The sequence below is a fragment of the Bidens hawaiensis genome, unplaced genomic scaffold (assembly GCF_021521415.1).
Source record: "Bidens hawaiensis isolate Kalapana, Puna unplaced genomic scaffold, B.hawaiensis_p1.1 tig00024469_1, whole genome shotgun sequence".
In the NCBI taxonomy this organism is placed as follows: domain Eukaryota; kingdom Viridiplantae; phylum Streptophyta; class Magnoliopsida; order Asterales; family Asteraceae; genus Bidens; species Bidens hawaiensis.
Window position 1 is genome coordinate 37922 of NW_027493868.1, and position 72089 is coordinate 110010.

At 37.3% G+C, this 72089-nt stretch overlaps 4 protein-coding genes and 2 pseudogenes across 6 annotated transcripts in view; 3 read left to right on the top strand and 3 right to left on the bottom strand.

Moving 5' to 3' along the window:
* The window catches only part of LOC143569404 (uncharacterized), a 7396-nt gene extending 2968 nt beyond the window's left edge, over positions 1 to 4428 (top strand). The window contains exons 3-6 of the mRNA XM_077055329.1: positions 1440 to 1565; positions 2258 to 2562; positions 2677 to 3199; positions 4309 to 4428. Of these exons, the coding sequence (XP_076911444.1) occupies positions 1440 to 1565; positions 2258 to 2562; positions 2677 to 3199; positions 4309 to 4428 (1074 nt within the window). The remainder of the gene's footprint in view (positions 1 to 1439; positions 1566 to 2257; positions 2563 to 2676; positions 3200 to 4308) is intronic.
* A 12879-nt stretch (positions 4429 to 17307) lies between these two features.
* LOC143569399 (2-alkenal reductase (NADP(+)-dependent)-like) lies at positions 17308 to 19228 on the bottom strand (annotated as a pseudogene). Its single transcript, XR_013141731.1, has 4 exons — positions 19006 to 19228; positions 18504 to 18681; positions 17973 to 18222; positions 17308 to 17749 (listed from the first exon to the last, which is right to left on the bottom strand). The product of XR_013141731.1 is annotated as a 2-alkenal reductase (NADP(+)-dependent)-like (transcript).
* A 2059-nt stretch (positions 19229 to 21287) lies between these two features.
* On the top strand, positions 21288 to 31372 carry LOC143569405 (protein transport protein SEC23 E-like). The gene is made up of 13 exons (XM_077055330.1): positions 21288 to 21299; positions 25956 to 26102; positions 26183 to 26356; positions 27014 to 27175; positions 28159 to 28301; positions 28390 to 28465; positions 28546 to 28715; positions 28806 to 28887; positions 29651 to 29728; positions 29798 to 29959; positions 30044 to 30307; positions 30408 to 30512; positions 31218 to 31372. Exons 1-13 carry the CDS (start codon positions 21288 to 21290, stop codon positions 31359 to 31361), a joined length of 1719 nt encoding a protein of 572 aa, XP_076911445.1. The 3' UTR covers positions 31362 to 31372.
* Positions 31373 to 39572: 8200 nt separating this feature from the next.
* Positions 39573 to 40377, top strand: LOC143569397 (pyruvate kinase, cytosolic isozyme-like; annotated as a pseudogene).
* A 3866-nt stretch (positions 40378 to 44243) lies between these two features.
* On the bottom strand, positions 44244 to 45668 carry LOC143569407 (MATH domain and coiled-coil domain-containing protein At3g58270-like). Its single transcript, XM_077055331.1, has 3 exons — positions 45514 to 45668; positions 45321 to 45418; positions 44244 to 44500 (listed from the first exon to the last, which is right to left on the bottom strand). The coding sequence occupies exons 1-3, from the start codon at positions 45666 to 45668 to the stop codon at positions 44244 to 44246; spliced, it is 510 nt and encodes a 169-aa protein (XP_076911446.1).
* A 1208-nt stretch (positions 45669 to 46876) lies between these two features.
* LOC143569392 (pentatricopeptide repeat-containing protein At4g14190, chloroplastic-like) lies at positions 46877 to 48902 on the bottom strand. 2 transcript variants are annotated; one of them, XM_077055321.1, is made up of 2 exons: positions 48564 to 48902; positions 46877 to 48260 (listed from the first exon to the last, which is right to left on the bottom strand). In XM_077055321.1, exons 1-2 carry the CDS (start codon positions 48900 to 48902, stop codon positions 47139 to 47141), a joined length of 1461 nt encoding a protein of 486 aa, XP_076911436.1. In that variant the 3' UTR covers positions 46877 to 47138. The 2 variants fall into 2 exon arrangements, 1 of the variants encoding a protein (XP_076911436.1); XR_013141729.1 differs by lacking the exon at positions 46877 to 48260 and adding an exon at positions 48410 to 48440 and having other exon boundaries at positions 48564 to 48726.
* Positions 48903 to 72089: the final 23187 nt, after the last annotated feature.

Genomic DNA, 72089 nt, shown 5'->3' on the forward strand with positions numbered 1-72089 from the left:
GCTTCGCTTAGCCATGAGAAGCGAAACAGGCATTTCGCTTCGCTCAGCCGTGAGAAACGAAAAAGGTTATGCGAAGCGAAATTCTATGCGAAATTCCTCCCATGCAAAATTGTTTAAGTTGTTATTAAAATGTGACTGATTCATTTTCTGATGCGTTTTTGTTAAAGGACCTATTAACAAAAATAAAATTTTTCCGAGCTGACCTGGCAGCTCAACCCCGGCCAGGGGCTGCCACCCCTAGACCCCGCTACCAGGGGCGCTGCCCCCGGACCCCCGTTAGTTGAGAGTTTCATCAACTTAGATGTAGGAAGTAGTAGTAATGGATAATTGACACGCGCAATGTATTGTACAGTTAGCCGTGCACATATAAGGAAGGGCATTACCATTAACGGCGAGAGAAACCGGCTCCAGGTGAGTTCTAGCCCCATTTCCTTGTTATGTTTTCGGGGCTGTGTGCATACTCCTATGTGGCAGTTAAAAGGCTTATCTTAAGTGATAGGTATATAATACGTGTATGATCGTGCATTGAAAGTTATTGTTATAGGATGGTTATGTGAATGAATGTGTATGTAAATATTATATGCATAAGACATGTAAAGTATGCGCTTATGATAGGGACCAGACCCTCATAATATCTGAGATGATAGGGACCAGACCCTTATAATATCTGAGATGTTAGGGACCAGACCCTTATAATATCTGAGATGTTTAAGATAGAATAGCTTATGGTATACCATAGGGTTTTATGAAAGAAAGTATGTAAGTACGTATGCATGTATATAAAGTATATGTGAAAGAAGTAATAGCAAAGTAAGGTATGAATACGTATCTTCGGACGCGTATGAGTAAGGATAGGAATGTATTGTATGTTAATTGATTAACTAGAACTCACTCAACGTAGCTGACTTTTAGTATGCACGCAGGCAAATAGGTTGAGGCAGCTGGCTTGAGGAAGGACACATGGCACGAGCTAAGGAAACTGGCATCTATGAAGAAGTGTCATGACTATTTTATGTTATGTTATGAAAAGACAATTTGTATGTTAAGACAAAAATGAATGTTTGTAATGTGATGTTTGAAGTTTTAAATTATTCCGCGAAAGTTTAAATCAACTCTGATTTTAGAACTGTGTTTTATGAGTAAATCCAACACCAAAGTAGGGTTACCGGGAACGGGGCCTTACAACAAGAGGGTACTGTGTTGGGGCATGTAGTTTCAAGTCGGGGAATGGAGGTGGATAAAGCAAAAATTAAGGTTATTTCTTCATTGCCACCACCGAAAATGTAAAAGGGGTAAGGTCGTTTTTGGGGCATGCCGGGTTTTACCGGCGGTTTATTAAAGGTTTTAGTGTGATTACTAAACCTTTATGCAATTTGTTGCTAAAAGATGTTGCATTTGATTTTACTAATGATTGTTTGCAAGCATTTGATGTTTTGAAGGAAAAATTCGTGCAAGCACCGATTTTGCAACCGCCGGATTGGACGAAGCCGTTTGAGATTATGTGTGATGCAAGTGATACCACAATTGGAGCAGTTTTGGGTCAAAGAATTGATAAGAAGCCGGTGGTGATTTACTATGCAAGCAAAACATTATCCGAGGCACAATTGAATTACATCACTACTGAAAAAGAATTACTTGCGGTGCTGTACGCCTTGGATAAGTTTCGGTCATACATATGGGGAAGTAAGGTTGTGGTTTATTCGGATCATAGTGCGGTTCGTTACCTCATGGAGAAGAAAGATGCAAAACCCCGTTTGATTCGCTGGGTTTTATTGTTACAAGAGTTCGATTTAGAGGTCCGAGATAAGAAGGGGTGAGAAAATGTGGTGGTGGACCACTTATCGAGGATTCCTTTGGAAGGTGGGGATGATTCACATGAAATCAATGAGAGATTTCCGGATGAACAGTTGTTAGCCGGTCCACTACACCGTGGTATGCCCACTATGTCAACTATTTGGCCACGGGTGAGATGCCGAAACATTGGGCCAAGAAAAGGAGACAACAATTTCTTTCCCAAGTCAAGCAATATATTTGGGATGAGCTCGATTTGTTCAAAATTGGTGCCGATTAAATCATTCGACGGTGTATTCCCGAATCAGAAGTTCAAGAGATTTTGACACATGCTCATTCATCCGCTTGTGGTGGTCATTTTAGTGGGCAAAAGACGGGTTATCGAGTTCTTACAAGTGGGTTTTATTTGCCCACAATCTTTAAAGATGCAAGTGACTATGCACACCATTGTTCGAATTGTCAAAAGATGAGTGGAATTTCAAAACGGGATGAAATGCCTTTGCAACCCATTTTGGTGGTTGACATTTTTGACGTATGGGGAATTGACTTTATGGGCCCGTTTCCAAATTCTTGTGGGTATTTATACAAATTGGTGGCGGTGGATTATGTTTCAAAGTGGGTTGAGGCCATAGCAACAAGGACTAATGATCACACCGTGGTATGTAAGTTTATTCAATCCAATATTTTTGCAAGATTTAGAATTCCGAGAGTGATTTTAAGTGATGGTGGAACGCATTTCAAGAATTTCAATTTCGGGATATTGTTGAAGCGGTATAATGTGAATCATCGAATTGCGACTCCGTATTACCCGCAAACAAGTGGACAAGTTGAAGTGTCCAACCGACAAATAAAAGAAATATTGATGAAGACGGTACGGGTTGATAGGAAGGATTGGTCGGTAAAGTTGGATGATGCATTATGGGCGTATCGAACCGCTTATAAAACGCCCATAGGAACGACTCCTTACCGGTTGGTTTATGGGAAAGGATGTCATTTACCTATGGAGTTGGCTCACCGGGCACTGTGGGCTATTAAGAGTGTGAACATGGATTACAACGAAGCTGGTGGATTGAGAAAGTCGAAGTTGGCGGAATTGGAAGAGATAAGGGATGAAGCATATGAATGTGCATCGGCATACAAAGATAAGTTGAAAAAGGTTCATGATGCTAAGTTGAGAAAGCGGTTTTTTGAAGAAGGGCAAAAGGTTTGGTTATATACTTCACGGCTCAAGCTTTTTCCCGGAAAGTTAAAAAGTAAATGGATGGGCCCGTATGTTATAACAAGAGTGGGCAAGTTTGGTGATGTGGAAATTGAAGACTTGCACAATCAAGCAAGACAAACTGTGAACAGACACCGACTTAAACTATACTTGGAGGGTAAGGATATCAACATGTGTGAAGTGGACAAAGTAGGCTACCTGTTGCGGTCGCCTGAGGAAATAACCAATTAAACAGTCCAGGTTTGTTGTATAATTTAGTTTAGTTTTTGTTCAAATTTGGTCGTAAAAATTACCTTTCTTGTTACAAGGTTGTCCAAATCAAGTGTGGGGAATTCTTGGGAATCTCTTCACCGTGTTGAGGACAACTCGAGTTTTCATGGGGGTAGGGTAATTTTTAGTTTTTAGTGGTTTGTAAATAATTTTAGTTAGTTTTAGTTTGATTATTGATTTCTATATATGTATATATATAAATGTTTGCATCAGGTGCTACCGTAGCTTACGGTGCCCACCATAAGCTACGGTGGACTTGAAAATTTCTACGGTGGCCATTCTCTGTTTACGCTGGGTTTCTTACGCCAAGGACCCACCGTAAGCTACGGTAGCCACCGTAGCTTACGGTGGACTGTGAATGGGCAACGCAGGTACTGCTGCAATATACATAAAATTTTTTTTTAATAAAATACTAAAATTTTCATCCACATAAAACCAATTTTTTTCTTTTTCCCCTTCATTCATCATCTTCATCCATCCATCTCTCTCTATCAAACCCTAATCCCCAATTCATAACTTATTTAAATCTTAACCAAAATCAACGATTTTCGGGTCTAAATTGACTAGATTTTCGCAAGGAATCACATTCTTTGCTTGGTTTTCATCAATCTTAACTTTTTTGGGTTCGATTTTGGACGTTTTTGGTTCGAAAATTTTGAACAACAAGTGGTTTTTACAAGTGATTAGTGATTAGAGTGATTAGAAGGTTTAATTCGGCTTAAAGGTATGTTTCTCTTCACTCGTTTGCTACAAAACTCATTAGTTAAGATTATATGTTGTACATTGCTTACACTTGCTTGTTGAATGTGAGATAGTTTGAAATTGTGTTGTGGTTGTGAATATGGTATGGAAAATTAAAGTTTGACAAAACTTGAAGATGGATTATGTCTATGTTTAAACGAAATGCTGTCAAAATTTTGTAAAAAAAATGGTTTATGACTTTTATATATTCACAACCGTAGAAACAAGCAAGTGTGGGAATGTATATAGAAGTGAATACTAACTTGGTTAATGTTTGTCATTGTTAGATGGGACGTTCTGCTAAGGATAAAGGAAAAGGGATTGCGGGTTCATCTAGCACTTTTGTTGTCGAACAAGCAAAAAAGCGGAGGTTAGAACAACAACAAGAACGGGAAGAAGATGTGTAGTATGTTAAACCGGATTGGACTCATGGACCACTAACAGATCATGATTTGAGATGGAAACCAGAGTTATTTCACGAGAAAATGAATACTTTAACAAAGAAGTACGACGCATTTATTTGTGAGAAAGTGGTCCCGGAGCATGAGTTTGGTCCGTTTGATGTTTTTTATCGATTTAAGGCATTGGGTTGGGAAGCAGCCCTCAAGTGTTATGATAGAAATGAGAAGTATGTTTTCATTGATGAAATTGAAGAATGGATGGCAACGTTGAGATGTCCTTCGTTTAAGAAACCCTCGGGGATGAAGCTTGTTGGAACTGTTAACAACATTGAGGTCACTATGTCATTTGAAACATGAGGCAAATTGCACGATTTGACAGTAAGTCTCAAAGCAACTATGTGTTTCCAGATTTGAATGATTTGTATTATCAACCCGACCGACATCCAACATGGAGAATGATGTTGGAAGCATTGTTTTTACCCGACACTTATGATGGGAAGTTATTGAGGAAGAATTTGAAGATTGAGCTAAAGATGTTGCTCATCATTTGTTTACACAATGTCATGCCAAGAAGAGGGGATGTGCAAGAAGTTCGGTACCCCGATGTCCCGATTTTATACTCTTTGATGCATGGAGGACCACTTGTTTCGTTTCGGTATCTAGTACTTAACAATATTTGGATAAGCCGGAATAATGTGAGTTGGAAGATTATTCCACATTGTCGGTTGATTACCGCGTTGTTGATGTGGTTTGGTGTTATTGGAGATAATGATATTGGAGTTGGGAAGAAACACAAGCTGATGTGTTGTAAAACACACGTATTTTCCGTACGTTTTATCGATGTATTATATTATATTTTATATGTTTTAACTTGTTTTAGATAGGTTTTACGTAAGTTTATTCATATTGTAGGTTATGGGTTACAAGGAAGAAGAAACCGAGCTTTTGGAGTGGTTTACGAGCCTTTTACGCATACGTTTTCAAGTAAAAACTCAAGGCCCGGCCCGTATGCATCATAGAGGCCCAAATCTTACATTATAATATAATATATAAAAAAAATAAAAAACCCTAAGGAGCAGCTAAGCTGTGATCGGACTAGAGCAAAAGAAAAAAAAGAGAAAAAAGTTTTTTGCAAGCTAGGTCTTGGTGTCTTGGCGGCTAGGGAAGGAAGAACAAACAAGAACAAGCCTCGGTGATCGTTTACCATCATTTTACAGCAGCAAACAGCAGCCCGGAACACCCAATATCCTTTCTTTCATAACATTGTTCAATAACTTTAATTCTCTTGTTTAATTGTTAACTAGTTTTGCACTTGATTGAGAGATTGAATTGTTTATGATTAGTATTGATCATTGGATGATTATTATGATGATTGGTATGAGTTTAAGGATGATTTTGTTAAGTGTTTGCTGCTGTCCAAAAAATATGTTCGGCTAAACTTGTTAGTTCTACCTAGGAATGATGATTCTTGTTAGTGTTTGATAGGTTTTATGGATTGTTTAATTGATAGACTTGAATTGTTATTGTAAAGTTTGATTTAGACATGAAATAGGTTGTGTTTAAGGGATGGAAATTTTGGTAATTGATTGCATAAACCCCGTGTGTTGGTTGATTAGTTTTGTGTTAATTGATCGATGCATTGTTTGATTCTAGACTTGGTGTTTAGGGTTTGTTTGCGGTAGGTACCACCGTAGGGTTTTGTTGCGTGATTATTCGGATTAAGTACAGCGGTTAGACACCTTCTTTGAGACCGAGAGGTGATAGGAAGTTAGAGTTGTCTCATTGCCTTTGCATGCTAGAATAAGGATTGCGCGAGAGCGAGTTCGTTTCTTGTCAGGTTTAGGTGTTTTGAGCGACTAGTTGATCTATTTTAGTTTAAGTTGAATTGTTCCTCTATCCTTGGTTGTGTAGTATTCATTTCCATTAGGTTCGAGTGTTGGTGAGACTGAGAGGTGATCTAGCATTAGAACACGTTAGCAATTGTTTCCCGGTTTGGTCGTTTTAGGCGATTTTGAGTAGTTTAGGCTTGTTGAGTGAGACCGAGAGGTGATCTAGTGAGCTCGAGCGATCCTTAGTCGTGTCATCTTTAGGGACCGGTGTCTTGAAGTCATTCAATCCATTAGCTTGTTAGGCCTACAATTTGATTCAGACTTAGGTAGACGTTTTTCTCCACCCTAAGTTAACATAGTTAGTTCCCCGTTATGTTTTCTATTTTTGGTAAGTTTTGTCAGTCAGTCTAGTTAGTTCAGTTAAGTAATTAAAAATCAAAAATCAATTAAATATTATTCAAAGGTAGGTCTTGTCTAGGGTTAGTAATCGTTAGCGTCTTACGTGTCCACGTGTTCGATACTCGGACTTCCTAGGTCTATACTACTTGCGATCGGTACACTTGCCGGTTGTGTGTGGTTTTAGGATTTTCGTTTTAATATTAAAGCTTAGTTGTGAGGGTCATTATTATAGGGTTATTAGATACACATCACAAGCCGTTTGATGTGACAAAGTTGGGGATTGGTTGGGAGTACCGAGCAAGTAACAGGTACCATATGTTGAAAAGCGAGGGACAGAGATGGAGGGCACTGAAGGTTGATGCTCGACCTTTGAAACTGGGAGAACAACATGAAAGTGAGAGTGATGATGAAGAGGGAGAGAGTGGAGAGGATGATTATGATGATGAACCGGATGAGCGGGTTGCGATGGAAAGCGAAGGAGTAGGTGGTAGTTCAAGTGCGCAAGGACGGGGACGGGGAAGTACCTTACCATTTGATTATTCGAGGCAAACATTTGACCCAAATTGGGCACACCATGGCAGCAAGCAGGATGTGATAATCAACAACAGGCCAGCACACTTCTATAATTGGATCGAGACTACTCAGACATTATTTGATCACCAAACTTTCATGGGCACGAGCATGGAACAGGCCTAAAAGAAAATGTATGATTGCCAAGAAGTGTGGAACCGGACCCACGCTTATGCTGAGCAAGGAGAAATTAATCATCGGTATGAGGATGACGGTCAAAGGAGAATGCATGAAGCATGGCATTCTGGTCAACCTGTGGTGGCTGACCCACCGATTGTCGACTACACCACAATGCCACCGTATGAGGGTACGGTGAATTATCCCATACCGCCATTGCATCATTCCGAATGGGTGAACCCGCATCAAGCTCAAGGAGAAGGTCAAGCTGGGGGAGATGATCAAGGGGCGTTTGGTTTTGGCGAATTCACGGACGTGATGACGTCCATTTTTGGACCACCTCAACCACGTTACTACTGAGCTGCGTTGGCAGCAAATCAGGTGTTCCCTTGTACATTTTTGTATCTTATTTTTTTCCGTTTATGTTTGGATTTTGGGAGGTTGGGTGGAGTAATGACAAGTTTGAATTTAAGGGTCATGCTCGTGGTGGTGTTTTTGTTATCCTAAATACCCTACATTGAGGACAATGTATCTCAAGTGTGAGAATGAGGGATGAAAAAAAATAAAATTAAATTAAAAAAAAATTATATATATTTTTGAAAGAAAAACACCGGAAAAGTGGTAAGATTGTTGGGGCAAAGTTTTGGTCCCCTTTCATGGTCATAATTCCCCAAAAATCAAGTTTGCTTAGTTATATTAAAAGTGTGGTCGAGTAGTATTCTAGGCAAGGTTAGCATGCTTTCGGTTTATCCAATCACATAACATGCCACAGTCACTTGGGTATTGGGAAAACGAAGTGCGGTGACGGAATGGTTATTTTCCATTATAACTTGTGCCATCAATGCATTTCAAGACCTTAGCTTGGCATAAATGCAAAAGTGATTGAGGCACTTAGGTTAAAACCTCGTCTCGGATGAGTGTGAGTGTGGGTTTTGGGGGTTGGGCCTCATAAATTACATACATGAGCGTGGATAATGAGAGGGGCAGGGGGTTGGTTCTTTTAGAAAACTTTATTGGACCTATTCTTTTTATTGGATCAAACCCTGATGTAACTGTGAGACGATCCGACTTAGTAGGTTGTTCTTTGTAATTGTAGTTGTTTTGTTAGTAATAAATAGAGAGTAGTAGTTAATTGTTTATGCAAGTTATTATGTCATAAACAAAATGAAAAAATAAAGAGGAAAAGTTGAGGCAATGTTCAAAGCCTTGTGGTTCGAGTTGTTGCGAAAGCTGTTATGTAGATAGTGGTATGTTTTATTGTTTAATTTAGTTTTGATGTAACAAGCCGGGTCGGATCATTTGAGCCACTTTCATTACCCCCATTCCATACCTTTACCCCTAGCCTCATTACAACCTGTTTAAGACCTCTTGATTTGCTTTTATGTTAAAGCACAATTAGGTGGAGATTTGACGGTGGTACAAGCGTATGCGAGGAGAATTGAGTATGATTGTGATATTTGGAACGGTCACTGATAAGTGAGTTAATGACTGACGGTGTGTTATGTGCAAGTAAAGACCGAAAGCATGTTAAGGTTGACTAGAATTCTATGTTTTAAAATATAATATCAAGTAAGCTAGTGCAAGCCTCTGATTAAGTGGGAATAAAGTATGACTCAGGACCTTAACTAAGCTGGGTTTGTGGTTTGTGTGGTAGTGGTGTTCTAAAAACAATTGGTTTGACGAGTTGCTTGAGGACAAGCAACGAGCAAGTGTGGGAATGTGACGGGTGGATGTAGAGCCACCCTTAATTGTAGTAATTCTAAACAAAACATGAGCGTTTACGTGTTATTTCAAGGATTTAGGTTACTACCGTATATGGTGCGTGTTTGCAGGAACAGGTGCTTAAAATGGCGATTCAAATGAACTATAATGGAGAGGAGCAAAGAAATCGAGAGTTGGTAATGGCGGTCAATGAGTCAAAGAAGAACAAGAACTTGGTGCTGAGGCTACCGTAGCTTACGGTAGCCACCGTAAGCTACGGTAGTGTTACAACGTAGCAACCTAGCGTAAACAGAAGATGGCTGGCGTAGTGACTTTCAAAGCTACCGTAAGCTACGGTGGCCACCGTAGCTTACGGTGGACCCTGACGCATAAATTGTAACTGCCATTTAAGTCCGTTTTGGGATGACTTTTGGGTATCTTTTTCATATTTTTTGATTAGAGACACTTAGGGAGGTGATTGGGAGGAGCTATAACTCAATTTTGAGTTGTTTAAACATTGGAGACTTGTTTTTGATTGATATGCACATTGTAATCGAATGGATGATGACCTGAATCATGCTCGGCTAATTTCCTTTGTGTTTTCCCTCGGATTGTAAGGTTTCATATTGTTTGTTGATTGAATGTTTATGCAATTGCTGAGATGGTAATTTAGTATTATTGATTTCATAATTATGATGTCTATGTATTGATAGATAAGTTGTTAGTTTGTTTAATTCGGGTTCTAAACCGTCAGTTCTTGGTGCTATAGGCAATCGGGATTAATTGGGTGGAATTCGGGGTTGGATAATCTAATTGATTTTTGAGTGATAACCTTGCAATTGCTTCCAAGTACTTAGTCCTCAATTATCACAATCATTTGCATATTCATGAATTATGTTTTTACAGTTCGTCTCAGATAAACGTTTACATCAACATTCATTGAAACCTGAAACCGACGGAGAGCATATCCTCTCATCTTTGATTGAAAAACCGTGTTAAGTGTTTTAGTTAATTTTTGTTAAACAACCAAAACTTTGAGATTTTATTTTCTTCATTTAGTTTAAATTTAGTTCATCTATAAAACTACTTGGTAACACATATTCCACAAACTCTTCGTGTTCGACACCCATTTACCACTATCTATTTAGTTGTAGTTGGTTTATTTTTGCGCGAGTCTTCGACCTCGTGTCAGCGGTAAGAGTAGCTTCATGTTTCTCCGTCCACTCGAATTTCTTGTTTTTCCTCAGCATGTCATTAAAATCTTTGCATCTTTCTGAAGATTTCGATATAAACTTGTTAAGTGTTGCCACTCTTCCTGTTAATCTTTGTACCTCTTTTACGTTTGTTGGAGATTTGAGGTTCAAGAAGGCTTGGATTTGCTCTGGACTTGCTTCTATCCCCCTTTTGGTTACCAAATACCCCAGGAACTTTCCGGCTTTGACACCAAATACACATTTAGCAGGATTTAGCTTCATGTTGTATTTGTCAAGGATGTTAAAAGCTACTTCCAAATCCTTAAGATGGTTCTCCGCCTTCTTTGACTTTACCACCATGTCGTCGATGTAGACTTCCATGGTGTCTCCCAACTGTTTCTTGAACATCATGTTGACTAGTCTTTGATATGTAGCACCTGCATTTCTTAGACCAAACGACATAGCAATATAACAATATATGCCCGTAGGGGTTATAAACGTTGTATCCTCTTGATCAGACGGTTCCATCTGGATTTGTTGAAATTCTGAGGAAGCATCCATAAAGGTCAACATTTCATGCCCTGCGGTAGCATCCACCATGGAGTCAATGTGGGGAAGAGGGAAAAGATCCTTGGGACATGCCTTATTAAGTCAGTAAAATTGACACATACCCTCCACTTTCCATTTTTCTTTTGAACTACAACCACATTGGCTAACCATTTTGGATATTTTACTTCTCTAATCATACCTGCCTTTAGTAGTTTCTGTACCTCTTCTCGGATGATCGCATTTCTTTCTGGGCTAAATTTCCTTCTTTTTTGATGAATGTGCCTGAAAGAAGGATCAATTCCAAGTTTATGGGTTATAACATCTTTAGAAATACATGTCATATCTTCGTGCCTCCACGCGAAGGTTGACTTTCTTTGTTGTAAAAAGGATATTATATCCTTCTCAGTGGACTCTTGTATTTCAACACCTATCAGGACTTTGCCCTCAGGATCCTCTGGGTGCATGACCACTTCCTTAAAGTCTTGTTCCCTAGTCTCCATGACATTTCTTCTCGCTCTCTGTAATTGCTATGCTTCTCTCAGCTTTTTTGTAGGCTTCATTGAAGAAGTGTAGCAGTCTTTAGCGTCTTGCTGGTCGCTCTCGGATCTTTGCTATCCCCAATGGGGTAGGGAGTTTTACATACTGGTGGTAAGTAGATGGAACCGCCTTCATTTCGTGTATCCATGGCTTGCCAAGAATAACATTGCAACAAGACAAGGAATCTATAACACAAAATTTTGAACAGAATTTACTCCCTCTATATATATGGGTAGTTTGATGTCCCCCAATGTGTTCTTCGTTTCTCCACTGAATCCTACAAGAACCGAAGATCGTGGGACAATCTCTGACTCTGGGATATTCATCCTTCTAAGAACTTCTAGTTTGATGATATTAACTGAACTTCCTCCAACAATGAGTATCCTGCGTACATAATGGTTAGAAATAAATAAAGTAATGACTAAACCGTCGTGGTGAGGATCCTGAACGTTGACTCGATCATCCTCATCGAAGGAGATAACTCTGTTGTAGAAGTCCTGATTGGCCTTTCGCCATTCTCCAGTTTGCATTCTTTGGCGTACTTTTTTGCAGCTGAATATGACGTTCCGCAAATGTCGGATCCTCCAAAGATCATGTTGATAACATGAGCGTCAGGGAGAGGTGGAGCAGCCTTTTCCGGAACTGGATTAGGATCCTGGTTCCTGGGCTTTTTTCTTCCGAACAACTCTTTGAGATAACCCTTGCTGAGGAGATAGCTTATTTCCTTTCTCAAGGCTATGCAATCCTCTGTCTTATGGCCAAAGTCTTCGTGAAAGGCACACCATTTCGATTTGTCTTTGGGGGTGGTGCCTTCTCATTTTTCCTTGGCCATCTTGCTTTGTCGCCCAAGTTCCTAACAGCAAGCATCACTCCTCCCATATCTACGGAGAAGCAATAATCAGATATTCTTGGACAATCTTCGTCGTCCTCCTCCTCATCTACAGCGTTGATCTTTTGGCTATTTGGTTTATTGTATGGCTTAGAGTTGCTGTTCCTGAAGTAGGATCCTTGTTTCTTGTCTTGAGATTCATTTTTCACCGGAGTGCTCAGTTGATCTTGTATTCTTTGATCCTCCTCCAACCTGATGAATCTTAAAGCTCTGTTTCGGACTTCATCTAAGTTCCTGCAAGGGGTCATCACAAGATCTTGCTAAAATGGAGAGTCCTTTTGTAACCCCATTTTGAATGCCTCAACATTTGTCGGGACATCCAAATTTGGAATTTCCAAGGCCTCTCTTCCAAACCTTGTAAGGAACTTCCTAAGAGGTTCCCCACGAGGTTGGACAACTCTATATAAATCACCAGTTAATTTTTCGAAAGATCTATTGCATGAAACTTGACTATTAAATAAATTGATTAAATGAGAAAAGAAAGTAACAGAATAAGGAGGAAGACTTAGCAGCCATTTAAGGGCGGATCCAGTGAGGGTTGAGCCAAAGACTTTACACAAGCAAGCTTCTTTTAATCTCTCTGGAATCGGGTTGATTTCCATTCTTTCGCAATATAAGGCTACATGTTCCTCTGGATCCGTGGACCCATCATATAACTTCATACTAGGGGCAGTAAAGCGCTTTGGTATCTCAGCATTGCAAATTGGTGGAGTAAACCTGGATATGTTGTGGCTTCCTGCTGGTACTTCGGGAATAGGTTTGATGACTCCAGGCACACTCGATATTATATCCTTGAGCTTTGTAGCTCATGGGCTACGGTTTGGTTGATCCCAGTATCCTGCATACCACCATGATCAGTGCCAAAAGATAGATTATCATAAAGGTTACCTCTCGCGTGATCAAAAGATCTAGCTCCATAGCTGCGTCTGGGGTATACTGTTTCAGCATCAATAGTTGGTCCAGCAGGAGCAGCGGTTTGCATGGGTATGAAGTCGACTTCATGGACCTCCAATGGCCTGGACCGGAGTTCCTTCAGAGGTTCTTTTCCATAAGGATAGTAGGATTCTGGTTGCTGATGGATTATGGATTCTGTTTGGAAACCCAAGGATTCTGGTTGAAAGACTGAGGATCCTTGAAGTTGTTGGGTGGAGGATCCTTGACGGAATCCTAAGGGTCCAGGTTGGAATGCTGAGGATCCTTGCAAATGGTGATTGGAGGATCTCAGGGGTTGACCTAATGATCCTTGTTGAAGGATAGATAATCCTTGTGAGTATTGGTCAGAGTATTTCTTCGGGAAGAGGTCCGAGGATCCTTGTTGAGGGTAAGAGGATGCTGGATACTTATGTCCCGGGAAATCCGGAGTGCTAAAGTCAAGCATTTTTGGCATGATGGGGCTTGCATCCTTAGCCGTCTTCTTAGTTCTCCTAATCTCCTCGATCTCATGGAGGATCCTTTGATTAGTCTAGTTCTGCTGCTCCATATAGTTTTTCATCTGTGAACACAAAACAAAGACATCATTGTTAGTAGTTACCGTTTGGGAGACAGTAGTGGATTTTGATCCGGAGAAAAAGCAGTCTCCTTCTTCTGAGCAACAGTTATAGGCTTTTGTGGCTTTGTAGGGCCAGGCAGTGGTGGCAAAGTCACTTGAGCCGGGACACTCGAAGCAACAGTTGTGGGAATAACTTTTCCTTGGGAGGCCATTGAGTGAGCGATAATAAAGGATTGAATAAAGGTAAGGATTTTTTTGTGATTAAAGAACCAAATACCCCACGGTGGGCGCCAAATTGTTTTGGTTAAAAATCAGACTAAGGATCAAGGAACCAAATTCGTATGTGAGGATTGGTGCTCATATGAATTAATGCAATCAAAGTAACAATTGGAGACAATGAACACGAAGATTTGTACGAGGAAAATCCCTTGGTAACTAGTATCCCGCCGGCATAAAACCTTAGGTAGTGAAAACTATCACTACCGATTATATTGAACTCAAAAAGATTACAAATTGTGGAACAATAGCTGATCATGATTCTGCTAAGAGTTTTTGGTGCTTGAGAGTTGTGTGTGTTATTAGCTATTGTTCAGTATATAAATACATAGAATTATAACGTATACTAACTAATTCCTACAAATCCGGCCACGTTTGTTTACTTTTTCTTCATGACCGTTCATGAACATAGACGAGCTGGATGGACCTGATAAAATATGCTCTCCGTAAAAGTAGGAATTCCAGTAAGCACGTGTTTTATTTGCAAAAAATAGATTAGAATATAACTCAAATTGACCGTTGAGGATCCTTGAACCACTGAGGATCCTTAATCCTAGAAACAGTCGCCAATGATACTTGATTTTCGAGGATCAGAGATCCTGGTCCCAACACGTACATAGATAAAAAAATTATAATATGAAAAAAGAAAATGTAAATCAATTAACTAATACAACAACATAGCATGTTACTCATTCACTCAATTTAATTAGTAAAGATCAATACCTAAATTTTTACTCTATGACTATTTAAAATGTAAATCAAACTAAAAGATATAATTTGTAATAGGAACTTGTGTGTATTTACTTTTAATATAATTGAAACCCATTATTTACCTCACACCATTTCTCCAGAGAAAACGTGACGGATAACACCGCATATTCGTCAAGATGTGACCAGCTTGTATGAACTTCCATATATAAACACATTCGTCTCTCATGCCATTGCTCTCTCTCTCTTCTTGATAAATAGATACTGCAAAAACCCTCGAATAATGCTAGGCCCATTGATGTAGCGTGGATATGTATGAAATGTTAGTTTTTCAAAAGGTTTATCTCATAATGTCGAGTTTTTAATTTACAAAAATGATTTTTATCATAACTAAACCACACACAAATAGGCAAGTGTACATATCGTATATGTAGCATAATATAGGTAAGAACCAAGTGTTGATCCACCGATACACTTGTTTGATTTTTACTACTAAATCGTTATATTTATTATAACCGGAAGTAAGCATCATAGTAGTTTTGGTTTAACAAGTAATTTTTAAAAGCATAAATTAGAAAACAATATTTTTGGGTTTTTATATTTTTATAGAGAGATGATTAAGGATAAAAGTGTATCATCTTGGTTAAAATTTTTCTTAACTTGGTTTAACAGTTAATTAGTAAGCATGTGATACAAGCTTGCTTTGGTGACTAAATGTGGGAATAAAACCTTATTCCTAAGTCATGTTATTCCATGATAATTAAAAAAGGAGATATGCATAATTTCATGATCTCCACTAAAATATCATTTAAGTAAACAAGTGATTTATATTAAGTAGATTTATAAGATAATTTACTTTAAAGATGAGACAACTCCTTAAATTACTAAGTGAATTGTCTTTGATAGTTTAGTAAAAATAATCTTTGTATTATACTTGAAATACCAATTAAGATTAGTTAAGTTGTAAATAATCACCCTTGAATTACCATGTATTAACTTGCACAACTCTTGGATAACTATAGAACTTATGCAATAACCATCAAAGAATTGTTTAAAATAGATTATGTTGCACACTCACTTGACAAGTAATTAACCAATTTTAATAGATTAACATAAACAATCTGTTTTCACAGCATTGTCAACATTCCCATTTTAAGATGATCAATTACTACTAATACTTCAATTGGTTCATGTTCATATTAGGGTTTATGTTTTTTTTTTCTCAAACAAGCCCATACAAGAATGACAGTTCCCCGACTTATTATCAAGCTCGGTACTTGGTGTCTCTATTAAAGTTTATTATCCAAGGCCTCACAAGAGTGGCAGTTCCCCGGCTTATCGTTAAGCTCGGCACTTGGTGTATCTTTTAAGAGTATTTTAACACCCCCCATCAAGTGATAATTACAACATAATCTTTACTTTTTATAAACCGATCACATTTTAACCAGTATTATTAAACTTTAATTAAGATTCATTATACCAAGATGTACTATGAAAGTTTAGCCAATACTAAGCATAATGTTATACGTCAAATTAAGTAATGGATACAAACATGATCAAATTAGAGTAGTCTAACCAATTTAGATGACTAATCTTTGATATTAATGACTTATTTTAAAAATCTTGACCTCATTGATCTTCAAAAGATGGATGGATGAGATGATTCCCTTATTAAATGCTCGTTTTGTCTGTTGATCTTAAAAGCTTCTATTTTGGCTGTTCTCTTGTACTTTCAACATAGGGCGTGTTGATATCAACATGGGTCCTGTTGAGGTGAAGAATTCTTATATTTTGTAATTTTCTCTTGTACCATCAACATAGGGTGTGTTGGTGTCAACATGGGGTGTGTAACTTCTGAATTTTGTCTTTTCTTCGTATGTTATTAACATGGCCAAGCATTGCTTCACCATGGGGTCTGTTAAGTCCGTTTTCACAATTTTTCTCTGTTTTTATGTGTATCAGCTCTTTTTATTCTTTAAGATTATATTTACCTAGGAATATAAATTATAAACATTAGTGGCTATTTATTCTAATATAATTGCCGATATTGCGCTTATTTGAAGATATTTTAGTGATGAAAAGATGTATAAATTTATATACATCACCGATCGAGCAATCAAACAATGTTAGGAGAGTCTCACAATTTGTTTAACTGTTTAAAATACTTGCTACAATAGTTTTGTTTTGTTTATCATTATCACAATTATCGATGTATTATTGAATTTTTGTATACGTGATAGTATACCTAAATAGATAGTTTTGTATACTTTATGTAACTATACTTATTCATGTTCTTGTATTGTAAAATTGTTCATATAAATAAACGTTCCCAAGTTTTATATACTAAACTTGATCAAGTTTACGAGCCTAAAGAAGTATAATATTTGTAAAAGTACAAGAATTTTAAATTATTATAATAAATATACAATTACATACTAAGTATTATTATTTATAATTATTATGAAATTAAGTAAATAATACAGTATGTTATAAATCATTATAAAAATAGTTACATGTATATAACAAAATATTTAATACATAATAAATAAATAAACCAAACTTGAATTTGAAAGCATACTCAAGAGTAAGTTCAATAAACATTCAGCGTGCATGCTTCATGCTTTATGCTTTTTGACTATTAAAAACAACACCAATCATATATCACATAGATAGACTATAGCTAAAGCCAACTCATTCGCGAGCCACAACAACCACTTGCTTCCCAACATTTTTGCCATAAAACATCCCAACCAAAGCCGCTGGTGCACTCTCAAGCCCTTCTACAATGTCTTCAGTATAACAAATCTTTCCTTGTTTGATCAAAGGCATAATCATTTCCATATACTTTGGATACATGTAATAGTAATCACCCACTAGGAAACCTTGCACGCGTAGACTTTTTGTGACTAGCAAAAACATGTTGCGTACCCCCTCCTCTTGCTCTAGATTGTATTGTGAAATCATCCCGCACACTGAAATCCGACCTTTTAATCTCATATTTGAGAGTGCCGCCTCCAACATCTTTCCCCCGACATTCTCAAAGTAAATATCAATGCCATTCGGAAAGTACCTGGCATTATTATACAAAAGAATACAGTTGGATCAAACGGATTAAAAGTGGCCCGAAGTGTAATTTTAAGGAATAACACTTTCCAAACAAAAAACTAGATTATATTTAAAACTGATATTTCTGTTATTTTTTCAAAATATTTTTAAAAAAACAGTTTTTGACCAAAAGTTAATAATTTGACCCGACCATTTTGCCACTTATAGTCATAGATTCTCATGCTAACCTCTTTAGAGTTGCATTTAGATCTTGCTCTTCTTTGTAATTAAAAGCTTCATCAAATCTATATTTATTCTTCAACAAATCAACCTTTTCTTTCGTACCCACACTCCCAACGACATAACATCCCGACAGCCTTGCAAACTGCCCAACGAGCTGACCAACTGCACCTGCAGCAGCTGAAACGAATACATACTCGCCTTTCTTGGGAGCACAAATCTCATAGAAACCAACATAAGCAGTCATACCAGCAACGCCTAATAACACTCCGAAAGGAAAACAAAATCGGAAAATAAATTGAAAATTAAATTACACTCATCCAATACTTAAATGAAATATGGGTCAGGATTCGTCGAAACTAGATTTTGTTGGAGGCTCATAAGTAAAGACAAATCAAATTACGAAGAAATTATTGAAGATTTACTTGATAAGAAATGTTGAATATGAAAAGAATGAGAGAGACACAACTTATGGTTGTACATAGTCTAATTTACAAGGGTCTAGTACGACCAAAATCAATTTGAACATGATAACATACCAAGAATTCCTGTATAATAAGAAAGAGGCACATCAGTATCTTCAATCTTGCGTAGAAAGTCAGTCGAATTGATAATGCTATATTCCTCCCATCCAGTCAGTCCCGAAACAAGGTCACCTTTCTTGAAGTTTGAATGCCCAGAATCAATAACTTTAGCTACTCCAAGTCCCTTTATAGGCTGCAAGATGATAAAAATGACATCAAAACGCAAGCAGAAAAAACCTGAACCCAAGAGGAAAACCAATAATATTTGGGGCGTGAATTCAGTTATATGATTAATCATAAAAATTTTCATGAGATTGGGATGGGATGATTATAGGTGGCACCTGCTCGATTACCTGAAACTATCCATACATTTACACCCCAACTCAATATGTTAATATACTATATAATATTAAAAAATATACAACATTTTGAAATTATAGAGATGCCCAATAACTAGAATAGAACTACAAAAGGATAATATACGATGCGAATGCATGATGAAGATGAAGTTACCGACCGAACCAAGAGCGAAGGGTGGAAAGTAACTGTCTTCAGCTTTGGTCATCTGAATTCGCAAGTAAGGATCGCAGGAGAGATAAAGGTTCTTCACAAGAACTGCGCTAGAACCTTCTGGAAGCTTGAGGTTGATAGTGGCGGAAGTATTGAGGAGCATGTCGGATTCCTTCGGAAAGCCATTAACGTAACTTCAGTATGATCTGGTTGTTCTTCACTTCTTCCATTTGCGTGCGAAAATGTTGTTGAAGACGAGCGACAAATGTAGTGTACGTATCTACAATGACCACATAGCAATATTATGTAAACCCGAATTTTGCTGGTAACATGTTCAATCATTTCTTAAAACCGGATTACTATATAATAAGGATTCCTTTATAATCAACCATTGACTTTTGTAGGTGCAACAGCAAACCTACATTATTGTAGCATATATTCTTCTTTTTTCTAAATAGGCATTTACATATTTCCTCTATCTAAACTTTGAAATTACATATTTCTTCAAACCATGCTTAAAGAGTATTGTACATTTTGCATTAAAAACTTATATTTTGAAAGGCACATTCATCTAACACATATATGTAATTTCAAAGGTTTAGGAAGGAAAAATATGTAAAAATTCCTTTTCCAAAAGGCACGTTCGTCTACGATATAATTTTTTTATTTTTTTTGAAAGACACATTCATCTAACATATATATTTTTACTTTTTTTTGAAAGGCACGTATACTAACCTTAGGCGTCACAAGTCAAAGCTACTATGCGTTGATTAAAACTAATTAAAATTTAATTAAGTATCACATCAGAGCAAATACCATTTACATTTTAAATTAATTTGGTAGCAATTCTTTCAGTAATTAAATGTTGCCATTCTTTAGAAAACTACAAGTACACAAGTAGCACTTAATCTATTTGAAAAAAAATTGAACCAAAAAAATAATAATAAATAAAAAAAATTGAACGAAATAAAAAATAATAAAATGCTAAAATACTGTGAACAATGGAAATAAAGGGGGGGATTGGTACCATGGTACCGATCGGTGGTAATATCAAAATACAAAAATTGAGTAAAACACAACCGAATACCGTACCGATTGTGGCAGTGTTCGGAACCGATATTGAAAAATAGCGAAATCAACGCATACCAAGACCGGAAACTACAAAATAAAGACCGAAACTGGTATTGAAAAATAGCGAAAACGACACGTACCAATACCGGAAGCCACAAAATGAATACTAGTGTTGGTGTTGATGTTGTTTGGTCGATATGTATGTCACATCACGTCCTCCAGCGGTTGGACGTTCGGAGATGCAAAACCTGTTGATATCAGTTTCTTAAGGCTACGAAAAAGATTAACTTTAATACAAATGACTAATATCATCATCAAAATCTAAATAATAAGTTTAGGCCGTTTAAGGTTTATAGATCCTAATGGAGATAAGTTTGGTCATATTGGTCCACTTGACACCTTTCTATTGGACCATTCATGAACACTATTTTTTTATTATTCAAATTCATCCTATTGATTCACTTAACACATTTTTTAGTAACTTTTTCAACTTTTTTTTTTTTTTTTTAACTTTTGAATACTTTATTGTTTTTCCTTGACTAACCGAATATCTATAATACTGTTTTTATATTTTCTTTAGAAAATATTAAGTCGACTAAATTTGGTTGAAATTGGTTTATTTAGTTTTTAACTTAAATTGAACCGAGTTTTTATTCGGTTTGCTTGCACACTTATCTTATTCGGTTACAACTAAATAAATCCGAAACCAAATTAAAAATTCGGAACCGATGAACACACTTACAGATTACCAGTGCAAGCTAGATTTAAACCTAAGACCTCTGCTAGAGGGACTAAAGTAAATATTTATTATGTTCAAGGATGCGACAGTTCGTTGTTGCTTGACAAGACTAGCAGTTTCAGGAGCGAAAAGGGCGCGTTTCCTAATCGAAATTCAGCACAAGGGCTTGAAGTTATTGAAACCATAAAAGCAAATGTGAAGAAAGTTTATCCTAAAACAGTTTCTTGTATCAACACATTGACACTCGTGGTTAGAGATGCGCTCCTTCTAGTAAGACCTTTTTTAATAATTTAATAAAGAAATAAGTTTCTAACAAACATATATCCAAATAACAGCCTTTTCTCTAACATATAACAGACGGGAGGACGCTATTGGTCGGTAGCCATGGGGTGTTTAGATGGCCTAACAACAAAAACACATTAAAAGTGAAAGCTTTTGTTCTGTTTGAAGTGTGATATAGACCGTATCATATTTTAGAAATGGATCATACGGTGCGTTTAATAGCGTTAGTCATTATCACATATATACAAAACTGATTTAATACATACCATATTTGGGTTTGTAAAATAATCATATGGTCCCTATGACGACATGATCACAAATTTCAAATAATGAATGTTTTCATTCCAATCATAAATGGTTGCATAGAGAGAAATGAATATAACTTGCAAAACATGTCTATCATATCTGCTAGCAAACTTTCTAACAAACCTATTTATGTCGATGACAGAAAACATTCATCATAAACGTTAAGTACAATTACAATAAAAGAAAATACGCAATCTTCAAATCAAACACTTGTAAACCAAATTTCAAACACTTAAGAACCGCCTTCGAACAGTTAAATATAGGGGTGTTCATCGAATCGGATAACGGATTATTCTGTTTATTTGGTTCGGATTATTCGAATTTGAAATTTTTAGAACCTATCCGAAATTCGATCCGATCCGAATTAGGGGTGTTCCTATCCGATCCGAATTGATTTCGGATGGATTCGGATTGAATTCGGATAATCTGAAATAATCCGAATAACCTGAAATAAACTGTATATCAAACATCCAAACAAACGTCTATTTAAATAAAAAATACAAAACCGTATAATTAAAATAAAACATAGCTAAATCTATGATCCATCATAATTCTAAAAATTAAAACAATAAACGAATAAAGCCAAACTTCAAATAATTAAAATAGATTTGATTTATTTGGATATCAGAATAATCCGAATTATATGAAATTTTTAGAAATCCCTATTCGAATCTGATCCGAATTGGTTGTACGGATCGGATTATTCGGCTTTCGGTTCGGATTTTTTTTCGCATTTCGGATTTCCTGAACACCCTTAGTTAAATCCTCACGAACACTTGATCGGTCTTCTCAAACACCTATGACTTAAAACTCTTTTAGCTTTGAACACATCTTCCTTCACAAACACTTATTTTACTCACGAGTAGTTATACCTAGCCACAAATATCAACCTCGAATGCTTGGGCTAAGTACTCGTGAACAGAGTGTTCACGAGTAGTTACACTTAGTCTTTATTATGATATTCTTTAAGTACTCGAGACTAAATAAGTAATCAGAGTAAAGACTTAGACTCTTCAACAAATACTCTGTAATTTAACTACTCGGAGCATATAAATGTGCAAATCTTCAATTAACTTTACGTGCTCGACAAATATATAAGTACTTGAGATCAATATTCAGACAAATCTTCATCTTTTTATCTGTTCGACTAGTGAATGAGTACTCACGACGGCCACTTAGTCAAATCTTCAACTTGAGAATCTTTCAAACACAAAATCTTGAATCCCAACAGCCGTATTGATATCTTTTTCAGGAATGACAGTTTTGTCCATTGACTTTGAACTTTAGAGCTTTGCCTGTTTTATTCCTTTAACCTTGTCAACACCAAAACAAACTAACCCTATACTTGAAATACTTTACGAGACTCGTATATACTACATATGTCACACCCCGAACAAAGGCGGCGGAACATGCCGAGGTGTAACGATTGTCCATAAGCACATGACACTAATTAAAGTGACAGTATTTAATAAACTCATTTCATTTCACAACATCGAAAATGTCACATAACAATTATCCATAAAATAACCATAAACATGATATCACAAAATATGGCAAATTTGATATTGTTCATTTTTACTAATATCCTAAGGTCTTTGATGTCGTTTTCTTCACAATCATAAATCAACCAAGATGCAAACCTGGAACATTTCATAAAATAAAGTTTGTCAACACAAAGGTCGGTGAGCAATTCATAAGTTTAATCATATTAGTATATAATAAAGATAGCCACAAAACTTGCATACAAAACGATAAATAAAAGTGGTAATTTGGATAAATAGATATCGCTAAACACATTAGCGACACCTAGCTATAAGGGGATGCCAAATAGTCTAGGATTTTATAGTTATCGTTAATTGCATTACGTTAACGACACCTTGCTATAAGGGGATGCCAAATAGTCTAGGATTTTATAGTTCCACAAACCAAAAGCGATAAACACATAGGCATATAAGCATAGAACACCAAATCGAGCAATTATTTAGGTAAAGTATACAACTACGTTTGTGGTTTAAGATTCAAATATAAAGCATTTTGTTGAATAATTATGAAATGTCACCCCCAAAATAAAAGATGGAAAATGGGGTATGAAGTACTCACCTTCAAGTAGTAAACTTGAAAGATGATAATTTGGAGATTTGTCGGAACGACGAGTTTAACGCACAATGCCTAAAAAGGAAAGAAGTCTTGAATTTAGAAAGGTTGTCTTGAAGGTCCTTAAACAAAATAAATGTTGAGAAATGTAAATAATTAAAGTTCAAGGTTTAAAATGTAACTATTTAAGAATTTATAATAATAACCCTTTAAAAATGTAAGTTTGCTCGAAACCGGGTTAAAGTATCTAACCTTAATATTTACTCAACCTATGTTAAGTAATAAGGTGGGTAAAATGCAAGAATGCAAATCCCTTTGGAATAAAGATACTAAAACGGTTTTTTTTTTATCGAGTGTTCGGGTTGTCGGTTCGGGTCTTGATAATTGGTCAAACCCAAAGTCAACTTTCCAAAATATTGAATGTTATGAGATAACTCAATAAAATTTAATAAGACTTAACCAAGTATGTAGTTCCATTGTTTTAGAACTAACAACGCACGTTAAGCGAGTGTTCGGTTTTGTCGGTCCAAACTTTGTTATGAGATCAAGTTGGATCCAACATTTCCAAGTACTTAAGAAAATATTTAAAAATCAATTTGTAACTATTTTTAAAGAAATATACAAGTCATGATGGCTAAAAAAAACACACTTGTGTGTCTTAAGCGAGCAAGAATCGGTTTGGTTCGGTTTCCATCTTAGAACAAGTTCATAGATGGTTTCCACATGTCCAAACACTAAATAACTTGTATAATAGTGTACAAATAAAAAAATACCAAAAGTTAACAATAAAGTCTTTAAACAAAAGTTTGGTTTTCGGTTAGGATCGTGTTTCGGGTTAAGACCGAGGTAAGATTCTACAAACCCATAACCATAGAATTTGTAAAAATGATTTTAGAAACTTAGATCTAACACTAAGTATGTTTAAACAAACAAAACTAGTAACAAAGTTCGGTTTACGGTTTAGAGCTATTTACGGTTAAACCGAAGCATAGACTCTTAAAAACCCATAACCATGGAACTTGTAAACATGACCAACAAACTAAAATAACAAGATTAATATGTATGAACAAGTTATATAGATGTATATATATCAAGGACACGAAGTCCTCCATGAAGCCTTGCCTTATGGGGTCCGAAACCTCACCGACCGGAATCGGAGAAGTAACTACCAAAGGTAAACAAGGGGTGTATATTATATATATGTTGCACAACCATAAACAAGTATTAATAAGGCTACATAAACTAATTAAGATGAAAGACCAAAATCCTTCAAGAACACTTAAGAAGATAACCTTGAATCTTTGATGTTTGAGAGAGTTTTTTTTTTGGGTTGTAGCAAGGGAAAATGAAGAGGAAAGGTGGTGTATATATAGGGTAATGTTGGTGGTCAAATATGGGTGTGAGACATAAGAGTTTTCATGCAAAATGGATCAAGACAAAAACACAAAACAACAAAAAATAATAATAAAATAAATAAATAAATAAATAAAAAATAAAAATAAAGGTAGGATGTTTTAAAGACCCAACAAACAAGTGTGAAACAATATTGTAACATAAATCTATCATTTTGATTATAACATAAGCTTCGGTTTACAAATCGGGTCGGTTTACATAACAAACAAATACAAAAACGAATACAAACAAGACCCGAAATTGACGAATGTCACAACATACCTTCGCGTAAGTCGTTAGCCATGTTATGTTAACGATACCGTTGTAACCGAAACAAAAAATGAGGCAAAACACACCGAATATCACATCGATTATGGTGGCACACTGGTACTATAACCCGTTCAAAACCGAAAATAAAACCTTCAACACCAACTCACACCAATAGGGGTGTTCACGGTTCGATTTAAAACCGTGAAACCGCCCAAACCAGCCATTGGTTTGGTTTCACGGTCGGTCGGTTTCAAAATTTTCAAACCGTAACAAACGATTTGGTTTACCTTTTCAAAATTTTTAAACCGTAAAAAACCGGACCGGACTGTGAAATTTTAACATAATTACTTTTAAAGATATTTATATTATTTGATTGTTTATATTTTGTATTAAGTTCACTGTAAATCTAAAACTAGATCAAATATTTAGATTATTAGGTTGTTGAAAAACTAGATCAACAATCTAGATACAAATCTGGCTTATGTAATTGTTGAAAATAAAACCTTTCCACTATTTTTTATTTGAAGTATTTGCATGGATAGGTATGAAGACCATTTTTTTCCATTTAATATAAAACACGCATTACAAGGACATTTTATTTTATACATTTTTAAACAACCTGTTTATTTTATCGCTGAAGTATGCATTTTTCGACAACTTTTTTATTTTTCATTTTATATAAAGCGCAAAATGTGAAACCAAACCGAAACCAAAATATTACTAACGGTTCGGTTTTGGTTTTTAAAAATCAAAAACCAGGTTGAGACTACGGTTTAACTTAAAAACAAGACCGTAAAGACCAGGTTTTGGATCAGTTGGGATTAGCGGGTGGAAGGAGACCTGGTGTGCCGGGACAGGGGTTTCAGAAAGGAGCGGGTGCGGGGGTGGTGAATTCGGGGGTTTCGAGGTTTTTATTGCCTGCGTCGGAAGGAGCTTATGTTATTCATTCGGTGAGTTTTGTTAGGAGATTGGTTTGGTTTTTAGAATATAAAGTTTAAATGATTTGATGCTTATTGAAGTGATGTTTTAGCTTTTGGAGGAGTTGGGGACGGATCAGTGGCCGGTTCCGCCTGGGAATCGGTCGTTAAGGTGTACGGGTGTGGCGTTGAGTGTTGCAGCAGGTTTGATTGGGGCGTGCTTGCCTGGAACGGGTGCAAGGATAGTGGCATTGGTGGGTGGTCCCTGTACCGAAGGCCCGGGTTCGGTAAGTACATTATGCAACTTTTTACTTATTAATGTAACTAGATTTGATAGTATGTTGTTAGTATGTTTTCCCTATATGTTGTATGCGCAACGATTCATTTACAGATGAAAAACAAATAAAATTGGTAGTTTACGAACTTGATTGGATGAAATGCCTTTAAATTTTGATTCTTTATACGCTCTTGTTTAAATTGGTTGATCAAAGTAGTGAACTTTGTAATCCATTATAGTTTTGGTGTTTGATGGTTATGACGGCCTTATATTATCATTATTATTTTTCCACCTTTTTCACTTAGTTATGTAGCTAGATGCGATATTTTACTTGTTAATGAGCATATAAATATATGGTTAATATATCTTTGAATATTGCATTTTGTTGCCATTATGTTCGTGTTTGGTTAATTGGTCAACATCTTTGAAAGGATAATTAGGGTTATTATATTATAATTATGCCACTTGATTGGATGAAGGGCCTTTAAATTTTGGTTTTATATGCCATTGGTTGATCAAGTTAGTAAACTTTGTAACTATAAAGTAAACGTATGTATTTGATTATAGTTTTAGTGTTTGATGGTTATGAAGATCATATCTTATCATTATTTTCATTTCCGCTTTTGAGAAAATCTGAAATTTTGTTACCTTTTTGGGTTTTTGGCAGATTGTATCCAAAGATTTATCGGATCCGGTTCGTTCGCATAAAGATTTAGACAAGGACGCAGCACCATTTTTTAGGAAGGCGGTTCAGTTTTATGAGGAACTTGCAAAGCAGATGGTCAACCAAGGTCATGTCTTGGACCTTTTTGCTTCTGCCCTTGATCAGGTACAAACAATACATAATACACTAGACTTTTTTTTTCTGTTTGTAGATCTACATGTCTTGGTGGTTTTATTTCTGCAATGCCAATCATCTATCATGATATTCTGAAACTGCCAGTTTTTTGTTTAGGTATCTCTTTGAGTAAGATGCATTTATTCTATTGTTGTTCTTTCTCATCAGAGGGTGTTTGATTTTTATTTTGGGACTGATTATGAGTTATTGAAGAATTAGAATAAAAAATCAGCTGTTATAAAGTTTGAATGTGCTTATGCTGTTTGTAGTTGTAACAGATAATCAGTTTTGAGTGTTTTGACATATTTTGATGATTTGAGGAATATGTAAAATGACCAAAACGGACAATCTTTTGAACAAAAGAGTTGACTAAATGTAACATAATAATCATCACTTGGAAATTAGGTTGACGAATTGGTAAACATTAGGGGTGTAAATGAGCCGAGCCCAACCCGAGCTCGTTTAGGTTTGAGCTTGGCTTGCTTAACTTACGAGAGCTCGACCTCAAGCTCTGCTTGTTTCGAGCTCTATTTCTGAAGCTGGAGCTCAACTTGTGAGTAGCTTTTTGAGCTTGAGCTCAGCTTATTTATTATTTATTAGTTTTTTAAATACATTTATAATTATTTTCTATCTGTATTTTGTTGATCTATGTTATTTAGTTATTTTTGCCATAAGTTTATATATAATAGTAGTTCTTGTAAAATTATATTTTTAATATATTAAATAAAAATTATAATAAATGATAGACTGGCTTAGGCTCGCAAGCCAGCTCGGGCTTGTTTATTAAACGTGCTTATTTTTAAGCTTGGGCTCGAGCTCATTTATGCTTGGCTAGATTCGAGCTTTTAGCAGGCCGACCTCAAGTAGCTCAACCCCTTGTAAATATAGTCTTTTAGCTGGTATGCAGCTGATTTTCAAAAATGTTTATTCGCCTCCTAAATATCAATTTACTAATTTAGTTTCTGTATTATTAGGTTGGGGTTGCAGAGATGAAGGTGATCATTGAACGAACCGGTGGCCTTGTTGTTTTAGCTGAAAGTTTTGGTCACTCCGTTTTTAAAAATTCGTTCAAACGCGTTTTTGAAAAAGGAGAAGAATCTCTCGGCCTTGTTCATAAGTAAGTATAATCATGCTTAATGAATAACAGTTAGTCAGTTACATTCTTTTTGTTGTTTAGAAACTGATTACTAATTTTGTATCACCAGTGGGACTCTTGAAATCAACTGTTCAAAGGATATTAAAATTCAGGGGATAATTGGACCTTGTACATCCTTGGAAAAGGTCACTTGCTAAATCTTATCTGGAATTGAAATTTGATATTGATCAAAGTAATTAATTATTATCTACAATGCTATTTGCAGAAAGGACCTGCTGTTGCCAGCACAGTAATTGGTCAGGGGAATACGACCGCTTGGAAATTATGTGGACTGGATAAAGATACTTGCTTGACTGTTTTCTTTGATATTTCTTCAAGTGACAAAGATCCTTCTGGCAATGTAAATCCACAGTTGTATATACAATTTGTTACAAGGTAAATAAGAGACTTAATGGGCGTTTTTCTTTTTAAGTTACATAACCAATTTATGTAACTGAAATTTGCGGGTCATGTATTTTGGTGCAGTTACCAGACCGCTGATGGCCAATCTAAATTAAGAGTTACCACCGTTACTAGAAGTTGGGTAGATACCGCTGTTGTTTCAGAGGTAAACTACTAAAATCATTTTCTATTTCTTGCTTTGAATTTTTATTGTAAACCTGTCAAGATTAGGGGTGTAAATGAGCCGAGCCTGAGCTTGTTTAAGCTTGAGCTCGGCCTGTTTAAGTTACAAGAGTTTGACTCAGCTCATTTCAAGCTCTATCTTTAAAGCTCCAGCTTGGCTTGTGGGTAGTATGTTCAAACTCGAGCTCGGCTCGTGAGTAGTTTATCTATAGCTCGAGCATGGCTTGTTTCGAGCTCAATTTTTGAAGTTTGAGCTCGGCTTGTTAGTAGTCTTTTAAGCTTGAGTTTGTTTCGTGCTCTATTTCTAAAACTCCAGCTCGTCTCATGTGTATTCTATCAGGCTCGGGCTCAGATTGTTTATTATTTATTAATTCTTTTTTGTACCCAAACAATTATTTTTATAGATATTTATGATTATAATTTTTGTGCATAACAAATTATGTTAAGTAGTTGCTTTTATCATTTGTATATGATAATAATTTTTTTGTAAACATATATTTAGTATATTAAATAAAAGTTCTATATATAATAGGTTTGTTTAGGCTCGTGAGCCATCTCGAGCTCACTTAGTGAAGCTTGGGTCATTTATTTAACAAGTTATTTTTGAGCCTGAGTTAAGCTCGGCTCGGTTCGAGCTATTAGCAAGAGTAGCTCCCCAGTGGCTTGGCTCGTTTGCTACTTTGCTTAATAATGTATAATGTGTTATTTTTGAGAACAACATAAATTTTGGAAGTTGTATTTCGCAGGAATTAATGCAAGGTTTTGATCAAGAAACTGCCGCTGTAGTAATGGCTAGATTAGCCTCTTATAAGATGGAGTTGGAGGTACAAATTCACCAATTAATTGCTTTATTTCTTATATTTGTGACTGATAGAAATTATTAATATTTCCAGGAGACATTTGATGCTACAAGATGGTTAGACAGGAACCTCATTCGTCTATGTTCTAAATTTGGTGACTACCGAAAAGACGACCCGTCCTCGTTTTCGTTAAATCCTTGTTTCTCATTGTTCCCTCAGTTTATGTTCAACCTTCGGAGATCACAATTTGTGCAGGTAAACTTAAATTTTTTTTTTTTGAGTTTTTAATCTTGATTAAAGTTTTTGCCCTTCAAATTATTATGTTTGTTTTTGTGGCAGGTGTTTAATAACAGTCCAGATGAAACCGCTTATTTTCGCATGATGCTAAACCGAGAGAGTATTACAAATGCTACAATTATGATACAACCGTCATTAATATCATATTCGTTTAACGCGCTTCCATCACCAGCATTGCTTGATGTGGCATCCATTTCACCTGACAAAATCCTTTTATTGGATTCATATTTTAGTATAGTTATTTTTCATGGTATGACTATAGCTCAATGGAGGAACTTAGGTTACCAGAATCAGCCTGAACATCAAGTATGCTATTCTATTTTTTTTTTTTTACTTTAATTGCTAATTCGTTAATCATTCTTTAGATAACCCTTTAATATGTGAATTTTTTTATTTCTGTTAATAGGCGTTTGCACAGTTATTGCAAGCTCCACATGATGATGCTGAACTGATAATACGTGACCGGTTTCCTGTCCCAAGATTAGTGGTGTGCGATCAACATGGTTCTCAGGTTATAATTCTGTTTTTTATTTTTTTATATTAATTTAAAATTGTGCATCTTATGATGCGAGCATCATTTTCTTTACTGCAAGTAACCTATGTGTTGGTCGATTTGGGTCTCTTTTTTTAATAACTTAAATGGGCCACATAGAAAAGTTTAGCTAATAGGAAAAAAAAAGAACGAAAAACTTGTTTGCCGGTCGCAGGTTAACCCCTTTTGACTGGCCGTTTTTGGAGGCCCCTTTTTGTAAGTAATAACTTTGTTTTATAAATTGTTTTTTTTTTTTAATTTTAAAAAGTTAATAAAAATTTTCTAGTAACGTTATAAATTTTAAATGTTCCATCATGATTTGAATAAATATGGGATAACTATTCTTATATGGTGTACTAGTTTACTTTATGTAGTTTTTTTAATGTTTTTGAATCATATAACTTTCAAACATTATGCAATCTTTAAATTTCAAAATTTATATTTTCATATAGTTTTTACAGTTTTTATTATATTAAATAAAACATATTTTAAAAATTTTAAAATTTGGTTATTAAAATTAAATGTAAAACATGGTGATGATATGACGATGTGTTTGGGTCTCCTTATTAGAGAGGAAATTGACGTTTGATGTGGCAGACTAGACACGTTTTTAGGTCCTATTCGAGATTCTCTAAATAAAAGTGACATGTGTGACTGATCGGTTGTTTTATATAAAATTAACAGGCTAGATTCTTATTGGCTGAATTGAACCCATCAGCAACATACAATAATGACGTGGGTGCCGGAATGGATGTCATCTTCACAGATGATGTCAATCTTCAAGTGTTCTTTGAGCATCTACAGAAGCTTGCAGTACAATCATGTTGACCCAAAGTCAAACTTAATCACTTTACAAAGTAAAGTTTCAAACTCTTGGCTCATCAGTCCTGCAGCATGAACATGCTCCATTCACTTTATATCGAAACAAACAGTTCTATTTAAGGGTTTTTGGCAATATGAATGGGGTCATGACTGTTGCGCGAGTGATTAATTTAAGGCTGCAAGTTAGTGAGACGAGTGCGTGATTACTATATGACATTTTACATGACATTTTTGTAAGTTATTAATGGGATTATAGTATGTTTATTGTGTATTTAACCTTATGGTTAAGCTTTTGTGGTGGATTATGGTTTAAACTCGCGGGAAAAAGAAAATGGTTTGGGTTTTCTATAGTTGTTTGATGCTGGTTTAAACTCACGGGAAACAACGGTTTTAGGCGTTTGGTATTAAAACACTAATAAATTGTTTAGTGATAATATTTTAACTTGTTAAAGATTAACTCTTTTGACGTTTGGTTTCAAAAAACGCTAATAAATAAGGCGTGAAAATCTTTCTGGGCGACAAACTTAAGTTATGCAAAGACAGTTCTCTCTCCATGGATGGCAACATCTGCCTCTACAAAGAAAACACCTTGTACCTAAAACCCTCTAATTCTCAAGAAGAATGCCTCATATGAAATGAATCTTTGGCAACTCCATTCTGGTTTCGATGCACTGAACCAGTTACTAGCTGAAGTTCTGTTTATCCACAACTAGTAAAAGAGCAATTGGGTCCATTGAAATGAAATGTGTTTTTGCTTTCCCGATGAATGAGCTTATAGGAATGATTGTCTTTTGATGAAGCAATCACTCAGTTAAAACAATAATTCATTTTTTCCTTGATCGCCGCCGGATGATGAAAAATTATCATGTCCGGTTCCTCCGGGGGTGGATCTATAAGAATTCACCTATCCCAATAACAAAAGAACCTGACTTGAATGATCTTGTATTAAGAGCTAAATTAGCTAAAGGTATGGGGCATAATCAAACAGTAATGAAGACGGCTATGCCAAATTTAGTTTTGTTAGCCATTAGTTTGGTCTGTCAAGTTATTTAAGCAGAAAAAAGCTGTTAAGAAACTATTAAAAATATATAGTATAATAATAATAATAATAATAATAATAATAATAATAATAATAATAATAATAATAATCAAAAGGGAAAGTCTAGGGAAGTAGACACCACTCGGGAAAGAAAATGTGTGGCTTCAAGGGAGCTGGTAGGTAGTACTGTCGGTCCTTCTATGATATCGTACACCCTTATGTTTTTGTTATTAGCACAACATGCCTTAAGTTATAAAGCTTGATTCAAGTTACACGTATGCTGGTAACATGACCTTTTAAAGTTATAAAAGCTTTATGCTTCAAGCTCGGGATTATACATACAATTAACATCTTAAATATCCTAAAGGTTTAACTTCTATACACGCATTCACACAATTAACATATGGCCACATTATTGTTTTATTCTAGTTAGACCATCCGTAGTGGTGGCCTTATTGTGGCTTTTTGAAGTCATAATGCCTGGGAACACCGCCCCCAGGCATTATGGGTGGCGTTTTGAGTGGCATTTAGGTGGCGTATGTACATAACTTGCAACGGCCCGCGTTTTGAGGAGAGAGAGAGAGAGTGGAGGAATAAAATAATGTTTGTGGGAGAGTTATGAGCATTTTCCACGACACTTGTTTTTTTGTAAAACTTTGAAATGTTGACTAAACACCACATGACGTAAAATGTCTGGAGTTACCTGGTTTTCACTATGCATGGTCTTATGATTTATGAACACATAGATTTGACATCAACTTTATGACTTAAAAAACACATTTTTAAAATATCAACACATTCTTATAATTTCAAAACACTCATTAAAAAACAAAAGAATAAATGCATTATAGGATTCATTAAATAGAGAACAAACATTAAAATAACAAGAAATAGCATAATAGTATGAATGTATCGCCGACGTAACACAAACTTCAAAACTTGAACCCGAAAATAATTTACGAAAGTTCGGTTACAGGTGCATGTCGTTATCATGTATGTAGTATGTGACATATAAACACGTACAAAAGAAACAAAATACACAAGCTTGACAATAAAGGACACCACTTATCGACCTTGGCTTTCATGTGTGGTTCACCAAAAAGATGTTTAAACACAAAGGTAATTGAATACATAGAGGTTTAAACACCAAACATAACAACAAAATTTTTATCACAAACTTATAAGAAAACTTTCATGAAGGCCCTATTCAATCAATGGCCCCACTTTGTATCAACCATGAACTCACCATTATGGTTGTGTAGTCGTTAGGCGCTCCTAGATTGATTGACTGGACAGTTGCAAGTACTCGGCTTAGAAGGAGAGTATGTTAGGAGTACTTGGACATGGTAAATTATAAAGCAATTAATTTTTGGGAGATTATATACACGTCAAATTTCATAACTTTACTATACGTCGATATCATTATAAATCAAAAGGATACATATAGGTGGTTCATAGCTGACCAATTCAGACCAAGTTGAACGATTCCAAGGCCGATGTTGCCTTGCTAAGATTGAGTTGATAGATTCTGAGCTAAACCAATTTCACCCTGAGTTGACCGATTATCCTAATAGTTATCAATTTCAAGGCCAAGTTGACCGATTTAGCCCAATGTGGACTGAATCCGAATACTCGCCGGTTCCAAGGCTGAGTTGACCGACTTTTTCAACATTGCTCACCGCTACAGAATAACTTTAAAGACAAACACGCATGTTACGACTGTCTTATGAGTCGTTTTTTTTGGGTAAAATTTGTATGTTAGCATGAAAAAACATATCCGTTATAAACATTAAACAAACTCTAGAATCAAAAGTTAAAATTCTCATACTTATAAACAGTGTTGTAGTAATTGCTAGTCGGACGATGAAATAAAGACTAACGATTAATCAGGATTAATCAATCAATAATTAATCGACGCATAGTTATAGATCACATTAAAAACTTGGTCAAATTCATAAACCCCATTAATTTACCTTTTTCGATATGTTATTTTAATATCTTCATATAAATTTAATAAATAATAATAATCTGAATTCAAATAAGAAATAATGTTAAAGAGCAAGCATACGATATCGTATACACACTAAGACCGTTTGTAGTGGGGTGCTACCCTACCATATGGCGCACCCATAGAACCGGGAACACCGCCCCCGAAGTGCTATGGGCCCTGGGGGGGGCGACGCTTCCCATATAGCGTCTGGCTTCTCCTTTCTTGGTCAAACACAGCCGTTCAACGTCTAGTTTTTAAAATAAAAAAAAACAATTATTTTCCTATATAATCACCAAACATCTAAACTTTCTAAAACAATCTCTACAAATTCCTCACACTTTTAAACACTCTCTACAAACCTTACACCAATCCTCACATTTTTTTATAAACTTTCAATTCAAAACACCAACAAAATGGATTCTCCCTCTTCGTCTGACATAATCAATCGATATTTGCAAAATAACGAGCACAAGGCCGATGACGAGGCGGAGGAGGCGGTTACAAGTGCAGTTACTATCGCGACAAAGTATATGCAATCTATTAATTCTCCTCCTCGACCGGTTTTGAGAAGAGAATATATTGAACGAGACCATGAGGGTGCGAACGATAGTATGATGAAAGACTACTTTCATTGACTCGCCGAGCTACAAGAACCCGAAGACTTTTAGACGTCGCTTCCGAATGTCTAAAATTTTATATTTTACGCATTGTCCAAGATTTGGAGCGCGATTATGATTACTTTAAGCAAAAACGAGATGCACGAGGGCTGTTAGGATTCACCACTATCCAGAAGTGTACGTCAGGCTTACGCGTACTCGCCTATGGAACTACGACCAACATCAACGACGAGTATTTAAAATGGGGGAAAACGGCATGAGACACCTTGGAGTATTTTTGCCAAGGTATTTATTAAACTTTTAAACAAATTATATCGCATTTATTTTAAACTTGTTAATTTAATAATTTTAAAATAGGCATAATACAATTACACGATGCACGTTATCTTAGAAAACCCACTTGGCACGACCTACAACATAATTACTCGATGCATGAAAGGGAACATGGTTTACCCCGCATGATCGGGAGTATAGATTGTATGCATTGGAAGTGGGCTAATTGTTTAACTGCATGGAGAGGTCAATATACACGTGGTGACCAGAAAGTACCAACAGTGAGTCTTCAAGCGATTGGTTCGTACGAATTTTGGGTTTGGTCGGCCTACTTTGGCAGCCCCGGTGCCAACAATGACATAAACATTTTGGAGGCATCGCCTATGGTAGAGGATTACATCTCCGCTACCGCACCAGTCGTATCGTTTTGGGCTAACGATAACTACTGCCCACACTGACACTATTTGGGAGATGAGATATATCCGAAATATTCTATTATTGTCAAGACGTTTAGAGATCCGATGGATGAAAGAGAAACTATTTTAAGAAACTACAAGAGTCTTCACGAAAGGACATCGAGAGGTGTTTTGGGGTTCTTCGCCAACGTTGGCATTATGTGAAAAATCCGTGTCGTGCATGGACATTGGAAAAAAAATGAGAGATGCTACGTATGCTTGTATCATATTGCATAAACTCAAGCAACGGGCGAGAGCAATATGTCAATATTATATACTGGGGAATGTCCAACAACAAACTCAAGCAACTATGGAGGAGAGGTTGCAAAATGCGTATCAAATACGTTCAAGTGAGATACATAATGCGCTTACGACGGATTTGGTCCAACATGCTTGGTCGGTTCGGCCAATTCGAGGCGAAGGTGAAACTGTATCTAGCAGGGATGATGAAAGAGACAGACAAAGTGAAGATGAGCTCGACGGAGACGAGGACAGCGAGGATGACGAAGACGAGTAATTTCTAGTCATTTTTCTAGTTTTAGTGTAAAATTTATTAATTTTATTTAATGAAATGCTATTGGCATTATTTTAAATAAAAAATAAAAAATATAATAATGAGGTAATGATTGGAAGGGGTTCCATCCACTACACCCATTTTTGCCATAAAGCCCCTATGATGACGTGATGCCACATGATGTATAAGGCCCCCATAGAGGCTCAATACACTACACATGATCTAAATTGGGATTTTTTAGTCATGGATTTGAAACATATGGCTTTTTTTGAAAAAATTCGAACAACGGAAACGGAATGTTTAAAATCCGGTTGTGTCTTTAGCTAAGGTCCTGTTTATACTAACCTTAATCCGTTCTTTAACACTAGATTTTTCTAGTGTTTCAACTATTTATTAGATAAATGCTAAAAGAAATAAAATTTGAATTATTGTAAGACTGTTTTGTTGGATAATTAGCAAGAGCTAGTTTTCGTATCACGTAGGATACCACCTACCCGTTAATATAATCGTTGTGGGTTTTGAACTAAGGGTTTAAATATATTAAAACAAAAAAAAATACAAAAAATAATAATGATGATTGGTTGTTAGCGGTTGACGCCATTATTCACGTACGCATGTGGTTAAAAGATAAAGATAAAAATAAATCGGTTAATATATACAACCCTATACCAAAGATCCCTAAATATTTTATTAAAAAAAGGAATTGTTTGAATTATATATTATATTGTTCCCGATGGATGTAACCAACCGTTGGATGAAGCTGAAAACATTAATCGCGGTAACCTCTATTCCTACGCTGCTTAAATGTTAGAAACATTAATCGTTCCTTTTGTTAAAGTTTGTAGATTGAATCTCAATCTCATAAGGGAATCGTATTAGGGTTGGGACTCCATTTTCCCCAAATCAATAGTCAACACATCATCCGTGTTCACAAATAGTCTGCCTTTTCAAGGTTGAATTGTGCGACAATCTGTTTGCTTTCTTAGGAGAGGTAATAAAATTAGTATGTTGTAGGATAATAAGAGGGCCAGAAGGTAGTAGATGAAAGGTCAAAGTCTGCTATAATGGTTGTTTCAGAGAGGACCCTTCTGATGATGATTGCTGCCAATTTGCTTTGATAATTTCTTCATTGCCCATAAAATATGCTATATATGGACACTGCTTTTATGGTAATTTTTCTATTAGTTTGCTGATTTTTCTATTAGTTTTGCTGCTTTCATGGTAAATTAACACTTTTTACAACAATTAATCCATCAAAAGTTACACTTTTATAACAGCAAAAAATATGTAATAAATCAACTCCTTTGATAGAATGTAAAGACGACTTTTACAGCAATAAAATACAGCAAGGTCTTTCGAGGGCAATAAATTGCTGTAAAAACAGCAGACATCTGTAGCACAGACAGAGGCGGTGCCGAGTGGTGTTTGTGTTAGAAGATTTACAATAAAGGTTAGTAATTTGTTATTGCTTTAATAGAATTGAACTTATATATATATATATCTAAAGTTTGTTTCAAATACCATTGAATTGTTAAACTCCAATAAAAACGTTTGACTTTCTTTGTTTAGAAGGTTGAGAGTTTTTAGAGTTTTATAAGAAAAGCACCAAGTTTTTTGCGATATTTTTTTTGGGTGTAATGGGATCAAAATTACCCGGTATTGGGTTAATTTTTTGTTTTATTAACAGGTGAAACAAGGTTGTTATTGTCGGGACAATTTTTACCCGTTAACGAGTCTATATTTTGTTTCATTAACGCGTAAAACAAGGTTTTTACTAACGGGTCATATTTAACCCGGTAACAAGTCGACTTTATTTCATTAACGGTTAAAAGAATTGTTTTTATTATCGGGTCAATTAAGTTGGTAACGGTTCTTTTTTTGAATTTCAATCATCATATAGTTTGTGGATCTTATTTTGATTCATGGCTGATATATGTAAGTAATAACCTTAATATCTTTTTTCTATCATTGTTATTAGCCAATACTAATCGCTTTTGAAAACATTTATTCACAGGTTTAGGCAGCCTATCTAAGTTAATTGGGCGTATGCCGCTATGTCAGTAGCGAAAGAGAAGACACATCAGGGTTTTTTTTTTTTTTTTTTTTTGCTAAATTTGTTGGTTATACAAAACATATAAGCATATTTTCATTGAATTTGCCTAATTTAACGTATAAATATCTTTTTGACTTCATATCTATATAAATACTAAAGTTTCTGCAGGTTGTCAGGCTGGATGTAAGGGTGTTCAGTTGAGGAGTTGCGGCAATATTTATTATATGTTACATGAAGCCATGCATGTTTACTCATTATCATACCTGTGTGATGAAGCGTATTGTTGCTATTAAAATGGAAAAAATGAATGGTGCAGTTGGTTGATGGAAAGGTATAGCATGAAGAATAATTTGGTCTTTTGTGGATTATGTGTAGGATTGATTGGTTGGTTGATGTTGAATCTTTCATTTATTTTGACTTTCAATGGATAATTTTGTTTAGAATGAGGACTGCACCATTAGATGAACCTGGGGCAAGTATAGATTTGTTGTTTGTATCATGGATGTTGATTGTGACCGGTGGGTTTTGTATTCTATAAATCCTTTTGTGTTCTATAAATCCAGTTGTGTAAAAATAGAAGTTTTTAGTTGAATTTTTGGGCCGGTACATGCGTGTGTTTCAGATATAGGTTTTATGCTTTATAATTGCTTGGGATATGGGGAATTGTTTCAAGAATTGTTGCAAAGGTCATTTTTTTCTCTGAGTTCTTTGTAGGTAAATATGTAATTGTAACTTAACTGTTCCTCTATACCAAAAAAACAAATAAATAATTAACCCTTTTATATATGACATGAACCTTTTGACGAAGCATTCTCACACATCATCATTTGGAAAAAATATTATCTTTTAGAATGAAAAGAAAAAAAGATACTTATGCCATATTAGGACAATAAAATGCCCGTCCACCGAACAGTTATAAAACTAGTTTCTCTTGGTTTCCAAAACTATCCATGGCTTTAAACTTGAACATCACGTTTCAAAACAATCGATTCTTGTCGAAATAAACATACGATCATATGATTTTCTTACAAAACAACTGCGTACGTACCTTCCAGAAGCTTCTAAAACCAAAAGACAACTTAATAAACCTGGAGAAAAAGAATAACAACCTATTTATTTATAGTAACAAATAAAGCATGCATTATGCAACCAAACTTACTGGTATGTATAAATACCCCAACAATCAACCCTCATTCTATTATTATTATTATTATTATTATTATTATTATTATTATTATTCATTCTCTAACAACCCACCGTCCAATTATTGTTCAGAATGGATCACATGCTGAACCTTGATCTGAGCCATGAAGTCGTCCACACGAAGAGGCCGAACACGAAAATCGTGTGCACTTTGGGACCGGCTTCTCGCTCGGTTGAGAAGCTGTTGAAGGCTGGGATGAATGTTGCTCGCTTCAACTTCTCGCATGGGTCGTTCGAGTATCATCAGGAGACGCTTGATAATCTTCGGACCGCCATGGATAATATTGGCATTCTCTGTGCCGTCATGCTCGACACCAAAGTAACTTTTTTTCTTTCTTTTATATATATATATTTTACTTTTGGCTAGTCAGTTTAGGAATTAATAATTGGAATGTTTGTTTTAATTAATTACTTCAGGGTCCTGAGATTCGAACAGGGTTTCTAAAAGATAACAAACCGGTTCAACTAACACAAGGTCAAGAAATCACCATCTCAACCGATTACACTCTTAAAGGCGATAACAAGACAATCTGCATGAGCTACAAAAAGTTAGCTCACGATGCAAAGCCACAAAGTGTCATCCTATGTTCTGACGGGACCCTGTCTTGTGACACCGAAAACGGGTTGGTTCGTTGCCGTTGTGACAACTCTGCGGTTCTTGGTGAACGCAAAAACGTGAATCTCCCGGGAGTGGTTGTGGATCTCCCGACACTGACCGAAAAAGACAAAGAGGATATAATGTCATGGGGTGTTCCTAATAAGATTGATATCATTGCTTTGTCCTTTGTTAGGAAAGGCTCCGATCTTGTTGAGTTGTTCGTAAGTTGTTGGGCGAACATGCCAAAAACATCCTTCTCAAGATTGTCACGGTTGGTTAAGTAATGGGTTGGTATTGTTTCAAGGCATTTTTGTTTATGAATATTATTATTAAGAGAGATGTTATAAGAGTTGATATGGATGTTACAAACTTCAAATTTTGAACCCGAATGAATATAATTTACAAAAGTTTGGTTACGGGCGCATGTTGTTATCATGTGACATACAAACTCATACAAAAGGATACTATATCTTAAATCAACATTATTGGCCGTAATGCTCTCTGGTCATGCAGACTTGGGCCAAATCCCACTTTTCACCCTTATTGGGCCTTTTGGGCCCTTGCTGGATTCTAATGTTTGGTTGGGCTAAGGGGCCTTCCCATCAGGGTTGAAATTTCAAATTTAAACTAAAAAAACCTAAAAGATAAAGGCAGTACATAAAAGATGTGCGATTATTAACTAGAAATGTAAGTGAGTAAAAACTAAAAACAACCTACCATTGTAGCCCGCGGCTTCAAATTCGTTTGATCCGTATCTTTCGACATTTTGCTTTGTTAATAAAGAGAACTGTTGAATGTTGAGAATGTAAGTGAGCAGGTGGTGCCATAGATGTTGATCTCAAAGTCTCATGATTCTTCAATGGCCATAAATGAAAACTCAAATGAGATGTGAGCATTTGTGTGCCAAATTAAGATACTAATGGCTTGTTAATTTAAATCAAATGGTATGCTTGAGATTAGTAGTGTTTCCTCCTAATCACTTATTCTCTCCTCATAAACACAAAATTTAGTCATTTTTAATGCCTAAGATTTGCTAAAGAAGGCATTTAGCATTTGAAGGTTCAAGTAAGGAATAGAGGATGGGCATTATCCACTCTTAATCTTATATTATTATATATTTATTTGTGATGTATGTTCTTAAGTCTTGGATCTCCATCAACATGCATAAGAATCTTATTAGCAATCATTATAGTACTTGTTATTTAGGTTGTTGAAGTTCATGGTTATTTCCTTAAATTGATCCTTGATATCGCTAACTGGTCTTGTGGACTGAAATGACAACATTGAACGTGTAAACGGTGACCTCACAGTCATACACACATAGCCCAGCTATAGTATGCGTGTAATGCGGCATCAGACGCATAACTATTGTCGGTGTACATGTAACTTGGTATGACACATGACCCAAGCCCACCTGACTTGCCATGGACCTAAATGGTTGTCACGTAACAATTATTTTTAAAAATTAAAAAGTATAATAATACCATACTCATATTAAAGAGAACAAAAATGATCGTTTTTATGGTGTAATTTTTTAAGAAAAAATATTAACATGCAAAAAAGTTACAACAACAATCATACCCAGCATATCCCACAAATAACTAGCGTTATTTGTAGGGTCTGGGGAGGGTGGGATGTAGACAGACCTTACCTCTATCCCTAAGAATAGAGAGGTTGCTTCCAGTAAGAACCCCAACTCAAAATAAGTAGGTAAAAAATAAAAAAATAAGAAAAATAAAATAATAATAATAATAATACGAAATAAAAATAAAAGAGAATAGTAGTATATAAATACTATACTAGGAACAATAAACTAGTGGTAACATTTAAGCAACATCTATAATAGGTAGACTAAATAATAATAATAATAATAATAATAATAATAATAACCATAAATATAAAATGAAAATACTAATATTGAAAATAATATAATACAAAGTTATAACAAGAAATAACCCCTCCTTCTACGGGTCCTTAACCTTAATTCTACGTCTCCAGGAAGCCCTATCCTGAACATGCAAAAAAGTTATGATCGTTAAAACTTCGTGCGACAGTTGGTTTAGAAAAGGGGGTAAATGCGTAAATATTTAATAAGTTAACAAAGCTTACCCTTAAGTTTAAGGACCATTATTGTAAGTATCTTTGCAAACTAAATTGTTAAAATTTAAATTATATCATTATAGTGAGCAAAGACTATATCACCCCTATTTTTTCAAAATTGTTTGCGTTATTGATTGTACTTTATGCAATAATGAATGTACCTCTTAATATTTAGGATGATCGTCACTCATGCATTATATATAGTATAAATATAGATATGTAACGTATGTTCTTAGGTCTCGGATCTCCATCAACATGCGCAAGAATCTTATTAGCAATCATTATAGTATTTGTTATTTAGGTTGTTGAATTTTCATGGTTATTTCCTTAAATCGATTTTTGATATCGCTAACTGGTCTTAGTAGATTGAAATGACAAAAAACAGAACTACAAAACCTAGAAGTTGGCCAACCCAAAAGGAAGAAAACCGTAATTTACTCTACTTCTTTTGACAAGATTGGTTAAAGTGTTTATATCATTTGTGTCTTTAAGAGACATTCTGGTGGTAAAGTGGTGTAGTACTCTCCAATCAAGTGTTCAAATGGTTTTGGCCTGTGAGTTATAATCTTGAGGAGCGTAGGTGAGGCAATTATAGAATTAGAGTAAAAAGTACGTGTTCACCGGTAGAAAAAGAAAAAAAACTTTTATATTACTTGTAATTTGTAATGATAGTATTGGTGTGGTTGCCACTCTTTTGCATACGCTTGGATAACTAGATAAATTAGTTGGCATTGTGAATGTCCTTATTTTTCTAAAGCAATAGTTATTAATTTAAATGAGTAATAAATATGTTTTGATTTACACTTGTTTTGATACCAATTGTTGGCCTGAGTTATGATTGATAAACAAAACACAAGCACGAGTTTGATTCTAATTAACACGGCTTCAACTCTTCCGTTATTAATCTCAGACTCTAAACACAAGCAAACCAACCCTAGACCTATATTTTATACTAAGCATAAAGACCCAAACTTTTATGACTCAAAACTCAAACCGATTAAACTAAATAATTCTACTAGATAAACCTTAACATTTAAACTAGACATTTAGCTCACACCTAAAACTCTTTTAAATAAAAACTAATAACACTTTGACTAGGAAATAAATATTCAAATCATACAATTAATAACTGTGGGAATTGGGTGTCCCTAATATGCCCTCGTAAGATGGATGATGGCTGTGTTTGAGCAAGAGAAGAAGTTGAAGATGTGAACAAAGATGAAATTGATGAATACTAATAACACTTTGACTATGAAGTTGGTGTGTCTCTAATAACATACACATATAAATATGAATGCATACTGTTTATTTATACTTATATTGAACAAATTATGAAGAAACTAACTTTACTTATGTAACAGTCCTCTCCCCATGGATGACAACATCTGCCTCTACAAAGAAAACAACTTGAAACAAAAACCATCTGACGAATGTGGCATGTGAAATGAATCTTTGCCAGCCCCATTCCGGTTCCGAAGCACTGAACCAGTTACTAGCTGCAGTTTACATATGAACCACTTTGAGCTCGACCTTGATATGAACTAATCAGTTGAAGTTGATAACACACATCATTGTAAATGATGAGATGCATTTACCTTTAGCTTCTTTGTGTCTTGTGTTCGACTGATCCCTCATACGAAGAGTAAATTCTGCAAGTATCTCGGTTCCAGATGGAAGGTTTTCAAGATCAGCAAGAGCTAGTTTAAGAGATATGTGGGGGCCATCAGCACCAAGATGTAAGAGTATCTTCCTGTATAAATGCATGCCATGATACAAAGTATTTTGTAAACACAGTTATATGATCATTAATATTGTTTACCGCTTTTTTTTTGTATGTTTAGGTGGTTTACCAATACGGTTGTTTCTTAATCACATGCAAAACTAAGTAAGTACCAAAGGGAGCGATGAACGTCGAGGGGTCCAAAGTCGATCCCTCACCCACTACTTACTTAGTTTTACACGTGATTAAGAAAACCACATAAACATACGGAATTTAAATTCATTGTTTACCATTTGTGAGCCGCGACACTAAATATGTCAGAAGTTTCACATGGAGGTTTTGAGCAGTCGATCTTCCATGTGTTTGTAAGAAACTGCATCCTTCGCCATTGACAAACACTCGGTTTTGCATTTACTTGTCTCGTTAGACAAAAATACCTCGACTCCAAACACACACTTGTCTCCAACAAGGTACCCGATGTTAGAATTGCCAAGTTCTTTAAGACTGATGAACTTATCAAAGCCACGCTCCGTTCTCAGTCTTTGAAATCGTCCTCCTTCACTCATTTCATCTGCAGCGTAATCTGCATGCGTGCAAGTAATTATGAAAATTTTGTAATACTAGGTGGATTAGGAAAGCACCAATCACTTCTAGTTTTTATAGAACGGCTAATTCACACACCCTCATTTGACTAGAACCTCAACCACTTGGGGAGGAACACCTTTACTACAGACCTTGATACCGATAGGCTACAAGTCTTTTGGTAACGACTTCTAGTTGATATCTAGAACTATATGTAAAACTAGGGAGTTCGCCTGATAATAGGAGGAGTGGACGCAATATCGAGCTTCTTTCGTTTTTCTTTTCCCATGTTTCATTTGAAATATAAATTTGAGTTTTTTTCAATTACAAAAATCTTATGTCCCTGATGATTGAGTGCTATGTGCCTTATGTCCAAGGCTTGATGCAAAACTACTATCGAGCCGGGGGTCTCACCGGAAGCAGCCTCTCTATCCCTATGGGATAGAGGTAAGGCTGTCTACATTTTACCCTCCTCAGACCTTACCATAGCATTGCTATTGGTGGGATATACTGAGTACGATGATGATGATGATGATGACTTATTTTCTTTTTCAATCTAATACGCAATTATATTTAGATTTTTGTTGACATTCCGATATAAATTTTATTGAAAAGAGTTGTATGCAAAATAAACCGCCTAGTATTTTATATGTAGTTCAACTAAAATCCGAAGTGATTGGTGATTTACTAAACCGCTTACTAATACAAGAAAACTTAATTAATTATATGTCATAGCCGTTACCTTCAACTCTTCAAGTATGATGTAATTATCATTGTTTTGATCAAGAAAAATATCCTGAAAGTTGCATAGACCTCCCAACCAAGAGGAAGAGAGTTTGAGTCTGCCATGGCTAGGTATGCAGACAAGAATTCTCCAACATTTTTACTCCTGTTGCCATTCGGGTGAATCACCAACTTCCTACATGTTATAAATCTTATCGTTGCTCAACTTATAATATCGATCTTAAACCTTTACTAATTAACTAGAAATATAAGTGAGTAAAAACAACGTACCATTTGTAGCCCGTGGCTTCAAATTCATTCGATTCGTATCTTTCGACATTTAGCTTTGTTAATAAAGAGAACTGCTGAATGTTGAGAATGTAGTGAGCAGGTGGTGCCATAGATGTTGATCTCAAAGTCTCTAAACATGATTCTTCAATGGCCATGAATGAAAACTCAAATGAGATGTGAGTATTTGTGTGCCAAATTAAGAAACTAATGGCTTGTTAATTTTAATCCAAGGGATTTTGGAGGATTATATATGCTTGAGATTAGTAGTGTTTCCTCCTAAATCACTTATTCTCTCCTTCTCATAAACAAAAAATTTAGTCATTTTAAATGCCTAAGGTTTGCTAAAGAAGGCATTTAACATTTGAAGGTTCAAGTAAGGAATAGAGCATATCTTATATTATTATATATTTATATGTGATGTATGTTCGTAAGTCTTGGATCTCCATCAACATGCACAAGATTCTTATTAGCAATCATTATAGTACTTGTTATTTAGGTTGTTGAAGTTCATGGTTATTTCCTTAAATTGATCCTTGATATCGCTAACTGGTCTTGTGGACTAAAATGACAAAAAACATAACCACAAAATCGAGAACTTGGCCAAATCAAAAGGAAGATAACCGTAATTTACCCTACTTCGTTTGACAAGATTGGTTAGAGTATTTATATTACTTGTGTCTTCAAGAGACATCCTGGTGTAAAGTGGTGTACTCTCCAACCAAGTGTTCAAGTGGTTGTGGCCCGTGGGTTCTAATCTTGAGGAGTGTAGGCGAGGCAATTATAGAATCAGAGTAGAATGTGCGTGTTCACTTGTCAGAAATAATAATAATAATAATAATAAATAAATAAACCTTTATATTACTTGTAATGGCAGTATTGGTGTGGTTGCCACTCTTTCGCATACGTTTGGATAACTAGATAAATCAGTTGGCATTGTGAATGTCCTTATTTTCTAAAACTATAAGTATTTTAAGTGAGTAATGAAAATGTTTTGATTTACACTTGTTATGTCGCCGAAATTTGTATAAACCATAGGAGACATATGTTGGCGTCGAGCCCCAACACTAGACCTGCTGAGACTCACAGTTGCGGGAGCAGAGCCTGGAAGAAGTCGCCTATTCGATATTGGGATCACTTAGGATCCCATTATGCCATGACTGGTGGTACTGGTGGGTGCAACACTGAGAACTCTTACGCTTTCGACCCTTCAGCGAATTCGATATGCTACTTATATAAGGCTATTAATATTTAATATTGTGTTGATCATGTGTATAATGAATAATGATTGCCTTAGAAGAAGATGTAAGCAGTTTCATCTGCACTTCTACTGAAAACATAAAAATGACAAGGCTAAAATTATAAATATATAAAACATAACTATATATACAAATAAAAACAATTATATAATAAACAAACTAAGCTCGAGCTTTAGACACAGTCACAAACTTGAAACAAGCCGACCCCGAACATTAGACACAACAAACTTGAAACAAGCTGAGCTCGAGCCACTCTCTTAGTTGAATGAACTGAACTCGAGCTTAGTCAGACTCGATCCCAGCTTGGCTCGTCTACACCCGCAGCCAAGCCGACATAGGAAATATTCACTTAATCTACCCGAGGAGACATCATATGCATTGTTGACGCAGCTTAACCAAATCAATAAGATGCTCATAACTCCAAATTTGACTCTTTGTATGGTCAACTTCTTCAACAATCTTTAAAAAATTTCCCTTTCCAAAAGCAACAAGAACCAAAGGGTCAGTTTTTAACTCCACGACATCCATAAAAAATCCCCTCTTTCTCCAATAATCCAACTCGTCAAACCCATGTGCATCATACAAAATCCCATAAGTAACAATGTCGGGTTTCACATCTCGAGCTGCCATTTCCAAGATCACACCTTTAAAGTGTCTAAAATCTTTCATTTTTGCATATGCAAATAACATTGTGTTTGCAATCGTCACGCTCCATTTAGCTTTCCTGTAGTCCATTTCACGCACGATAGACTCCATTCCTGTTCGACTCAAAAGGCAAGCGTGAGAAAGCATTCTTAAACACCAAACAACGTTACTGTTTCCGGTTCTTGAATAAAGATTGATACCCATATCATCTAACTTAGAAAACATGTAGTTTTCTATATAAACACTAGCCACTTTATGAACCAAATCATCTTTCAGGTAAACTCGCGGTTTCAACCTCAAAATCGTTCTATAAACCTTCTCCATTTTCTCCAAATCCCCAAAATTTGCATACGCCTCGAGCATTGCCACCACGGTAGAACCTTCAAGATCCATCTTTTTCGAGACCACAATCCTGTACGTTCTTTCCATCATCTTAATCAATCCCGCAAACGAAAACTCTTTAATTAGCAAATTATAAGTCGACTGATCAGGAAAACATCCGTTTGATTCCATTCTCTTCACACATTTTGCCATCTCATCATACAAGCCATTCTTCGCATAAGATTTGATTAACCCATTATAAACCGACGTATAAGGCTTCATATCATTATCTTCCATCACCTTAAGATGAGACAAAGCATCTTCAAATCTACCCTTTTCAATAAATCCGCGGATAACCAAACTGTAAATCTCGGACGACGGTTGCATACCATGAATGCTCTTCATATCTTCTAAAGCCAACACTGCAACATCAACTAGTCCTTCATCAACCAATAACCTTACAATTCTCTCGTAATTAAATACACTAGCCCGCGATTCGTCTCTGCTCGACCATTTATCGAACACCTGGCGTGCAACATTTTACAACATTACAAAACATGATAAAATTCACAATTTACACCTCAAATTTCCCAAATTGGTTCCCTTTTTGATTCACTTTAAAGATAACATTCAAAAAGTACCAATCAAAGATATCAAAATTCACCCAACTCAATATTCGTCTCTACTAGACCATTTATCGAACACCTGGTGTGCAATATTTACAGCATTACAAAACAAGAAAAACTCATAATTTACACCTCAATTTTCCCAAATGAGTTCATTTATGAATATTTTAATAAGTTAACAATCAAAGCATACAAAATTGACCTTGAGGACTTGGCTTGATCTGGAGGTCTGATTTAGGAATCCGACTACAGCCCAGAAGAGTTCTTTGGTCCAATCGCCATCGGCTTCGAGAACCCGAACTGGGTCTGAGTCTTTATGGTTGAGCTTCTCGAACAGAGTCCTTTTGAGGTGCCAATTTCGATTGAGATCATCAAACTGGACTGTTTTTTGTTTGTCAGAGATGGTTTTTAATGGTTTGTGTGAACGAGAAAATTGGGGTTTTGTAGTTGATTGGTTTCTGGCGGAGGGTTTGACAAAAATTAGGGTTTTACAAAGGAAGATGCTATCGTTAATGGTTATGGAAGGAAGAAGTATCTCCATAGCAACTTTAACTGTTTTTTGAAAGGAAGTGATGAGTAAACTAACTACCTTTTTATAAAAATAAATCATAATTTTTAAAATAAAAGCCACCGGTATGATTTTCCGTAAAAACACCCGGCTTTGAAGTCAGCGTAGGCCAGCTTAACGCAAAATAGTCCGGCAAGAGAAGGGCAACAGGACTCTTTAAATTGGAGAGTGCGGTGGCCTAACACACAAGAAAGTTGCCATTTTTTTTAAAGCTGCTTAAAGCTCTTAACTTTCTTTGGCGAAAAAAAAAAGAAGGGTGCAGTGTCATTGACATAGGATGATTGGATCCGATTTAATTGTAATCTGATTAGCTAGATGTAGTTTCCTTTTATTATCTGGGTGGTGGTGGTGCTGGATTAAATTTGGGTTGTGGGTCGTAAGTGACGAAGTTTGAACGAAAATGCAGGTGGGCTCATATTTTTGGACGAAAACTAGGGGCCTCAGATAAGGGGGGGGGGGGGGGGGGGGGATGCATAGGCTATACTTCGCCCCCAGCGGGTCGCGTCTTGTGGTGCATATACTTTTACTAGTAGGTAACCCGCGCGATGCGGCGGCGACAAGTTGCACCTCCTTCCTCCGCGAGCATTAGGGACCCGTTCATATATAGATGAAAAATGACATTACAAGTAGAGTCGATAATCTTATTATGCTAACATACATGACCCAAATTTACGTGAATATTTCATCCAAAAATTTCTTTTTACATAAATTAAATGTTCACTTATCATGCATACCAAAAAAAATAGTAAAAGAGAACCCAGAGTAACTAATTCACAACACCCTAATTTCATAAACATGAAGTCTAATTTCATAAACATGAAGTGCTGCTCTAACAAATACTCTATATTTGTAACGCTCTTTGTGAGTTCATTCATCAAATCTTTAGTCTTTTATATGGGCAATGAAGCTCTTGCTGAAAAAAAGGCTACATCACAAACAAAGACACGTTTGTTGCAGATCTAATGCTTCAAGATTGACTTTTGCTTCAATATAGTTAGCCTCTTCTGTTCTTTTGGATATCCCGAGAGTTTGTCATCCTTTAGTTTCTAATAATCAAATACAAAAATGCATGTAGATTAAAGTAAGATTCACAGTGCTACAAATTTGATACAAATGGTAGTAAGGGGCCTTCCCATCAGGGTTGAAATTTCAAATTTAAACTAAAAAAACCCTAAGATAGCGTTTGGTATGCAGGAATGATAGTAGGAATGGAATGATTTAGTACGTCGAAATGAAAAAAGTGGTGTTTAGTTGCTCAATGGAATGGAATCATCCATTACACATGGAATCCCATTCCATCAAAACCATTCATTCCCACACCCCTTCATTTTTTTTCATTTCATTCCTCCTTCACCCTACATTCTCAACAACACCACCACCTAACAACCACCACCACCACCACCATCGGCACCACCACCAACTCCGCCGACACCACCACCGCCGCCACCACCATTTTCGTCGCTGGAGCTACCACCGTCGCCATTGTAGGTTTTTTTTGGGTTAAAAAGTATTTTGAGATATTATTTCTATTTCATTTTTACAATTTTTTTGAATACCAAACAATAAACATTAATAATTGATTTCATTCCTGTAGGTTAACCAAACAAGGAAAAGGAATGATAACGATCTATTTCATTCCCTTGTTCATTTCATTTCTTCTCCCCTTCCATTCTCTCTTCATTCCATTACCTCCAACCAAATATACTCAAAAAGATAAAGCAGTACATGATCGGAAGTACGCTTTTAAATACTTGTATAGATCTAACTTATGTACTATAATATTTAAATTATTTCCTTTAAAATATATGGTCAAGTTATTCTACAACGAGGCACAAAAATGAGAAAGATGAGAATGATTTGTAGCCACACAAAAAATTCTTCAAAAAATTAATAAAAAAACTATAACTCAAAATTTAAGGAAAAAAAGAAAAAGTAAAAACACAAAAATATTTTCATTGTCTTTCTCGTTCTAAAACAAAAAAGAACATAATGTTGAGTGAAAAACATTATTGTGTCTTTTTGTTTATTATTGCGTTTTGTGTATATTTTCGTCATTGATTGTATTTTTTTATCTTTGACATTGTGTCTTTTTTTTCTTGATATTGTAATATATTACTTAACATTGAATTCGGATGGATTCGGATCGAATTCGGATAATCCGAAATAATCCATGTAACAAATATACGAACTTAAGTTTTATTAAATAAACATACAAACTAGAAAATACAAATAAAACACTTATAGATATTAGACAGAAATACAAATTTTGTCCTTTAAACATAACTGATTTACGGATCAGGTATTTTAAAAAGTTTACTTTCAGGCGCTGTCCTTTACATGACATATTTATTTTTCGTCCTTTAGACTAACCGCCATCCTAAAATTTCGTTAAACTATGGCATGTGCCATAGCTACGAGGGTAATAGTAATTTCCAATATACCTAAAATTAAAAAAAAAAACAAATAAATAATTTTATTCAAAACTAGTAAGGCCACCACCACCACCACCACCACCACCACCACCACATCCATCTGTCTTCCTCTTCATAATCCATATCACCACATATCCACTCATTTCTTCATGGTCCATCACCCTAACCTTTTAACACAATCAATCCCTAAATTAAATGTTATTTGAAAAATCTAAAATACATTTAACCTGTGACATTTGTCAATTTCGAGTTATTTTATACTTGTATTCTTAATGTAAACTCGACCCGTTTTGTATCCCAAACCTTTCGAAATTATCAAAATTATGAATTTTATGTTACATATTTGTTTTATAGTTGTCGGATCTAATATAAAAACACCATTTTCGGTTCTTAAAATGCCCCGAAAACGCTCAAAACGAACTCAAGGGACAAAAACCACCAAAATGGAGACTTGAAGGACCCATTTGTAGTTTGTGCTTTCTTGGGTCTATAACCAACCCATTTTCATGCAACACCCTTTATGAAAGACTCATTTTACTTACCCTATATATACACACACATCTTCTTCATTTGTGCTTACTCATTTCCTCATTTCTCTCTCAAATTCTTGAATTCTAAGGTTGTTCTTCATAGTTTGACTCTCAAGGTCAAACTAAGCTAATATTTCATTTTAACTAACTTCTCGATACTTAAAGCTTGATGTTACAACATATACAACATATATATAATATACACTCCTTGTTTACCTTAGGTCTTTCATTTCTCCGGTCTCGGGCGGTTGAAATGTCGGGCTAGTAAGGCAAGGTTACATGGAGGACGTTGTAGTCCTTGTTTATATATTTAACAAATCTAACCATATAACTTGTTATACTTGCTTAACTTCGGCATATTTTAGTTTATTGTTCATATTTGTCAAGTTCCATGGTATTGGGTATGTGGTGACTAGCCTCGGTTTCATCCCGAGTTGAGAACCGAACCAAAAACCGAACTTTCGTTTAAAAGTTTTATTGTTAACTTTTTGAATGTAAAACTTGAGTATTATTATTTATAAGTTATTTTACAAGTTCCATGGTAATTAGGTATGTGGTAACCATCCTCGGTCTTATCCCGAGTCAAGGACCGAACCAAAAACCAAACTAAACCGAGTTCACTCGCTTAAGACACACAAGTGTGTTTTTAGCCACCAAAACTCATATTTTCTTCAAGATTATATTTTAAAACAATTTTAGTTAATTTTTAAACATACTTGGCATGTCGGTAACCAACTTGATCTTATAACAAGTTCAGACCGATAAAGTCGTATACTCGCTTAACGAACGTTAAAGTTCTTCACAATATAACTACATACTTGGTCAAGTCTATTTTGATTTTATTGAGTTATCTCATAATATTTATTATTTTGGGAAGTTAACTTTGATCTTGGTCAATTATCAAGTCTCGAACCGACAAACCCGAACACTCGTTTAAACCTCGTTTTGGTATTCTTATAACCAAGGGTTTTGCAATATTGCATTTTAACCCACATTATTACTTAACATAGGTTGAGTAAAAAAAAACTAATAGAATACCGAGACCCAGTTTCGAGTAAACTTATTTTTACAAAACTCGTTTCTTTAATTTCTCAAATATTTACATTTTAAATCCTAAACTTTATTTATTTACTTTATTTGTCATGTATTTTATTTTAAACCCTTCCAAGACTACCTACTAACACAAGACCCGTTTAATATAGGTCTTGCTCGTTAAACCGATCTATCTGATTATTCATAACACTATCTTTCAAGTTACTTGTTAATATGAGTACTTTTTCATCTCCCATTTTCCATCTTTCGTTTTGGGAGTGACATTGCATAATTATTCAAATTCAAATGATTTACACTTGAGCCTTAAACCACAACACTTATTGTATATGTTTACTTAAATAAATGCTCGATTTGGTGTTATATGCTTTACATGATTATGTGCAAATTCTTGAATGCTAAGGCGGGTAGCCTCTCGAATGCTAAGGCGGGTAGCCTCATCAAAGTATGATCATACGTTAATTTCGAGTATATATGGTGTCCCCATATAGAAATGTGTCGTCAGTGTATTCTTATTGACGATTTCATTATTGTCGTCAATGTATTCTTATTGACGGTTTTATTATCTAGATTGTTACTATTATTTATTGTTTTCATATACTAGTTGTGGATTTTATACTATATACTTATTGTCCAAAACTATGAAAATTGCTCACCAACCTTTGTGTTGACAAACTCTATTTTATGCAATGTTACAGGTTTGATGTTAGCTTGATTGGATCACTTGAAGAAACTTATCATCTTGGCTTTAGAATATTATTAGAAAGTGAAAGAACAAGTTATTAGTTTATCTATCTATTTGGCATTTCGTATAAACAATTGTTGTGTTATTTATGATGATATGGATTTAAATGAGTTGTTTAAATATTGTCACTTTATAGTGTCGTTGTGCACTAAACAATCATGTCGCGCCTCGACATTTCCGCCTTCATTGGTCGGGGTGTGACACAACCCCTAATTTTCTTGAAATTTTGGCTCCGGCGTGTTGTGGGGTTGTGTTAGGATGCTGGGCTATGGTGGGTCTAGCGTTTAAAGGTGTTGTGGTGGTTGTTCGGTGGTGCTGATATGGTGGTGGTACGATGGTGCTGCTATGGTGGTGGTGGTGTAGATAGAAAAAGAAAAGAAGAGAGAGGGAGTAGAGAGAGAGTATTATTACTGTATTTATTAATTAATATTGTTTAATTTATATTGTATTATAAATAAGTATGGGTTAAAGACGTAAATACCCTCATGTGCACTACACATGGGGTGAGTTAACAGAAAAATTTAACCTTTGTTAATATAAAGGACGAATACAAAAGAAAGTTATCATACAAAGGACAGCTAGTGAAAATTAACTTTTTAAAGGATTTGATCCATAAATCAACTATGTTTAAAAGACAAATTTTGTAATTTGTCTAGATATTAATCAAACGGTAATGAAGACGACAATGCCAAATTTTGTTAGCCATTAGTTTGGTTTGCCAAGTTATTTAAACAGAAAAAAGTTGTTAAGAAACTATTAAAAATATCATTGTCCATACCGACTATCAACAAAAAAAATATATATAGTACAATAATAGTAACAACAAAAATAATTATATAATAATAATAATAATAATAATAATAATAATAATAATAAAACGAGAAAGTCTAGGGAAGTACTCAGGAAGGAAAAGGTGTGGCTTCAAGGGAACTGGCTGGTGGTACTGTTGGTCATTCTACGATATCGTACACCCTTATGTTTTTGTTATTGACACAACATGCCTTAAGTTATAAAGCTCGATTCAAGTTACATCTATGTTAGTAACATGACTTATAAAGCTATAAAAGCTTTATGCTTCAAGCTCGGGATTATACATACAATTAGCATCTTAAATATCTCAAAGGTTTAACTTCTTACACGCATTCACGCAATTAACATATGGCCACATTATTGTTTTTATTCTAGTTATGATTTATGAACACATAGATTTGACATCAACTTTATGACTTAAAACACACATTTTTTAAATATCAACGCATACTTATAATTTCAGAACACTTATTAAAAAACAAAAGAATAAATGCATTATAGGATTCATTAGCTATAGAACAAACATTAAGATAACAAGAAATAGTATAATGGTATGAATGTATCGTCGACGTAACACAAACTTCAAAACTTGAACCTGAAAATAATTTAAAAAAGTTCGGGTACAGGTGCATGTTGTTATCATATATGTATGCAGTATGTGACATATAAACACGTACAAAAGAAACATAATACGCAAGCTTGACAATAAAGGACACCACTTATCGATCTTGACTTTCGTGTGTGGTTCACCAGAAAGTATATTATATACAACATACACTAGCAATTGTAATTGAATATAGAGGTTTAAAAAAAACTTATCACAAAGGAAAACTTTCATGAAATGGCGTATTCAATCAATGGCCCCACTGTGTATCAACTATGAACTCATCATTAAGGTTGCTATAGTCGTTAGGTGCTCACAGGTTGGTTGACTGGACAGTTGCAAGTACTCGACCCAGAAGAAGAGTATGCTGGAATACTCGGACATGGTAAATTATAAAGCAATTAATTTTTCGGAGATTATATACACGTCAAATTTCATAAGTTTTCTATACGTGGATATCATTATAAATCAAAAGGATACATGTTGGTGGTTCATAGTTGACCGATTCAGAACAAGCTGATCGATTCCAAGGCCGATGTTGCCTCGTTCAGATTGAGTTGTTGATTCTGAGCTAACCAATTTCACCCTCAGTTTGATCGATCATGCTAATAGTTGATCAATTTTAAGGCCAAGTTGACTGATTCAACCTGACGAGGACTGAATCCGAATACTCGCCGGTTCCAAGGCCGAGTTGACCGACTTTTACGACTTTGCTCACCACTACAGAACAACTTTAAAGACAAATGTTACAAAGGTCTTATGAGTCATTTTTTCGAGTCAAATTTGTATGTTATTGTGAAAAAACATATCTGTTATAAACTTTAAACAAACTCTAGAATTAAAAGTTAAAATTATCATACCTATAAACAATACGTTGTAGTAATTGCTAGTTGGACGGTGAAATAAAAACTAACAGACTAATCAGGGTTAATCAATCAATAATTAATCGAGCATAGTTATCATTTTTACAAGACAGAATTACAAATTTTGTCCTTTAAAATAAGACGAATTACGGTTCGTGTCCTTTTCTAAGTTTCCTTGCAGGCGGTGTACTTTAAACTTTTTTTTCCTACAAGTTTTGTCCTTTACTCTAACTGGGTTAGAAAAAGTCAGTTAAGTATGACATGTGTCAGACATGTGATGGGCATAATTGTAATTTTAATAGGGGAATGTATTATATATATTTTCTTTTCTTTCTCTCTTCTTTCTCTCTAAGCCACCACCATCACCATAAATTCCGGCCACCACCGCTACTCTCACCGATTCCGGCAACCTCGTCCTCCGAAACGACACCGTTTCAATCTGGACTACCTTCGATAACCCCACCGATACTACACTCCCCCGGTCAAATTATTGTCATTTACCATATCCCATGGATCTTTTCGAACAGCCTAGTCTCCAGCTTGCATAATCCCACCGGCGACGGTTTTAGGGTTCAGGCGAATGTCGAGCCGCTGCAAGTTCTGGCTGCCGAAGAAGAAGAGATTCTGTGCAATTCCTCCTATCGCTAATTCCGAGTAATCTAAACATAAACAATTATTAGTAATTATTAATTAACCATTAACTAACACAACTTTACCCCCTTAATCATCTCTGTTATCTAATCTAGGTTTTGCGGTAACCACTCCAAACGGTCCGATGACATCTGGATTCTATGCTCAATTGATCCCTCACAGTAACTCTCACTTCTTATTAATTATTATCCATAACCTAATTCCCTATTTTTATTATTATTATTATTATTATTATTATTATTATTAATTGATGAATCATGGATCAGCTCTGTACTGGAATCTAACCTTGAGTCTCACCTTAAACGTTGCCCGTTGCTTAAGCACAAGAACTTGGTTGACAGGGGTTGTTTACGCTTCGGTTCAGATGGTACAACTAACAAAGCCAAAGGTGAGGTTGAGATTATATAGGGAGAATATACGCGTGAACGGGTTTCCAGCTCGAAGACAGAGGGAATCGGAGAATCTAATTAAGATCTGCAAATTGGGATGGTGGGATCCATTGGTGAAACCCTAGATTGTTAATTGATGAATCTAATTAAGATCTGCAAATTGGGATGGTGGATTATCCAGTGTTTGGATTTGAATGGCTGGAGGTGGTTATGTATGGCGGTGGTCGGAGGTCACCTGAGAAAGAAGAACAGAGGGGGAGGGGAGAGAAGAGAGAGAAAGGGTTTTATATTTTTTTATTATGTAAGACGAAAAGACCAATATGCCCTCACATGCGCCTCACGTGAGGGCATTTAATTGAGTTTTTCTAACCCAGTTAGCGTAAAGGACATAACGTGTAGAAAAAAAAAGTTTAAAGTACACCGTCTGCAAGGAAACTTAGAAAAGGACACGAACCGTAATTTGGCTTTTTTTAAAGGACAAAATTTGTAATTCTTTCTTTTTACAAATATACCTATAGATCACTTTAAAAACTTAGTCAAATCCATAAACCCCATTAGTTTACTTTTTTCTACATATTATTTTAATGTCTTCATATAAATTAATAATTAATAAACAATAATAATCTGAATTCAAATTAGAAATAACATAAAAAAATACAAATATACTTTTTTCCACATATTATTTTAATATTTTAATTTGCCACCGTTTGCCTCACATGGTTTTTACTTTGTTGACAAATCCATCATTATCTCTCGTCTTCTTCAAAACCCAATACAATCTCACCACCATTTTCTCTATTGTCCATTGAAGTATTGAACCAACACAAACACACCATCGTCTTCAACTTCAAGATTCCCTATGTGATACATTTATAAAAATTAATAGCGATATGTATAGCTTCAGATAATAAAAAGTTAAATTCTTAACCGTCAAAATTTATTGTAATAACTTTCTTTGATACATTTACTTCTAGTGTTTTTAAATAACAGACTTAATTTTATTATTAATTTATTTAGAAAGAGATGGAGACTGGAGAGGTGAAAGGCTGACGATAACTTCGTGTGAGATTTGTGCTCCACTAAAGTAACATTTAGTATTTAATTAATATATTCACATTTGGTATTTAAAAAAGGAAATAGTATGTTTCGTCAATATTCGTGTTTATTTACATATTTTTATATATTAAACATAATTTATATATTTTAAAGTATTTTAATTTACATATTTTAAGGTTTATAAACATAATTTACATAATTTAATACAATTTACATATTTTAAAGGTTTTACATATATATTTAACACAATTTACACATTTTAAGGTATGCTAATTTACTTATTTAAAATAATTTACATATTTTAAAGATATTAATTTACTTAATTAAAATAATTAACATATTTTAAGGTTTATAATATTATGTTAATTTAGATATTTAACATAATTTACATATTTTAAAGTCTAAAAAATTATATATATATATATATATATATATATATTTATATATTTAGCATAGTTACACATTTTTAAAGTGTGTTACTTTACTTATTTAAAATAATTACATATTTTAAAGTATGTTAATTTATATATTGTAGTATATTTTTTACTACAGCTGGGGAAAACACGAATCAATTCCAGCTTCAAAATCGAGACTACATGCTGCGTAAAGAACGAGATCCCGAACCAGGTGCGTATCGGCTCGATGGCACTCCCATCCCAACAAGGAAGGGAGCTCATTTACACAGTTTGCATGTAAATCAATTCCAATTTGTAAAGAAAAGGCCAAGAGCCACTTCTAATGGAAATGATTCTCTTAAGAATATCGAAGCTGATGATTTTACATTTAATACTTTTCTGGACACTAATATGCCGGTTTTCACCGCATAATTACGTGAAGTCATTGCATGGGAAGGCGGTCCTACCCGCACGAACCCAATAACGTGACAAACCTTCACGCAGGTCAGTTGAAGGGGAAAAAGTTCAGCACCCAAAAATGAAAGTGCCGGTCTATCCGCATGAATCATTAACGAAACTGAATAATAACCTATCAACAACCGCGCGTCGAACGGTTAAAACTATCCAACACTGGTGACGGCATTCACATTACGTGAAGTCGTTGCGTGGGAAGGCGGTCTTACCCGCACGAACCCAATAACGTGGCAAACTTTCACGCAGGTCAGTTGAAGGAGTTCAATTATTCCATTAAATGAAAGTGCCGGTCTATCCGCATGAACCATGAAAGGAAAATGAACACTAACCTATCGACAACCGCGCGTCGAACGGTTCAAAACAAAATTCTTATAAAGGTAAGAAAAACCTACACGCAGGTCAGGTATGGGTAAAGTTTCGCCATCCTACTAAGTGCAAGTGACGGTTCTACCCGCACAATCACGAAAGAGGAAGCAAAACTTCACACCTATTATCAACCACGTTCAAAGGTTAACTTATCCTCAAAAGGTAAGAAAAACCTACACGCAGGTCAGATAAGGGTAAAGTTTTGCCATCCTACTAAGTGCAAGTGACGGTTCTACCCGCACAATCACGAAAGAGGAAGCAAAACTTCACACCTATTATCAACCACGTTCAAAGGTTAACTTATCCTCAAAAGGCAAGAAAAACCTACACGCAGGTCAGATAAGGGTAAAGTTTTGCCATCCTACTAAGTGCAAGTGACGGTTCTACCCGCACAATCACGAAAGAGGAAGCAAAACTTCACACCTATTATCAACCACGTTCAAAGGTTAACTTATCCTCAAAAAGTAAGAAAAACCAGCACGCAGGTTAGATAAAAGTTAAAGTTTAGCCATCCTACCAAGTGCAAGTGACGGTTCTACCCGCACAATCACGAAGGAGGAAGCGAAACTTTAACCCACTATCAACCACGTTCAAAGGTTCTTATTCTAAACACTTGGAAAATTGCTAATTTAAACTAAGTATGTGTGACATCTGCCCCGATCCGACCCGACCCAGGTACCCGTTTCTCTGACCCGATCTCTCTTTTATTATTTAATATTTATACTTGTATTTTATTTTTAATAATAATATGTATTTTCCTTCCCGCCTTTCGTTTCCTTCCCGCTGTCCCGTCCCTCTCCTTCTCTCTTTCCGCCTTCTTTTCCCTCTTGTCGCCGTCCCGCCCTTAAGCCTTGCTTCCCTCTTTCTTCTAACTCTTTGCTTGTCCTTTGTTCCTTCCCGCCTAAGGATGTCTGCGCAGCTCCACACGCCAGACCCCTTACAAGGAATCCTGCGTGAAGACCATCTGTTCCTGCGTTACGCGAGACGAACGCTTCCCGCGACGCGCTAAGGATTTGTAGTTCCCTCGACGCGCGAAGAATTATAGTTCTTCCCGCGGCGCGCTAGGAATCTTAGTTCCTCCCGCGGCGCGCTAAGAAATGTGGTTCTTCCCGCAGTGCGCATGGAAATATAGTTCTTTCCGCGACGCGTTAAGGTTGTTTTTGTCTACCTTCGCGTTCGCGCTCTCTTGACCTTCTGTGTTTGCCTTCGCGCCTTAGCCTTCTCGCGCTGTACCCTTTGAGTTTTCTTGTGTTGAATCTAGCCGTTGCTTTTGTGTTGTCTTATCTTTTGAGCTGTTGACCTAATCTGCTTTATGTCTGAATAGTTACTTTCGGCGCTGCATGCGTACCAACCCCATTGGTTGGTAGATAAAGTGACTGACATTATCTTTTGAGATCTGCTTTTGCCAAGCTTTATCCAGTACCTTTATCTGACCCGCCCATGCTTTTTACTGTTCGCTGACAGCTTTATCTTGCCCCCTGCAGCTGCCATATCTTTTGATATCTTTTGCTTTTGGAATCTTTTGCTTTTTGAGATCTTTTCCCCTTTTCTAGGATTGTGTTCCCTAGGGTTTCTCTATAAATAATAGCATTATTTTTCCTAACACATCACACACAAACACTTAATCTCTCCTGTTCTCTTGCTCCTTGCTCTCTGCCGTCTTCCTCTCTGCCTCCGTCGTCCTTCCTGTTCTTCCTGCTTTTCCGGTAATATATATTATAATTTACTTATTAATGATGCTAACTTATAATCAAGACTTAAAACAAATCATTAAAACAATAATCTTATTTATAGGTTAACTTGTGCTTGTTTAAAGTTGGTTCTTGCTTTATCTATCACCGCATCGTTTATCATGTGAGTTATCTCGTATCTAATCCCTTTTTATTTTAAATGCTTTGGGATGTTCATGTGTTCATACAAAACTTGAGTCTTAAACTTGTTTATGAACTTTAGTCGCGCAGTATCCCATGTGTTGAGGACGTTTACTTGGCTGTTTATTTGTATGTGTGTATCATTAACCGCTTTGTTCGGCCTATTCCGCAGTTCCGTTGGTACCATTAGTTGAACACGGGAGACCTATCGTTTACGGTTTTCTTTGTTTACACTTGCACAGATGTTTTCTCGTTTTTATGCTCAATTGGGAGCATGGATTGAACTATGATCTATGAACTATCTTAGGCTTGATCACAATCTGATTACACCCTTGTTAAACTCTAGACATACACGTGTTGCGCGCAGATTTACTATGATTATCTATGATTATCTATGATTATCTATTAAACTTGATTTCTCACCAACACGCAAGTGTTTGACGTTTATTTTAACACATGTTCAGGTTTGCAGTAGCTGTTTTGGAGCTTGTGGACACGTAGGACGTTTTTACTTTTGGACCTAGAATTAAAATGTATCAAGACAAGTTAATGTTGTTTGAATGTTATAATTTATAATATATTGATTTATGTTTGATTTATGTTCTTTATTTTTCCCGCTGCGCGTGCGCGATAAAATGTGTATTAATAAATATTGACACCAATAGTGTCGCGAGTAATGAAGCAATATGTGGCGCCCCGATGTATAATCCGCCTTTGGTCGGGGTGTTACAGATTGGTATCAGAGCTCGTTGACTTTAGGATAGGTGGTTAGACGTAACGGCCTAGAATACCTAAGAGTCCCTTCTCGCGCATGAGAGAAATCTCATGTTTGCGCGCTTATTGTTAATTACTCGTTATTTATGAATATGCTCGCGCTTGCGCAGTATATGATTTTATTCCGCGATATTTCGACTTTTGTTGAATTTCGATTTTTATTGATTTTACTTACATATTCGTTTGTTGGGGTTGAAAATCCGAAAAGTCATGGTGATACATGAATAGTTGATTTTCAATTTCCATTTACGATTATGTTCTGAGGTTGGAGACTTGAAAAGTCATGGTGATACATGAATTGTCAACCTCCAATACTCATTTTCTTGTATATTTTATATTGAAGATTGGAAAGTCATGGTGATACATGAATCGTCAATCTCCAATACCCGTTTACTAGCTATTTTAAATTGAGAACTCGGAAAGTCACGGTGATACGTGAATTGTCGGTTCTTGATTCGAATTTGTTACCTTTATTAAGTCTGCATTTAGGATCATTTATTTTACTTTAACTCTTGATAGTATCTAACTCCGTGAAACCAAGCTTTATAAGATTAAAACTTTGCGCTAAAACCAAGATATTAACTAAAATTAAAATTTTTATAGAATGCCTCCGCTATCTCGCCGATTTCAGAGAAGAGAAGCCTCGCGCATGCGCAGACAGCAACGTTCCCAGGAAATGGCCGCCGCAATAGCCCAAGCTTTGAGCCAAAACAATGCTAATACCTCCAGTTATAACATTAAGTCCTTTAATGCGGGTAACCCTCCGAAGTTCACAGGTCTTGAAGGAGCCACCGTGATGCTCCAATGGCTTGAGAAGATTGAAAACACTTTCCTCCATACCCAATGCCCCTCAGAAAGACGAACCCTATATGCTTCCAGTGTCCTGGAATCCAGAGCGCTTACATGGTGGAATGGAGTAGCTCATGCGCGTGGCGCAGAGGCTGCTTCTAGCATGACATGGGAGGAATTCAAGGAAATTCTTACGCGAGAATTCTGCCCTCCCAACGAAGTTAAGCGCCTGGAGGAGGAATTCTGGAACTTGAAGCAATACAGCGGTGAAGCGCGCGAGTACGCGACGCGCTTCCACGAGCTAAGCTTACTGGTCCCTCACCTTGTTACCCCTTCCCGCCGAGCCATCGAGAAATTCCTTGGGGGTCTCCCCATGGAAATTCAAGATTCTGTATGGGCCAGAAACCCAGTTACCCTCTCTGACGCCGTCGAATTGGCCGCTGTGCTCAGCGACAACCATGTCAGAGCAGGAACCCTGTTCCTGCGGGGAACTGAGAAGACCAAACCCACCAAGACTGTCCCTGAACCAACAGAAACCAAACCAGAACCCTCAAACCATAACCAGAAACGTAGGCGCAGACAAGCCTATGCGCTTACCAACCCGCCCATTGTCCAGCAACCCGCTTACCAGCCTCTAGCATACGCCCCTCAACCTCTGTCAGCCTACCCAACACCTCCTATAGGCCACAACTATGCCTTAACCAATCCAGCACTTCCTGCCCCGCCAACTAAGAAACCTTACACAGGAAACCAACCCTTTTGCCCAACCTGTAGACTTCATCACCCACCTCAAGTCCCGTGTCGACAATGTAACCGATGTGGCCGCGTAGGTCACTCCGTTGAGTACTGTAGAACCCCTCCCTCCAATCCGATTGCGCCAACACCACCAGCCTACCCGCAGAACCCACAGCCAACTTACCAAAACCCACGACCCAGATCGTGCTTTAACTGCGGTGATCCAAGTCATTTCCGGAACGCGTGCCCAAGGCTACAAGTTCAGATTACTCAAGCGAATCCGGTGAACCAAATTTCGAACCAAGTGACGCGTGGCCGAGCTTTTAACATAACCGCGCACCAAGCGCAAGCGAATAACGACGTAGTTAATGGTACATTTTTGCTTAACGGATTTTATGCATCTATGCTTTTTGATACTGGCGCCGATCGAAGTTTTATCTCTCGCGCCTTCGAGCAGAAGCTTGCGCGACCGCGCGATGACTTAAAAGAAGATTTTTCAGTTGAATTGGCTAATGGCGAAACTGTTTTAATAAACTCGGTAATTAAAGATTGCACGCTTAACCTTAACGAAAACGATTTTCTAATCGACCTCATCCCCATGCCTCTTGGAAGCTTTGATGTTATTATTGGTATGGACTGGCTCTCGAAGAATCGCGCCGAAGTTATTTGCGCCAAGAAGTTGATTCGCATTCCTCGAGAAAATGGTGATCTTCATATCTACGGCGAAAAACCCTCCAGTGGTCTTAAACTTATGTCTTGCGCCGAAGCCCAAAGACTCATGCGGAAGAAGTGTATTGCATTTCTAGCCCATGTGGTTAAACCCGATGAAGGAAAGAAGCTTCGCGATATCCCTGTTGTGCGTGATTTTCCTGAAGTTTTTCCTGATGATCTTCCTGGTATCCCTCCCGCTCGTGAAGTCGAGTTCCGTATTGATCTTGTCCCTGGTGCTTCCCCCGTGGCTAAATCTCCTTATCGTCTTGCACCCGCTGAGATGCAAGAATTGGCCAGCCAACTTCAAGAGTTGACTGCTAAAGGATTCATTCGCCCTAGCTCTTCGCCCTGGGGTGCTCCGGTGTTGTTCGTTAAAAAGAAAGATGGATCGTTTCGCATGTGTATTGATTACCGCGAGTTGAACAAACTCACCATTAAAAACCGGTATCCCTTACCGCGTATTGACGACCTCTTTGATCAACTCCAAGGTGCCTCTTGTTTTTCCAAGATCGATCTCCGCTCTGGCTATCATCAGTTGCGTATCCGCGATGAAGATGTTCCGAAGACTGCTTTTCGTACTCGTTATGGCCATTTTGAATTCTTGGTCATGTCCTTCGGTCTAACCAACGCACCCGCCGTTTTCATGGATCTTATGAATCGGGTGTGTAGGCCTTTCTTGGATAAATTCGTGATCGTGTTTATCGATGATGTTCTGGTGTATTCTAAGACCAAGACCGAGCATGAGCAACATCTCCGATTGGTATTGCAAAAGCTTAGAGCCGAGCGACTCTATGCTAAGCTTTCCAAGTGTGAATTTTGGTCCGATGAAGTACAGTTTCTTGGTCATGTTGTAAACAAGATGGGTATTCATGTCGACCCATCCAAGATTGAAGCAATCAAGAACTGGATTACGCCATCCTCTCCTTCTGAGATCCGTTCCTTTCTGGGCTTAGCTGGTTATTACCGGCGTTTCATTTCGAACTTCTCAAAGATCGCTTTGCCTTTAACAGCTCTGACGCACAAAGGTAAACCGTATATTTGGGGCTCGAAGCAAGAAGAAGCCTTTCTAACGCTCAAGCGTTTGTTGTGTGAAGCTCCTGTTCTTGCGCTACCTGAGGGTAATGATGATTTTATCGTGTATTGCGATGCATCCAACCAAGGTCTCGGTTGTGTTCTTATGCAACGAGGCAATGTTATCGCTTACGCATCAAGGCAACTTAAGGTTCATGAAAAGAATTATACAACTCACGACCTCGAACTTGGTGCAGTTGTTTTTGCCTTGAAGATCTGGAGACACTACCTTTATGGTACTAAGTGTATCCTCTACACTGACCATAAAAGCCTTCAGCATATCTTTGATCAAAAGGAACTTAACATGAGGCAACGCCGATGGAACGAACTCATCAGCGATTACGATTGTGAGATCCGGTATCATCCTGGTAAGGCTAATGTGGTAGCCGATGCGCCCAGCCGAAAACCCTGCCAACTTAACTGTATCTTGCCGCGCACCCAGCTTCACTTCGCGCCGATTCAAAGCAACCTTGAATTGCGTATTCGTGACGCGCAGCGCGCATCCATCAGTAATGGTAACCTTCGCGCCGAGTTAGCGTGTGGCGCGGAAGCACTCTTTGTCCCTAATCGGAGTGGAATTCTCTGCTATCTTAATCGCATCTGGATCCCTTGTGATGAGAATCTTCGCGCTGATATCCTGAGTGAAGCGCACAAATCTCGGTATTCTATTCATCCCGGCGCTGATAAGATGTACAAGGATTTGCGCATAACTTATTGGTGGCCCGGTATGAAAAAGGATATTGCTGTGTTCGTAGCTAAGTGCCTGACTTGTTCTAAAGTTAAAGCTGAACACCAACGCCCATCTGGTTTGCTCGAACAACCAGAAATTCCTACGTGGAAATGGGAAGGTATAGCGATGGACTTTATTACCAAGTTACCTTTGACAGCAAGCAAACATGATAGCATCTGGGTAATAGTGGATCGATTGACTAAATCTGCTCACTTTCTGCCCATTCGTGAAAACTACCGTGTTGAGCATCTCGCGCAGCTTTATGTCAAGGAAATCGTCTGCCGCCATGGTACTCCTTTGAGCATCATATCCGATCGCGATGGCCGTTTTATATCTCGCTTTTGGAAATCTCTCCAATCTGCGCTAGGAACTCGCTTGGACATGAGTACTGCATATCATCCTCAGACTGACGGACAGTCTGAGCGAACTATTCAAACTCTTGAGGATATGCTCCGATCTTGTGTTCTTGATTTTGGAGGTAATTGGGATTCACACCTGCCTTTGATCGAGTTCTCTTATAATAACAGCTATCATTCCAGTATCGGTATGGCCCCATTTGAAGCACTTTACGGTCGTAAGTGCCGCTCCCCGATTTGTTGGAGCGAAGTGGGTGAAACTCAAATCACAGGACCCGAACTTGTTCAAGAGACAACCGATAAAATCGCCAAGATCCGTGATCATCTGCTGACTGCCAGAAGCCGACAGAAGAGTTACGCAGATCGTAGGCGAAAGCCTCTCGAATTTCAAGTTGGTGATCTTGTTCTCCTCAAAGTGTCGCCCTGGAAAGGTGTTGTCCGCTTTGGGAAGAAGGGTAAGCTTGCTCCTCGTTATGTTGGTCCATTCAAGATTCTCGCGCGTGTGGGAAAAGTTGCCTACAGACTTGACCTGCCGCTCGCGCTCAGTAATGTGCATCCAACGTTCCATGTTTCCAATCTCAAGAAGTGTCTAGCTGACGAGAACCTTCACATTCCACTTGATGAAGTTCAAGTTGATGAATCCATGCATTTCATTGAGAAGCCTGTTGAGATTATGGATCGCGAGGTTAAGCAAACCAAGCGCAGTCGTATCCCTATCGTGAAAGTTCGCTGGGAGTCCAAGCGCGGAGCCGAGTTTACATGGGAAAGGGAAGATCAAATGAAGATCAAGTACCCGCACCTGTTCTCTGCGCAACCTACTTCGAGATAAATTTCGGGACGAAATTTCTTAAAGTAGGGGAGACTGTGACATCTGCCCCGATCCGACCCGACCCAGGTACCCGTTTCTCTGACCCGATCTCTCTTTTATTATTTAATATTTATACTTGTATTTTATTTTTAATAATAATATGTATTTTCCTTCCCGCCTTTCGTTTCCTTCCCGCTGTCCCGTCCCTCTCCTTCTCTCTTTCCGCCTTCTTTTCCCTCTTGTCGCCGTCCCGCCCTTAAGCCTTGCTTCCCTCTTTCTTCTAACTCTTTGCTTGTCCTTTGTTCCTTCCCGCCTAAGGATGTCTGCGCAGCTCCACACGCCAGACCCCTTACAAGGAATCCTGCGTGAAGACCATCTGTTCCTGCGTTACGCGAGACGAACGCTTCCCGCGACGCGCTAAGGATTTGTAGTTCCCTCGACGCGCGAAGAATTATAGTTCTTCCCGCGGCGCGCTAGGAATCTTAGTTCCTCCCGCGGCGCGCTAAGAAATGTGGTTCTTCCCGCAGTGCGCATGGAAATATAGTTCTTTCCGCGACGCGTTAAGGTTGTTTTTGTCTACCTTCGCGTTCGCGCTCTCTTGACCTTCTGTGTTTGCCTTCGCGCCTTAGCCTTCTCGCGCTGTACCCTTTGAGTTTTCTTGTGTTGAATCTAGCCGTTGCTTTTGTGTTGTCTTATCTTTTGAGCTGTTGACCTAATCTGCTTTATGTCTGAATAGTTACTTTCGGCGCTGCATGCGTACCAACCCCATTGGTTGGTAGATAAAGTGACTGACATTATCTTTTGAGATCTGCTTTTGCCAAGCTTTATCCAGTACCTTTATCTGACCCGCCCATGCTTTTTACTGTTCGCTGACAGCTTTATCTTGCCCCCTGCAGCTGCCATATCTTTTGATATCTTTTGCTTTTGGAATCTTTTGCTTTTTGAGATCTTTTCCCCTTTTCTAGGATTGTGTTCCCTAGGGTTTCTCTATAAATAATAGCATTATTTTTCCTAACACATCACACACAAACACTTAATCTCTCCTGTTCTCTTGCTCCTTGCTCTCTGCCGTCTTCCTCTCTGCCTCCGTCGTCCTTCCTGTTCTTCCTGCTTTTCCGGTAATATATATTATAATTTACTTATTAATGATGCTAACTTATAATCAAGACTTAAAACAAATCATTAAAACAATAATCTTATTTATAGGTTAACTTGTGCTTGTTTAAAGTTGGTTCTTGCTTTATCTATCACCGCATCGTTTATCATGTGAGTTATCTCGTATCTAATCCCTTTTTATTTTAAATGCTTTGGGATGTTCATGTGTTCATACAAAACTTGAGTCTTAAACTTGTTTATGAACTTTAGTCGCGCAGTATCCCATGTGTTGAGGACGTTTACTTGGCTGTTTATTTGTATGTGTGTATCATTAACCGCTTTGTTCGGCCTATTCCGCAGTTCCGTTGGTACCATTAGTTGAACACGGGAGACCTATCGTTTACGGTTTTCTTTGTTTACACTTGCACAGATGTTTTCTCGTTTTTATGCTCAATTGGGAGCATGGATTGAACTATGATCTATGAACTATCTTAGGCTTGATCACAATCTGATTACACCCTTGTTAAACTCTAGACATACACGTGTTGCGCGCAGATTTACTATGATTATCTATGATTATCTATGATTATCTATTAAACTTGATTTCTCACCAACACGCAAGTGTTTGACGTTTATTTTAACACATGTTCAGGTTTGCAGTAGCTGTTTTGGAGCTTGTGGACACGTAGGACGTTTTTACTTTTGGACCTAGAATTAAAATGTATCAAGACAAGTTAATGTTGTTTGAATGTTATAATTTATAATATATTGATTTATGTTTGATTTATGTTCTTTATTTTTCCCGCTGCGCGTGCGCGATAAAATGTGTATTAATAAATATTGACACCAATAGTGTCGCGAGTAATGAAGCAATATGTGGCGCCCCGATGTATAATCCGCCTTTGGTCGGGGTGTTACAGTATGCAAGTCATAAGTTTATAAAGCAAGGAACCCAAAGAAGGAAATAACAATCTTATACGCAAAAAGATTAATATTTCAAGAATATATTACAAGAATGGCCGGGTAACTACCCGCCTAAAAGAAAATAAAAAACTATACAAGTCTTAGCAATGGGAAGGGATCTTCAGGATCAAGCCTCAGGGCCGCTACCACTTGGACCCGCTCCGTCAGAACGGGGTGGTTCGAGGAACGCTTTGAGGACAGCTAACCCATCATCAGCAGCAGCTACTTCGTCCACCTTCTCCACCACTGGATGCGGGAAGGCGGCGTATTGGTTCAATGCTTGGTCATAAATGGCTTCAGTATCCACATTGAACAAAGGGAAGTTGGAAGGCGGGACGCCTTTCTCAACAAACCCTAGACCAAGCATGAAGCCGGCCTTTTCCCCATCATCATGAGAAGCAATGAGGGCTGCGGTCATAGCATCATCGTAAGAGGTCTCTGAAAAGACCCGACGCACAACCTACAAAGAAAACACAAGTATTAGAACCTTTTCTTACAAAAGAAATGCGTGAAGATAAATCTAAACATACCTGAGGCAACGCTTCTCGAAGAAGCCATCGGAGGGCAGCTTGAGCTTCGGTATGGGGGCGTTCGGCTTCGCTCTTGTTAAGGTTGGCAAGTAAAACTTCCTTAGCGGCAGCCTCTTCGACGCCCTTAAGCTTCCGCTGGGTCTGGTCAAGCACCCCCCTTTGGTCCAGGATTTCCTGGAGTTTCTTGGCATCTTCCATTGCCAAGGCATCATGAGCGCGTTGGAGAGCCTCTAATTTGGCCTTGAGCTCCTCATTCTCCACACGCAAAGGCTCAGCAACGGCTTCAGCCTTGGCAGCCCTCTCGGTTGCGTTTCGCGCAGTCTCCCTGGCCAGCCGAAGCTGTTCATTCACAGCTTGGGCAGCCTTGGAGCGGGCCTCGAGTCGCGCCTGAACTTCAACATCGAGGGCCTTGAAGGCCTTCTCCTTGTCGGCGGCAGCTGCCGCCAGCTGTTGGTTCTCCTCCCGAAGAGCACGCGCCTCAGATATGCCCTTGGCGTGAGCTGCTTTCAACTTGTCGTTTTCACGACAAAGCAGCTCGACGCGCGGCTGCATCCGGGCCTGGAGAACCCGAAGCTCATTAGTTAGCCTACCCTCCTGGTAGCTAACCATGGCTTCCCCCAACGCGCCCGGAGGAGCAGCGTGGCGAGCCCAGTCCACGCACTCCACGGGTGTGCGAAGGGTTGTTCCTCGGCGTATGTTCCATCGAGGAACATACACTTCATTGGAATCCGACACTGCAAAAGAAACAAAAGCAGTAAGGAAAAGATGATGAAAAACATTAAGGGAAAAAGAAAGGAACCCTACGCACCTGTAGGGTCAATGACAGGCCGATATCCGCCAAACCCATCACCTGAACCTAAAGGAAATCCATCCAACAGGTCAGGCAGACGGGAAGGTGGCAAAGATCGGCGTGAAGCCCTGCGCGTACCTGATGGTCCGGCCATTGGTGCCGGTGGCGCGGGCATGGTGGCAGCCGCCGTGGTCGCCGTCGTTGTCTCCGCCGCGGTCGCCGCCTCCTTAAAAGCAGCAGTAACCGCCGGTTCCGTGAAGGATGCTGTAAAAATCGCACTCACGGCCGGCGGTGACGTCATCTCGGCCGGAACAGTTGGCTCGACGGAACGACCAACTGGACCAGCGGATGCAGGCGCAGGCGACTGGGTCGACGCCTCAGGAAGGCTGACCGAGCCTACCATCATTGGCGAGGAAGTACTCCCCTGCGTTTCACCCAGGATTGCGTCAACATCTACGCCTGCACAAAGAAGAAAGTGTTAAAAGAAAATTAAGAAGTGACAAATCTACAAAGGCATTATGATTATACTTACGGGTTTTCTTGACCCTGAACGTACGGACGGGCGGGGAGGAACCCGATGGAGCCGGCCTCTTGGTACCGGTCACCGTCGTCTTCGTTGGTTCTCCGGAGGTAACGGTCGTAGCCTCCGGAGCAGTGGTCTTCTCACCACCGGGCTTCCCCGCCACCTCTTCACTATCTGACTCCGTGTCAGATAGAACCACTGGATCAGCTGTGGCCTTCTCCTTCCCCTTCACGTCGGCAGCAGTCTTCTTCTTCCGCACAAGGGGAGGACCATCTGCGGATTCCTCAGAAGACAGGACGTAAGGATTTTCAGCAACGGGTACAGCATTGAGGGGTTCAGGATAGAATATCTCCTTACCTGGCCGCCGGTGGCTCAGGATCTCTTGGCCCGGCGGATAGACCTCCACAAACCTATCCGCCGTTTGCTCCAGGATGGGCAACTCATTGTCATCCAGAGCACGAGTGCCCACCCGCACAGGACTGTCAGCTTCCCGCGGGAACAGGAGCGACTCCAAATTATTCCCCTCTGAAAGAAAAAGAAACAGTTAGAAAATTAACTAATATCAGCAAGAAAGACAAGACATACCATAAGGAATAGAGTTCAAACCATATTCAAGAAGGATGGGAAACCGGGACGCATCCTTCCATACCCGGCTCATCCCCAGCAGCACCATCCCGGACTCCGCAAACCGGTAAACCGGAGATTGGACCCGGGATATCTTCGCGAACCATTCCGCCTCCTGGTAGCTGGAAGCGTGAAGGCTCGGAATCGCTTGACCCTTCTTGAACTTCATAGCAATGGGGATGGCGCGGGCAGAGATGTAGAAGAACTCCCGCTTCCACGATCGGAGACTGCGCTCGGTCACGCAGATCTTCAAACCCTTAATACGGGTTGTTAGGGTGTACCACCCCTGGACGCACCTCCAAGTATAGAAGGTCATCAGGCGGTCCACGTAGGGCTCAATACCCAGAATCCGGCACACCCACTCGAAGTGCCGGACCTTGGCAATCGCCATCGGATGCACCTCGGTCAGGTGCACACCGTGCCTC

Coding starts and splice junctions, on each gene's coding strand:
- LOC143569407 (XM_077055331.1), bottom strand. CDS start 45,668: ATGGCCATTGAAGAATCATGTTTAGAGACTTTGAGATCAACATCTATG. Junction 45,419..45,513: donor GAAGCCACGGGCTACAAATG/GTACGTTGTTTT, acceptor TATAACATGTAG/GAAGTTGGTGATTCACCCGA. Junction 44,501..45,320: donor CTCAAACTCTCTTCCTCTTG/GTTGGGAGGTCT, acceptor GCACGCATGCAG/ATTACGCTGCAGATGAAATG.
- LOC143569405 (XM_077055330.1), top strand. Junction 26,357..27,013: donor GTACCGAAGGCCCGGGTTCG/GTAAGTACATTA, acceptor GGTTTTTGGCAG/ATTGTATCCAAAGATTTATC. Junction 27,176..28,158: donor TTGCTTCTGCCCTTGATCAG/GTACAAACAATA, acceptor CTGTATTATTAG/GTTGGGGTTGCAGAGATGAA.
- LOC143569392 (XM_077055321.1), bottom strand. CDS start 48,902: ATGGAGATACTTCTTCCTTCCATAACCATTAACGATAGCATCTTCCTT. Junction 48,261..48,563: donor GATCAAGCCAAGTCCTCAAG/GTCAATTTTGTA, acceptor GTTGCACGCCAG/GTGTTCGATAAATGGTCGAG.